This window comes from Caloenas nicobarica, chromosome 3, assembly GCF_036013445.1.
Source record: "Caloenas nicobarica isolate bCalNic1 chromosome 3, bCalNic1.hap1, whole genome shotgun sequence".
Taxonomy (NCBI): domain Eukaryota; kingdom Metazoa; phylum Chordata; class Aves; order Columbiformes; family Columbidae; genus Caloenas; species Caloenas nicobarica.
The window spans coordinates 54,438,900-54,499,847 of NC_088247.1; the positions used below are offsets into that span (position 1 = coordinate 54,438,900).

A 60,948-nucleotide genomic window follows, 5' to 3' on the forward strand; every position below is an offset into this window, starting at 1 on the left:
TTTCCGTATACAATCTGCACATGGCAACCCAGAGAATTCTCATGTGTGGTTCAGGACAGCAGAAAGACAACCGTGCCACAGGTGTGCCTTGTCACCCCCTGCAAATCTGGCAGCAAATAAGCAATCAAGTTGGTTTTGGTGGTGTAGATCAACAGAGCCCGGCTGAATGCCACAGATGGTCAGGATCTCAGAGTCCACAAGATGGTACTCACACCACTGTCCAAAAGGACCAGCTACATGAATCCTAAGCACTGCTTCCCACAGGCATCAAAGCGTGGTACTCAGCTATAAGATCAAAGCACGCCGTTCTGCGACTCAGTGCAGAGAGCAGCCTGTGCCTTCCAGAGAAACACAGTCAAGTAAAAATACTGGATTTTTTTCTGAAAATCAGAAATGTATCTGCAGCCTCTCACACAAGGCTCTGCAAAAAAAAAAATTTCTGTGGACATAAATACATTTATGAAATACAGTATTTCTTGTTAGCAGGGTTTCTTAATGATGATTCTAACTTGTTCTCAGACTTCAGTTATGCTGAAAAAAAGTTAGCATAGCAAAGATCAGGCTGCATGAAAGTCTGCACCAGTCTTTTTATGTGCAGGAACACATCAAAGGGCTTCAAGGGGTTTAATAATGGAACTACGACAGCCTGAAGAATAAACAGAATTTGAGTGGACAGATGCACAGGACTTAGAGCTTAATCTAGGAGTCTGTAACTTGCTGAAAGGAGCCAATATTAAAGTAATTATGCATTTAAAACAATTACTATTTATTCTTCAAAGAGTCATAGTCAAGTGAAGTAACCCATTTTAAATTATTTCTGGTAATTGCATTGCATCCCCAAATTATATGTCTACATACTCTTTGAACTAGGCTTTCCAAAAAAAACCCAAACCACCCCTGTATTTTTACTTAAAGATTCCCCCCCATCTTGAATACTTCCCCTCTAGCTTATCATTTCCTGCAAATGTAATATAGGGTGTTAAGCCTGAGTAAATACCACTAATTTTAGTTTCTGTATCTAGGACAGAAGTCAGTTTAACAATGAACAATTGCAAATGCCCTGATTGTTCATTTACCATTGAATTTTGATAATCTAGTAAATTCTATAAAAGTACCAAGGCATTCCTATTAAAATTGTGGTAGCTCACCAACACATAATTGCACTTAGTGAAATGATTGAACACAAATTCAGAAGGAATAATTGTTCTGCTTCAGTAGTGTAAAATAGCTTTCCATTCAAGAACCTCAACATACAAACTCTGATTTAAAATTATTCCCAGAGCACTCACCATTTCTACTAAGATGTAATCACATTATGTTTGTGTAGCAGAACCTAGGGAACAAAGTCTATCATCTATACCTTCTACTCACTATCTGGGACACAGTGTAAATTTTGCTTCTAAGTATAATTAACACAGTTAATGATCAGTTTGTGGGGAGATTTTGAGTGCTATACATAAGAATATGTTCTGTTCATGTGTACATACAGAGGTTAATTTTAAAACAGCTAGCTGTATTATTTCTGGCTGTGTAACTGTAGCAAAGCAGGTTCAGTACAGACTCTTCTCCATGGACCTAGGGTCATTTTTGGCAACTGATCTATGCCAAGATCCAGCTTACGGCCACCTGTGCTGCCAGCAGAACCCAGTGTGAGCTCCATGGCAGCTGGCTCAGATGAGGCTCCATGAGTTGCAGTCCCACTAGGAGTTTCATATTTGGAGTGAACGCAGTGCTGATTCGAAATGCAGTGGTTTGGTGTCTGCTGCAGACTGGACACCGCTCCTCCCAATCTGCCTTGAGTCCACCGGACCTACCCATTCTACCTAGAGAGTAACTCCTCACTCTCTCCACACCTTGGGACACTCCTCATTCTCTTTTGTTCCATCTTGAGACTGTGTCTGAGGGTAGATTTACCTCACACGGGCATGTGCTAGCTGAGCTAGTTGTCTCTTCTGCCTAAATCCTCTACCATATCAAAAGAGAAAGATCTGCATCTCCAGAGAAGGAATGTTACATCCATCTCAGACCTTATCTCAGGGGAGGGAGACCTGCCAGTTGAAGAGTAGCTTCCACAGCATAGAAAGGCTTTGAAGCAAGATTAAAGAGGCTTACTTTTGTATAATTTTCATTATCATTTTCTAAAATAAGGACAGAATTCCCCTGCCTATAGAGAGACCACAGATGAGTTGCTTAGACTAGTTCTCTGGAATTTAATTCAGTTGCCTAAATACTGGCATCTAGTGAGACTTGAGTTGCCACAGGGTATCTAACATGTCCTGTGGCTTTGGCAGATACGACAGAGGACGTATAAGACACCTACTCCATTCTGGTGTGGTAGCCAGCAGCCACACTGGATACCACCACAAATTGCATAGAAGCCTACACTTATGGCAACTGGAGTGAGTTTCTCCTGTTTAGGTATCTAGAGTTAGTTATGACTACTCCCATGCTTATTTTCTAAAAACATATCTTCACTATTGCAAGAGTGTATGATTTCCATTTTCTAGGTAGCTGAAGCCTGTGAACCACTTATTCTACAGCAAACCCACAGTCACTGGAAACTTCCATTTTAATGTGGATAAGCCTGCTGATGACAATTATGTGTCACGAACCTCACAGTGACATTAGGATTATTGCATTTTGCTTGTTTCAACCTCTGGATAGATAACATGCTTGGGTAAAAAACATGGAAGTGAGCTCGAAGTATTTACTGGACATCTTATGAGCTACTTGTATGTTAGTTTATGGTCTATTACAGAATTTAATTAATATGGGCATAAAGCATAAATATCCGAAGTTCTGATAGCATGTAGACCTCTTTAGGAGCTGTTAAACTCTTATTAGAGGTCATTTCCTTCAGCAGTTTCCTCATTTAAAATACTTCAACCTATTTTTTAAGTTCCTTAAAATTTCCTCATAAATGCTCAGGGTGCCATCTCAAGCCATTTGCAGTTTTTTAAGTAAGTGGAGCTTAAGCAGTCCATTACTATGTTCCATAACACTATCAGCCATGTGATTTCTAGAGGCTTTTTCCATTAATAAGGAAATATATTACTACATTTTCCCACTTTAGTTCACTCTTCCTCTTGAAAGCACTTAGAAATATCTTAGCATCACCCTTGTCTTTATCCTGAGGTAAAAAATATAGGATTCATACTGCCTGAGGAATTACGCATGCAGTAGATGGCTGTTCTAACTCATCTTGTACAGCTGGCTCCTTTTCTTGGTCTTCTGGTTTTCTCTCAGGAAGAAATCTCCCATCTTCCACATCTTCCCTGAGTCAAAAACCTCAGTCTAACCTTAAGCATGGTCAGTCACCAGCACCCTTGTACAGGAGGAAGGGATCTCCCCAGCACCTGGATGTCCTCATGGCCCATTCCAGGTTCAGGTATCCAGCAAGTTCAGTGGATCACACTAGCAAATGTGTCCTCCTGCCTGAGGCCACCTCTGACCCTAGAACAACACGTCTTTTCCAGCACTTCAGTCAAGCGGGCTGTGGCTTTTTTAGTTCTTTATGATTCAAATTCCTTTCTCTCAACAACTCCTTGAGCTGATCTTTTATGTGCTGTTTATGATTCATTTTTTTTCCATGCTGTCTTTTCCTTCTGCCTTCTGGAAAAGGATGCAAGAAAACAAACATTTTTTTCTTGCTTTTTATTTCAATGATACTGGGTTTTATTAGTATGGCTTTTTTTTTTTCCCATTCATCAGCCAGTACCAATTAAAATGGCCTAAACTCACTACTTTCACTTCCTAGTGAGAAAGTGCTGCATATGGACTCCAGAGCTAAGCTGCCCTGTGGAAAAGGTGTGAAGGGTCTGTCCAGGGCCTGAGGGCACCCCCAGCCTTGCCTGTCCCTGCCCGGGCTCCTGGGGCTCCCCCTACCCTGTCCACAGCCTGGTACCCCATTCCAGCCCCCCAGGCCACCCCTCCCTTGCCCCAGAAACACTGCAGCAGGGCCAGTGTCCAGCTCCCCAACACCCTGCCTGGTGGTGAGCCCACCACTGGGCCACCTCATCCTTCTTCCTCGAGGTGAAGGTGAGAGATGAGTGTCTCAGACGAAGGGACCAGCACAGGACACCCTGCAGGCAAGGACACCTGGAAACACCTTCCAGGCGAGCAGTGCAAATAAGATGGCTTCTTCTCCTTTGGTACCATGTCATGCTGGGGTTTTTTCCCACGCTTTCCAACTTTTGACTGACTGATCAGGAAACAAGCGTCCTTTTCTTTAGTTAACTGCTACCATTACCGTGCTTTGGACAATCAGGGTTCATCATGTAGACTGTTACTTAAGACTATGTTCAGGACATGTGCAATCAACTGTATCTCAAATAAATGTGGCTAATTGGTCTACCTAGATACAGCCCAGCTCATTGTAGCTCCATGTCCCACCTCCAACTGATCAGTGGTGATATCTAGGAAAAGGGCTATAAAGAAAAGTATTCAGAGAAACTTAACCTTGCAGCTTGTGAAAACATGTACCTTAGGACATCATAAGCCAGAAGTTGTACCTTAATAGCTCTAGTGGAATTTTTTCCATTAAACCATCCAGTTGGTTTCTGAATCCATTTGTATTTTTGGCCTCCACAATATTCTGAGTTCCAAGATATGACCATATATTGTAAGAAGTACTTTTTATTTATGCATTTCAGCTAGATCTAGTGGGTCACTGTTGTCCTTAGAGTTCACACAAATGTAGTATTTGTTTGACAGCACGTCCGGGAAGTGATAGCTAGGATGAAAACTGCCTCCAGTTCTCCCCAGCTTGGTCTACAAGGACCAATGCCATTTATGCTGTGTTTGTAAGACTCAGCAGCTACTGTAGCATACCACTTCAGAGGAGCTCTATTATTTCTAGAGCAACAAATACTGAATTTTCAGATCGAAGCATCAATTTTATATCGTATTGTCTTCCTGTCAGAGGAATGAGTTCAGATCTGCCACAGATACACATAGAAACTGAGACATGATAAGCAACAAACATGACTTCTGTCCTCAAAAGTTTGTTTCTCCAGTAACACCTCATGTAATCACATGTAAACACGTGTAATCAGGTAAACACATTGTATGTACATTGGAGAGGTGAGTAAAGGAAGTGCTCTAAAATAACATACATGTAGAAAACCTCTTGTTCAAATAGATAACAGATAGAGATCAAAATAAATTCATAAATACAGACTGAAAACCTGCAGACAAGGAAGACTATAAGGGTGGGTAAAATGCAAAAGACTCTTTGTGAAAATATTAATAAAACTGATATCTCTACTGCAAATAAATGAATTGAAGTCCTTATTCTCCCAATAAATAAGTAGCATGCTAATACAATGATCTCCAAAAAAATGAAGCCGTGTAATGTTAGGATTGCACCTTAAAAACAGTTGCTTCTGTTGTATGTTTGATTTTGGACATGAAATAATTGTTTTCTCCTAGTATGAATATGTACAATGATGTGGTACTCCAGAGCACCTGCTTACAATTCATGAATATCATTGCCTCTCTCTGACAGTGCTCAATTAGTAAGGATATTGTGCTCTTATTACCACTATTTCAGCCCTGTTATTTAGTCATTGATTAAGCATCCTTTGGGCTCATTTCCATAACTGTATAACAAGAAGAAATCTGATATCATGGTATCAATACCATGTCAAGTGAAACTGAAAGTTTTTGCAGAGCATACCAATATCCTTTGCATACGACTAAGAAATCTGCACTTCAGTGTCAGCTGAAGCAAATAGTATGGCTTGTGCAGACTTCTTTCCCTGCCTGAAGAAAAGCAAAGTCATATATGTGAACCCATTAGTCTTGAGTTGCTCAGCTCACCATTTCTGCTAATATCTTGAGCTGTCTCAACAAAAAGTGTGCATGAGGGTTCAACCAAGCTTATTTCATATGTAAAGTGAGGTTCAGAACAATCCATGTACAAAAGAACCTTTGCTCCAATACCGGTGATACAGTTCAGTTCCTGTCATTACACCTAAAATATTTTAAAGAAGGCTGACAACTGTTCTTGTTCTGTGAGCCGTATAACAAAATCTTGATCTGTCTGACAGCCACAAGACATAGACCACACCCTTTGAAGTGGTGAGAAGGGGCAGCTCCTGGAACAGTTCACAAATGGGACAGGGTAATGGTTCCATAGGGTACCACTGTGAGATTGGGTTGGGAGGCTGGGAATGCCATTGCATCCTCAGAGTGCTCACTCAGTGTCTGCTGAATAGCACATGATGACTCATTTCCTCCCTGAGTAAAACAGAGATGCCTTGGCCGTGCACTTGAACTATGTATGAAACAAAATGAAAGCGGACAACCTCTGTTTTAAAGTAAGGAAAAGACTGGGCTTTAGAGTCAATTTTTTCAGTGCTTAGAAAATTATTTTAGATGTTTAACTATAAATAACTTGAGAAACAGAGACTCCTTTAAAAAAAAAAAAAACAAACCCAAAACCAAACAAAAAACAAACAAAAAAACCCCAAACAAACAAAAAAGAAAAACAAGTTTTAAAATCCAGTCTCAATTCCCATTTGATAAAGCTACTTTTCTGCAGAATTCTTCTGGGAAAAAAAAGTATTTTAACGAACATATATTAACAGACAAAAACATGCATTCTAGTCACTTTACAGTCCACTGTTAGACAAAGTAATTTTCATGTCTTTACAAGCACAGACTTCTGAAACAAATGCATTGTGATGATTCTATGAGTGGAATATAGATGTATCGGTTATACAAAGTCATACCTTGTGAAAGGCGCTTCAGCCAGACTGACCTTCTTTTGCCTGCATTTATGAGGTAGAGGAATGAGAATTATTTATAAACAGAACTTTTTCTTTTCTATTATTTCCATGTGCTTGTATGCTCCTGCTTGTGTCACATCCAGCTTGACAAGCCAAACATACCCCAGACCAGAGTTAGGTTCCTGGAGTTTCTTAGCAAAAATTGAACCCATCATCTGAAACTGAGTTGCTTGGAATAGTACCTCCAGCCTTGGCAGGTGAGAGGTGAGACAGGTTCGTCAGGGAACTCCAGGAAACTGGGCTTGTGATCCTGCCATTCCTGGTTGGAGAATAATACATTTCTCCAAGCAGCTGCCTTCTCACACAATCTGACACCACTGTCTGACACCAGCGAATTTTATTTTCCCTCTCTCTAAACACAGATAAGCTCAGTGAAGGATCCAGAGCCATTTTATCAAGAGCCTGCTGACATAGGTGATTGACTACTTTGCCTCTATCCAGAGCTGGCCTTGCCTCTTGCTCACATAGGAGGCAGCCAAGGAGCTACCACCCCTGAATGCCAAGCTGTGCCCTTTGTCCCTTATCCATTCTTATGGTAAAAGCAAAATGAAACAAAAGCATTGCCTGTCTCGTTACAAAAAGTTTTTTATAGTAAACAATAGTTTGTAGATCCTGTGTTTGTTATCATATACCCTGCCACAGTTTACTGCCATACTATATAATACTTCGGTGCCACACACCAAGCCTATTTATTGGCTACGCCTTTTTTGGGGATCAAAGCAGTTTCAGAGTGAGAAAAAAGCTCCACGCCATTAATTTGAACATGGGAATATTTATTTGTTCTTAAACACATTTCAGAACCACTCACTCCAAGGTGGCTGTTCTGTCACAATGCAGACATTGGAAATAGCATCTACCATATTGGACACAGCAGAAGTATCTTCATTCAATTTCAGTACAGAAGACAGAGAAATCAACTGTCCTGTTGGTTTAAATCCCAGCAAAAGGAAGATACACTTGAGGAACCTGAAGAAGAGTTAGGCCTTTCTGTGATTTCAGCTTGAGCAAGTTGGTATGAAGTCCACAGGATCTGCCTGGGTGACATTAAAGGAAATACTTGGATAAAATGCGAAAAGCTTGGAGATATCATTTTCTACTTTGCCTTTTTAAATATTCCAAATCCCAAGAGAGAAGCTGTCAACAACATCACATTTCTCTGGGCCACGGCTTATGAAGTTCTTGTCAGCGAAAAGCACAAAGCAGTTTTTATGTGCGGTAGCTACATTTCAAGCATATTCCAGTCTCCTGTCCACAATAGCACCTCCACAGCCACCGTGAGCAGAGGTGACATCGAGAATTTTAGTAGATTACAGCCACGTGGCCAGCTGTATCTGTTCACACACTCAAGCATACTGAAATCACAGCTTCCAGGAATTTTCCAGTCACAAACATGTTACTTTGGAAGGAGAAGATTGTAACTGGGTTCTGCCGTGTATATAATAAACAACCAAATGACAGAAATAAGCAAACTGCTAAGTAAAAAATTAACTAATTAAAGTTCTTCAATATTATCTAGTTGTTCCATAAAACTTTTTAACTATATTATGAACTAAATAATATAATTTAGGAAGCATCTTAAATTTTTCCTAGCAGTTTGCTTTCTGAGAACATAGGCTTTACAAAATTACTCTAGGAATTTCAGAGAGAAGAATGAATACTAACACTGTCAGAAACAGTATTTCTTTTTTCTTTATATTCAGATAGTAAGCACAAGTGAGTGTATTAATTATAGACTGATAGTATGCTGTTATCGCAGCTGAACAGACAGAGTTCAGCCCATGGGCATATATCTACCAACCTAGTAGATATACGGAGTTACTGAAAGCACCTTCTGGAGCAATGACATTGATCAATGATCCAAAAACTGAGTAATTAAATCATTATCTACCTGAAGCTGCAGCCGCACAGCAGTCTGAGAGAGCAACTTCATCACTGTGAGAGGCATCGTCAAGGAAACAGCTACAGGTGATAACTCTGGATCTCTTTCTCCACCTGGATCAAAACACTCTACTCGGAGGCACTGCTTTCACTTAAATTTGTTTCACACACTCAGAGCTGGAGTTATACACACAGCAATTAGAATCAAAGGCCTTCACAGGATGTGTGCATTTCATGATTGTTTTAACACTTATTTTTTAGAACAATTAAACATCTGACTTTCTAAGTGGATTCTCAGTTTTATTTCCATTTCATACAACAAATGCATCAAATCACTGAGAAGTTAACAGCTCTTTTTACTCCTCATTGTGCTTTGTTTGACTCACTGTGTTTTAATTGCTCTGATTTAGCAAAAGGACCTTTTGATTTTGCTTCAACCCAGCAAAACTAAAAATTGACCTCCACTGGTTTCTTCTCCTTACGCCAACTTTAACCCTGTAGTCAATATGTGCTTTAGAAAGTGAAGTAGATGGGTCAGATGCTTTTGGCCAAACACTTTTCAGGAGTGCCACGCACTGCGATTGTAGGAATGCCAGATGAATGCTCTTTGAAAGCTTTTGCTCTGAATCTGTAATAAGGCACAGCAATGGCTCCTTTCCAGCAACTCCCTATCATATTCCATTCTGACAGCCATTTTCCAGCTTTATCTACAGCTAGGATCTATAAATTGAACAAGACAGAAAGAACAAAAAAGATCCTAGAAGATTAATGGTCTTTGGAACTATATTGCCACAACCCCAGCTTCAGTCACCATAAATAGAAACACATGAACAAAATCAATATATCATGTTGGCCCAGTCACTGAATATGCTTTCTATAAGCTTCAGAAGAATAGCATTAGGCTGACTTGGGCGTCTAAGCACCACCCTGAAAATCAACTACAGCATATCCAAGAATCTTCTCAGAATGTCCCTTATGATGCAGAACTCCCTCTCCAATTATCTGTTCCCACAAAGAGAAGTAAATGTTCCTCACTTGAACCGAGAAACATTGCAGACTCAGTTTTGCTAGTATGACTGCGTCAGGGATGCATATTTGCCTCATTGTCCATACAGTCTGCCCTCACAGAGAAGCTGTAGGTGTGCAGTACCTGATAATGCTGGATACCTGGAGCACCTGTGAGTAGCCCACAAATAACTTCCCAGATGTCTACATTGACCTCGACCTCTGCACTTCTGACATGTCTAGTAAGTACCCAAGACAGAGTGCAATCTGGACCAGTAAAGACACCATGTGGGGTAATCAGGGCTGCCCTTTATGCTAAAATTGTAATCTTTTGCATTCTGGGCACTTTATGTTGTAGGTGAGATTTCTGTCCTACCTGGCACTTCATCTCTCCCCTCATCTAGAAACAGGGAGTCCAGCAGGAAGGATTCAGGCAGTGTTGCCAAGATTTTTGTTCTGTCCACACCTGAGCATGACAGCAGCATGTGTCAGCCTGGGTTGAGGATCTGGGAAGGACCTCGCCTATCATTCAGATCAGTTGGGAATGAATATGTTCCCCACAGACCATGGCTTCATAGGTAGAAATGAGCCTATCTAAGGATGCTGCAACCTTGCTCTTTTTCTGGCTTGTCTTCCTCCTCTCCTCCTAGCCATGAAGACCCAGTATCTCCTGCACAGGTTGTGGCATTCACTGGACCCTGCCATTATCTGATCTAACTCATTAAGACAGATGGCCATCTTTATCTGCCCTATTAGTAAGGTAAGTTTTCTCACATGAGACCCAGAGCTAGAACAAGGTTGGCAACGGGAGCCTAAAACAGAAAGCTCCACGGAAGGGAAGTAGGAGGCTAAGGACATCTTTCCTATTTCAGAGGCAACGAGTTGGTAAATGAGTACACTCTGCACAACTGTAGCCACTGAGTCCAAGTCTGGTACATACCTGGCAACTCTGAACTTCTGGCTAAAGCAGAGGCTCTTCTCCAAATTTTTGGTCTGTTAGGCTAAGAGATATGAATGGTGATGGAATTGAAACCCATTGATTAACATCTAACACTAAAAGATTTCCCCAGTAAGCCGCCTCTGTGCTTGATAACTATTCATGTCCATGCATCACAGATAAAAGTAAGATTCATCATGTAACTCCAAAATAAAAAGCCAGTGGAGAGAGTATAATGTTTGTATTTCAGAGGCAGTTTAAAATACAAAAAATGTACTTAGTATGGAATACCCAAAGACTACTCCCACCTTGGGGAAAGAAAGTGGCAAATGAAACTTCAGAGCGGGTGTTCAACAGTCTGAATCAGTCAAATCTGCACCACAAATGCATAAGCATCACAGCTCATATTTAAAATTAGAAGCATACAAGTGTGTAGCAAGCTTTGTCACCCTCCCTGGTATACACTACCTTTGAAATGGTAATGGCCACATAGTAAATATAGTACTGTGCTGTATAGCTTGCTCAAACTCAGGCTAAAGACCCCTTGTTAGCAAAAGCGATAAAATTGCACTGCTGGCATGAACATACTAGGAAATTCCAAAGTATGTTTTAGCAATTGGAGATTTTTTCTTGCATCAAAGATCTCAGTCCATAAAAGGCTTCTGACATAGAAGAGAAAAAGTAAACCTAATTAAATTGTATGGGAAGTCAGAACGATAGATGGCCTAATTATTTCCAATTAACCCTGCCCAGGAACTCACACGCAAGGTAAGCATACACAAACAAATCAGTGTTGTGGATAGCTGCTTCTACTTAAAACAGAGGCAAATAACACAAAAGAATTAGGTGGCATTCTCATCCTGCTATGATAAAAAATATGTATGTTGAATGTCCTCCAAACTTACTCCTTCCTATGATTCACCTCCTCCGTTAACTTAAACAATGAGACTTAATCTTGCTCCCAAAGCTCAGTGGGAGCTGTCCTGCTGTCCTGCTAAGACTTCCTCCACCATGGTGCTCAGTGTTCTTTGCCCTTGGATCCCTTTTGGGTCCAAAACGGGAGTTACACAAACACGGCAATCTGATTTCATTCAGACAGACAAAAATATCGGTCTTCTATGAGTACATTCCAGGCAGCTGTGACCTTATCAGATGCTAACTCTGGATTGTTCCAGATGAACCAAACTGCAAAGTCTTTTTAAATAAAGTTCTTGAGACAGTTCAGTCACGACAAGCAAATTCAATAACTTCACACATTCAGCCTTGCAACAGTTCACCTTCTGAGCTGCCTCCTTTTTTTCCACATCTCACTGAAAATGGACTAGTGCACACCAAGGATGGGAAGCAGGATTAGGTGCTCTGCTCTCCTTAGACAAAAGTGCCTTACCTGTCTAGGAAACAGGCATTTCTACCAAATAAAGCTCATGATGACAGAGAATAAAATACATTTAAATGTATATTGACATCCTATCTTCTACATCTCCCCAAAAGATTATAAATTACCCTTGTAACAGCACCCCAGGCTTCAATAAGAAGTAGGAACCTAAAAGAAAGTTGGTTTTGCTACAATGCAGCAAAGCTTACCCTATGGGAAGTACATCCCTTTTTGCTGTGGGATGATACATCAATTCTGTCTGATGCTGCTCTTAGTGCAGAAAGAACATTGAGCACCTTGTACTTTACAGTAAAACATTTTTCTCTGGTAGCCGTCACATGTTACATGGAAAAATCCTGTGTGATTTTAATTTGTATACAAACCAATATAAAAAAGTGATGTGTATCTATTTTTAGTTTCATGTGCATGAGACTAGGCAAATTGGATTTAAACTAAAGGAAACTTACACAGAGAATTCTACCCTGCAAGTGCTATTACCAAGAATATCTGACAAGTACTCAGCTGGAAACCATACCTACAATTAAAAAGAGATATTAAATAGTCATTTCTCAATTTAAAAAAAAATCTAATTATCAAGTAGTACAGAAATATTTCTAAAGTTGCTGTTAATCATGCTGTGTTCATTTCCACACAACTGCTTGTAATACCATTATAGGAGGCAGGCAGCATAAAGGAAAACGTAATTAGATTTTTTTTTCTTGTTGCATTTAATTCTCAAACATTTTTAATGTTTTTTCTGTGGTTGATATAAAGATTAAGTATTTCCAACAGCAATAACTTTTAATACTTGTAAGAGTGGGTTGGATTTCATGCAGCTTAGAGGTATATGTAGGGTTTATTGACATACCTCCTCGAGGAGTGATACGAGAAGCTTCAAAAATTGTTTTCAGGCTTAGCTGCTCAGTGTGTTGAGCACCTTCTCCCTGCCCCAGTATGTCTCAGATCACTGCCTGTTGAGCCTTTCCTAGAACATCCTTTGAATCGCATTGTGGGAGACACATTGCTGGAGAGGAACTGCTCCAAGGAAGTTTTTTTCCCCTTGTTTATTGACTGGAAAATGAAGAGGGAAACCAGGGACCTAACACCTTCATAGGATCTATTGCCTTCATTCTGTTTTAAAATAAAATCACCATAGACTGTAATTGACACACACAGAAAAAAAAAGGACAACAGTTTACAAAAGAGTTACTGCAGTGATTTTTTACTGTTACTGTTACTTTTTAAAATCACTGCAGTGACTTTTAATAAACGCAAGATCCTAGGGGTAAGACTCAAATTCCATGCAATGGCTTTGGCTCGTCCTTCTCTAGACAACATAAGATTGCCTCAAAACAAAGTAAGGAAAGTATTTGGCCAGCATGCTAAAGGAAGGTGCCATGAGAAAAGTAAGTTAGTGAAAATAATTTTTAAAAAAATCCTGGCAGCATTACCTGTGCTAAAACTTAAGGAAAAGCCATAGATACATACTGTTTGTATGAACTCTACAGTGCTGTTTTTCTGGGACATGATCATAGTAGTTTTCCTTTTTTTTATCATGATTTTATCACAAAGATTCCCCATATATACAAATTCTTCCAGTTGAGCAAGCTTTTATGAGAGTTCTACTTTCAAACCCTGTGCATTACAATAAAATCATGATTGGAAAACTCAAAAACACTGTTTCAATAAGACAGTCCAAACACCAAAATTAAAAACCTTAATGAATAAATGAATGTAATCAAACTGGCACTAGGAATATTTACTGTTTTCTTTCCATTAAAAAATCCGTGCCCCAAAATTAATGTAAGTAAAGGCTAGAAATTAGTAGATTTGTTTCTACAATAATGAGAGTATTTTTTCTGTATACAAAATGGTCATGCCTTAAAATCTGCTAGCTTTTTATTTTCCAGGCATAGCTTATCCCATTTGTAAAGAAACATTAATGGGTTTCTTGCATGTAAACTAATAAGGTTTCTTATATTAGACTTCTAAGCTGCCACATTTCCAAATATTAATGGACCATTCTGAGTTATATGAAGGGAAAGAGGAGAAGGGCATATGGTTCCCTTCAAATTTTCTTTAGTGAGTCATACTAAAAAAAGACATAGGTGAAGTAAAATGAAACAGTGTTATGAAAAGTTTGCAAACCATTTCGAATACTCCTGCAACTGTGTTTTGGTATCTATGTGGTATATACTCAAAAAAGTATTTTATGGCCGAACTTAAAGAATTCATTGGGAATTTTCTAGGTTGCCTGATTTAAATCAAATGTCATTTTTTAATTTCTGAGTAAGATGATCATGTCTCACAGAAAAGTGTGACTAGTACAAATAAAGAGTACCAAGCAGTTACACTGGCTTGGTCTTTTCAACCTGAAAAAGAGGTGATGGGGAGAGAGATGGGACAAGCATCTGAATAACCCTGAAGTGTGGCAGGAAGATTTTTCAGTGTGCCTCATATGACAGGAACTAGTAAACATCAAGCAGCAAGTACAAACAAGTAAAGGGAGGTCCTTTCACACAGTATAAAATTGTGAATTCATTGCCACAGGATTTTGTGGGTGGGAAGCAAAATCCATCAAGGGCTATTAAACACTAAGATATCATCCAAGACTCAGGAAATCTCTGTGCCATAGATCACTAGAACCTGAAAACTGGGAAGGAGGGAGACAGTATAATATGACTGTATAGTCAATTGTTTTTCCATGGGCATCTGCTACAGCCACTATCAAAGAGCAGATGCTCTTCGACAGGATAGACAGGCCCTTAATCTGAACAAGTGCAAACCCCTTTATGTTATCATATATGATGCAAACTCTAAAAATAATGTATATTAACTGTATCATCATATATTTCCCTTCCTACATATATATATATCTATGCACATATATATACATATATATGTATGTATGTACATACACATATTCATTCATGTAAAAGGGATAGCCATGATTTTCTCTGGTTACAGGTATTCTTTTGGCAGCAAGTGGTAATAGAAACTGCTGCCTTGGGAAAGCCTTAGCAGTCTGTTGGTATAGGGACACCATAAGCTCATATGAACTGTGCCTCTGAGGCTCATATTACAGAGATTTGCGTTACAGAGACTCCTGAGCTAGCGGAAACTGCAACTTCAATAATGTTTTTTGACAGTTTATTTTTGTTAATGCCCCAGATTAAAAGAAAAGAAAAACAACACACCACAAACAAAAACTGAAAGGAAACCAGCCTGGATTCCAGCATGCAGCTCCATAATCGGATCCACATGTGCCTTTTGCAGGGCTGGAACCTCTCGCTCTTCCCTACAGACATCCACCACGAACCAGCTCCTGCAGGCATAATCTGGATCATCCTTGCCATTGCTACTTTGCTTTTCTCAGATCTCCTCATCTCTGTCTGTTTGTCCAGGGAGTCTCAGTCTCTCCAACTCTAAGTCTTGCTCAGTCACCTTGTTCCAAGAAGTGTGCCTTTTCCCAATCCCTCTCCTTTGCTAAACGTCTTCTGGTCTGGATCTCATCCTACAGACTTGAGACTTCCATTTATAGACATTTTTCCCCAAGGTCCCAAACCCAGCATCTTTTTCCAAAATGTGGCTCACCTGTGACCTTACTTGCCCCTTCTCCTTGAGTTCTGTCCCAGTCAGCTTTGCTTTCCTCTTCTTGTTAATTGCGGTTTTGCCTAATCCTGGAAGTTTTATTCTCTTCCTCACTTATTCACTACACAAGATTTTTTTTCCCCATTTTGCATTTAAATCAGGTGATGTCCTTCTGCAGAGTTCCTCAGTGAGTCTACACAGCCACCGTTTCCCTCTCCTTGCTGTATGAGCCAGCTGGGAAAACCATTTTCTCCCACAAAGCAAACTTCTGTTTAATGAGGAAATTCCTACCCCAAATAATTAAGAACATTAGCATACCACAGCTTTATGCCCCAACAGTGAATCTCTGGATAGGGTATAGCTTTTTGCTCCTTTTGTTGATGTTTTTTTGGTCTCAGACTGTCTTTGTGCTCATTTTGCATGTGTGGCCAACCATGAGACACCTTGGGCCACTGCTCAAGAGGCTTATGCTTTCTGCCTTTGTAAAATTTCCTTGAGTTCTTCTTCTGGTACTGACTGATAGCAGCCACGGCTCTGGCAATGGATTTGGAAATGTGTATCTTGGAGAATTTGAAATCATTTTGCCCCAGGACCTTCACCACATGGCATTGAGCTTGTTCCAGCTTCTGGTCATTCAGTTGCATCAGCAGCTCCTCTTCATCCTTCCCTCATAGATGTCCGGCCTTGACCTTTGCCACAATGGTAGCACAAGACACTAAATGAGAAGAGGACCCATTGCAAACCTGGGTTCACCCTCTCAAGCCCAGGCTGTTAGCTCGTGAGACCTGCTCAACGCCTCAACAGGGGAAGAGATTTAGTACAGCCAGTGACCACATAAATATAAGGATTTCAGAGTGCTGCATATCTGAACAGAAGGTAAGCAAAGGCTTTTGACTTAATTGAATTCATTTTACCCAACCATATTCTCAATAGCAGCTAAAACATTTTGATGGGATTTTCTACACATGCACACACAATATCAGCCTGTCACTGACATCTAATCTAGCAAAATTTTCCAAGTGACAGAGTTTTATCTGATAGGCAATTAATGACTTTAGCAGTTGTATCTATAGCAAAATTAACTGCCCTTTTTTTTTGTCTGACTTTTGCAAAGGATGTGCAGTCTGTCGCACACAACCTGAAGTTACACTGAAATGGACACTAGCAGACAGCTAACAGCTCTGCACACCTAATTAAATAGTGAAAGATCATTAGCTTAGTCAAAGGTAAAGTGATGACATCAAAGGCAAAGGTTTTCTGCATTGTTCTGCAGGCAGTACATGCATTAGACTTCCCACATCATGAGATATTTAGGTTTAATATTGTAAATATCCCTATTTTCTCCACCAGCTACACACCTGCTTTCTCTGCAGGTCTCCCCCATGCATGAAAAGGGATGAGGGAAGCCAAGAGGAGGAAGCAGTGAGATGCAAGGAGATCTAGGACTGCAGCTGGGACTGGGTGAATGCACGTCATCCCTTTTCCTGTTCTGGGGAGCTTCCCAGAACAGAAAAGATGCTCTATGACTCCAGAATGGACTTCTCAGCTAAGAGAGCATCTAAAGTTGGCTCTGCTGAGAGGACTGACACATATCACAGACTGCCAAAACTCCCACAGACGACTCTCCACCATAGAGACAGTTTGCTGTCCAAACATTTTTCAGCTAAGAAAAAAAAGAGGAGGGTTTTTTTCTTTTTTTTTTTTTCTTTTTTTTTTGTGGGGTTGGGGGGAAAGGTGGGGTGTTTAATGACTTTTCTTAGTGATCAAATTTGCAGTACTAATCTTTCTCACCATGTTTTTATTCCAGTGAAAAGTAAATCAGCTATTAAACTTCACATTATCTAACAGTTCAGATTTGCTAAAGGTCATGAACTGTGCAGAGTCACAAAGCTTCGCTGCAAAGGAAACTATCATCACAGATATTTCACAATGAGCTGGACGATTTTCTTCTTCCTTTTTTTTCCTCTTACTCCAGGTTTATTAGAAAATATTAAACTGTTAAGAGGAACGCAGAAACAGCAGCCAGGACATTCTGTTCACTTGCCCTTTAATCTTTCTGCTGTAATGTTAGCGTGATAATTGATACCAATTATTTTCATAATTCTGTCTGCAATTCTGTATGTATTAAGCAGATTAATCTAGTCTGCAGAAAAAAATAGTGCTGTATTTTATAATCTCCCGGGTAAAAAGTCTTCTTTATCATCAGTGTTTTTGCAGATTTCTCTCCTTGGCTTGGTAGACAAGTTAAAAACTGTGAAAAAGTAAATTCCTATCCAGAGAACAAGAATTCTACATAACAAAATTGTGCAAGTAAAATATATTTATTTAAACAATCATAGAAACATTGAGTTATCATTTCCAACCTGAAACTATGGAGTTCCAGAGTGGTAGCAGATATATAATTGCAGTATTACAAGAATGCTCTCAGATTCAGCCCCACATCACCTATTTCAATGTAAGCTTTTTCTCACAAAGACCTGTAAAAATTGGTTCCAAAGTATTTTATAGGATTAACAACTTGACTAAATGAACTACATTTAATTTAACAGCTTCCAGCATCTGGAGAGTATTAAGAGGACACAAAAAGAATACAAAATGTACAAAATCAATATTGAATGTATGCCTCTACTATTTTTCACTTGTGCGTTGCATTCCTATCTCTAATTACAAGAGCACACAGCGATATATCTGTGCTGCACTCTCTTGCAATTAGCCACACATGGGTAATCTATTTTAGCAAGCATATTGCTTTGTATATGCCCTGCTAGACCACAAAAGCTATTTATATGATATGTAAGTATAAATTGCATTTACAGAATATGCTACAAATTAAGGATAACAATGAGAAAAGCGGTAAATATCTGCTAGCACATTAGGCCAACAAAATACTCAGCCAAGAGTTGTCTAGATGGAAAGTTACATGCTTTTATTTAAGGTTTGCATTTAATTTAGTTAAACCGATACTAAAAGTTATGCAAAAGTTCATTTAGGTTTACACAAGGCTTATCTCTATTTGGTTTATATAATTTAGAAATAAACCTAAACCTAAAGAGGGTTTGATCTTAAGCTAAAGACAGTTTAGATCTTAGCTTATTCTCTCCTTATTTTAGAAAGTAAGCTCAGTGTAATGAGCTTTATAGCCAACTTCCTCATTCTACAGAATAAATGTAAAAAGTCTTTGCTATACAGTGCACTATATACATGAATGAGGACAGAAAAAAAGCATGCATTTTATAACTACTGTCCCGTAAATATAAAGTGAGGAATGCAAAAAAGGTGCACAAGAAGCATAGATCCTAAAGAATTAATTTGATTTTAAAACTGCAGCACACTTTACAATCCAAATTAGTATTTGTAACATGGGTACAAGTCACAAACAATTTATTTCATTTTTCCTTCTAAAACATGTAGACCTCTAAAAGCACCAGATGACTACATAGTATACACTGTATGATAACACCGTACCATTTTCAGCTACCTCAAATTTTAAAGATAAGTGTATTGAAACAATAAATTTTGAAATAAAATCTAAAATGTACTCCACTAACAAGAAAACACATGAAAGGGTTTAAGCTCATCTAAAACATGAACAGTTCATTACAATTTCCAATATTCACAGCTATTTACATTTTTTAATTAATAAATAAACACATATGCATACACACCACAGACATATAAAGCATGACAGAAGAATTGATAAGGATGCTGTAGAAAGTTCCATCTACATAAAAAAGGGGGAGAAATGCTGTGAAAAGTCAAAAAATCTTCAACTAGTTACCATTTTTTAAATTAATGTTTTAACTTAGTTAATCTTCAGCTTGTTAGTTTCTTTTGCCTGTTGAACAAAATACTGGTATCACATCATTTTATTTGTCAACCTCTTGAAAACCCAAGCTTCCAGGTGAGAAGAGACTTCCAGAGTGAAAGCAGAAAAAGTATAATAGGATGAGGCTGATTTAGAAACTCTTGCAAATATTCTGATTTATTCCTCTGTCAGGCATGCAAATACACTGCCTAAAGCCTTCCCCTTCCAGTCCTGGTCCTCTTAGGAAAACGTGTAAAGTCAAATATGCGCAGGCATATCGGAAGATATATTTCCTAAGGGCCATTCTCACCTGCCAAGTACCGTGAAGAACTTTCTTAGAGAGAAACTTTTCTGGAGCAAGTAAAAAGGAAAAAAAAGAAAAAAAAAAAAAAAAAAGAAAAAAAAGTATGTTCCCAGAGGAAGTCTATTTGCCTGTTAACACTCCTTGTTGCTCAAGATATTCTCTCAGGTGTTATTCCAAGCTTTCTGCCCACCCAGCCAGAGAGCTTTGCAGTTCTGGGTTTGTGGCACCTGCCCCGGTAAGAATCGAAGTGAATTTGGTAGCAGACAGCTGAAAATCAAAACCTTACTCAAGGTCCACGATAGAAAGTCCACTGCCAAGGAGCCCTCAGTCTCACCTGCACTCATAAAGCACACTCCTGTGAGAGCAAAGGGAATGGTTTTTATATTTAAAAGGTCTCTCCAGCTCCAGCTCTGTGTTGTCAGACTTGGCTGAGGTGGCTGAGTCCTCATTCAGACTCAGATCTGAATGCAGAAATGCTACAAGTTCAGCATTAATAGCACTGAATGCTCAAGTTTTCCCACTGCTGATTTCTGACATGCAAAGTGGATATCTAAATAAGGATCTAGATATAAATCTCAGGCTTTATCTACAAAACAGCCAAATAAAGGTATTTTAATTGTAATGCAGGTGCAATGAGCTTGATTTTAACATGAAAAAATTATATGCAAAGAAGTTGCATTAGCTCAGATTTCTTTCTTCTCATATCTCAAAACTGAAATGGGATCATCAAATGAAACATCAGTGAAATCTCAGCAACACTCTTTCCTCACATAGAGAGAAATTAGGAACATGTTTTTCAAGCTAGGGCCCAGTGTTGCCTAGTGGATGAGGCACAGGACTGAAACCATTTTTTTTACTGGTCACAAAAACATCGCACTGCAAAGACGTCAACACTAGTTCCCTGACAAGATTCAAGTTTGGATAATTATGGTATTCTTTTTTCCTAAAACTTAGATTCCTTCACAGCAGTACTGTGGATTTGCTGTCCCATAATGCTGTACAGTGTCAGTCCACGTCCTTCACTTTAATAATGTACAGACTACTGCCAAAAATGTTTACAGATCTTAATTTTATACCAGCATGTTTTTGTATGAACTCCTGTATCCAGAGCCACCTTCCCACTGCACCGAAACCTATGACAAAGAATTCCAGACTTGGATGCTTCCTCCCCTGGGAAGGGGTTGTTGCTGCAGTTGTTCATCTCCTGCAAGTCCCTCTCTCAATCCCTGATAAATCTGTTCATGAAAATCCAGCACAAGGTTGGTAGTACACCCTCCCAAGTATCTTGTGGTCCTACTTGACAATAAGCACCATATACAGGATAATTCGCACTATGGGATTTGGCGTCCAGGATAGACCAGAAGTTGTAGGCTCCATTTCCTTCATTTTTATCCTTGATAGCAATGGCAGGAGTGCAGACATTTTCTGCTGCAGTGTGAACAAGCTTTTAACAGTGTTGCTTTAAAGGACACAGTCTTAAAAATATTAGTGGCGTGGGCAAGCAGCCTGTGCTACTGATTTCAGTGTTGCTGTCACCCCCAGAGATGCTCTGGCTGTCACATTACTTGGACAGCAGGAATCACCAAGAAGGTTGCACAGCCAAGCTGCTTCTCACAGCATCATAGAAGGTTGGGGTTGGAAGGGACCTCTGGAGATCATCTAGTCCAACCCACCTCCTAAGGCAGGTTCACCTAGAGCAGGTTGCACAGGAATGTGTCCAGGCAGGTCTTGAATGTCTCCAGATCCAAACCCATCCACAGGCTGTGATAAGCATTCAGTAAGCATTTTAGTGTTTACATCGTATTTTCCTTCTGGTGCACTGTAGAGGGATAATTGTGTTTGTATTTGTCCTAATGATGTGATTATGCATCGCATTTGCCCTTTTCATGTGATGTCAAAGGAGCTAATGACATCCCCTCAGGACTAAACAAAGAAGGAAGCAAATCTTAAACCAAAGTAGCTACTTCTCTGGGAATAAATATATCCAAAAGAGATGGGTAGAAAAATGCAAAAGGCCAGGCATCATATTTCCTTTACTGGAAATAACTGAATTTGATGCGTATAGGGTCTGGTGACGAGGGCTTTTGAGGGTGGAGAGCTTCTGATTTTACATATATATTTAAAAACTAGTTTATATGTTTATTTAGATAATAAAATAGTAACATTTTTTAAATCTGTAAATTTAATAAATCTGTATATTTAATAAAATAAAACCACTATCGCTGGCTATATTTGCAAATTCTAACAGCTTGTTATGGATCTTCACCTGAAAAAGCACTAGTTAAAAATCAACAGTCTTCCTTAGCTTGGGAGGCTTAAAATCAAATCTAACTCTGCACAAAGTTGGCTAAATAACATTGACTGGACTCTTCTTTTTCTTTCCCATATCAAATGAATCAGACTATGTATTTTTATAATAAAGTATAACAGGAGTGCCTGTTAAAAGGCTTTTCACTGCTTTGCCTTCACATCAAGGCAGTACAGCATAACTGAACAGCTTCATGACTGAGGGTCTGGGTTTTTCTTAGATTAATGGCTATTTGATTTTTTTTTTCTCAAGTGAACGGAAATTGACCTTCATTGTCTCTTTAGTCAATCCAGCTCAGAATCAAAGAGCAAGTTAATTATAACCATTTAAAACTTAACAGTTGAAGCCTTTTGATGTAATATCACATTCATTTCTAATTAACTGTACATATGTCTTGCCGAGTTATCCAATAACTCTTGAGATCTGTCAGCATAAAACCTTAATAAAAGCACAAACACTTCAAGATGAAGATTAGACAGTCCTTATATAAGAAGGAACAGGAGGTGACAGGGAACAAGACTGAGTGTAGGAAGAAATCTCTGCTTAACTGTTTTCCCTGATGTTCTTTAAAACGTGGCTGCTCCTGCTGCATAGCGGCTCAGTGTGCTGAGAGTCTGGCTTGTCGATTTTAGTTTTATAAGTAAAACCAAACTATAAGTAGCTGTATATTCCAGCCTTTTCCATGGCGCATTTTGTAAAGTTTTAATTTGGGCAAGCATAAATATTTTCTTTCTGTGGCTATTTATGGTCTCTGTCCTAGAAGCTGGTCATTAAAATCAGTGAAAGCCATCCCAGCAGCTCAGTGGAGTAAGCTGAAGTCAAGAACACATCCCTCTCCCCGTGAAACTCTTCTCTCCAGTGACCAGATCCATGGGGCGTGGAGTTCGAATTGGGCTGTGGGCTTTGCAATAAGGATCCAGCAACGTGCTAGGAGAGTTTGGGATCTTAGTTTTGTTTCTCTGAAAATGAAGCTGTTTCTTAGTTCATCAAGGTTATCATTATCGTCATTACTCTTAACGCTGCCAAACACTCCCAAAAATAACTCGTCTTGGAAAATGACTCCACAACATGGTCCTGTATATGATTTTCATTCCATGTGGCTCTTAAAATGGCAATGATTTAAATAGCAGGGCTCAGATAAAAAGATCCGAAGTCACAGTGTGCCTGCTTTCTTCAGACCTGCTTCTATCACCCAAGTGCTAGATTTGGTATTTTACTTGGTGTGAGTGGCATAGGAGTGGGTCGATTCTCCACTCTGCTTCTTCAGCTTTGAACCTTGTATCTGGTAAGGGGGGCAGAAAAAAAAATGAACTGAGTATTGTCCTCAGACCTCTGTTCACCTCACCGGGCACACCTGCCCACGGCCAAGGAATATAGAATCGAGTGTAATCTCTCTGCTTACAGTAGTGAAACTCAGGGGATAAAAGTCCTCTACATCAACAATGGTAACCTTAAATCAGGGTAAGAGTGATCATCATGTAGAGGAGTACAGAAACCAGAACCAGATGGCTGGAAACCCTTTGGAAAGAGTGAATGAAGATCTGGAGAAGGATGCTGGAAAGACCAAAACATCAAGATCAGGGGGAGATCAAGCTGTGTTGATTTTTCTTAATTATAATTTAAATGTTACTTGGAGGTTACTTTGGGAGAACGGTTTACAACAGCCCTGTGGAAGGTCCAGGACAACTGAAAAACAAGTTGTGAATCATTCTGAGGGATGTAATTTATTATGGGTTACGGTTACCTTGGGAAGCATGAAAATTAATCTGGATAATTACAAGAGTCAGGAGAAAAAGCAAGACTGGGGTGACAGTAGGCACCATTGGAAGAAATCTGTACATTACAGCATTTTAATTTATGAAAGCATGACGCACCATGAGTCACCCTAGTGCACATTCTGCTCTGCTGAACTCCATTAAAATCAGTGAGGAAACAGGAGCAAAGAAATGTCAATCACACTCTAAGTATGCTTTCCATATTTTTCCCCAGAAAGGGGCTTGCTTTATTTTATTTATTGATAATCTGCTGTACTCAGTAGATAGGTGCAGCATTTTGTTTTCACTTCACTGGATGTTTTGCCCCACTGAAAATTTGTAACCAGTAAGCCCATTCCTGCCAAGGTCTGGGAAAAATCAGACAGAAGGACTTCTGTTGCATAATTCTGTACCCAGTTAGACTTAAAATAAAAGCATATAATTGACCACAAAAAATAGTTTTGTCCTTGTAAAATCTTTCCAAAAAATACTGAAAGGAAATTATGTCACTGACAATATTTTGTATTCAAGTGTTTTTGTTTAGCTTCTCATCACAGCCAGCTAGCTGTCATGAAAGCACTTTTATATTTACAATGTTTCTCAGCATGAATGATCGCAAAATGTTTTGGGTTTGTTTCTTTTTTTTTTTTTTCAAATGGGAAAATATTCACCACTGAAATGCAGCCCCCTTGGCTTGGAAGAAGGCAGGCAGCTAAACAAATGGGATATGAAAAGGCCATGCAACTATAAAATGAAGTAAATTACAGCCAGTGCTTACTAGCAAAGCTATGCACAATAAAAGCGTGACCAGAATGACTTTAATATCCATACACTGTTTATATTTTGAGCATCTCCACTGAGTAAGGTCTATACGCTGAAACAAAACTTAATAGAGATTCACCTGGGAAACTAGAAGCTGTCAGTCTAAGGTTCTGGGATATACGAAACCTAATTCATCAGCCTTTAAGCTCTCCTTGCTCTTGCCCTAACCAGATGTAAGTTGAACTTGGGATAAATTCAAATGTAATTCTTGAACTTGTACAACCTGTAGTGCAAGAAATAATTATAATTTAGCAACACACTGTCCATTTCCTCAGTGTAGCTATACTAGGTATCTCGCAAATGGATGGCATGATTTAACTTTAATGGATCTGAGACACTACTGGTTGAATCTGCAGGAGTTTTAGGTTCTTCCCACTCTTTCAGCTCTGACAACAGCAACCAAATGTGAACTCTTCATGTATGACCTGTAGCCCTTCAAAGACATACCTAGGTTCACTTTGTTCTTGCTTCTAATAGATTCAAATTTCCACTGGAAATTGTCCTCTCAACATGAGTAGAAAAGCAGTCTTATTATTTACAATGCCCAAGTTTAGCCTAGTCTACCTTGAAGTATTGGCTATAGATAAACCAATCACTTGTGAAATGTGATGGCCAGTTTACCAAGCAACTAAAAGCCCCTTCTGGTAAGCACTACATGAAATCCCATTCGGGAATTCCCTACCAAAACCAAGTAGAGGTCAGGAGTGTGCATGATCAGGATCTTTCTGCACAGAAACAAGTTCTATGCAAAAATGCAACAGCTGCTCATTATGAAAACCTGAAAGACCATGATGACAGGACTGAAAACCTGAAACAAAAGAAACTTGCATAGGAAAGGAGTTATTTAGACAGCCATTTATATTTAATGAATGTGAAAACTCCATTTTATGCAAAGAGAGACACGGGATGATCCTTTTACTCCCAGTCTTTTTAAGCCAATAAAAAACAAAGCTGGGAAAGGAAGCCTGGGGTCCAAACATCTGCTACCATGCCCTGACATATTCTTTTCAGAAATACAGTCTGAAGTAGTGTGGGTTTTGGTCTGTGTTACTTGTTGTAGGCAGTTATTCCAGAGCATCAGGTTCTGACAGTGGGAGGCTGCCTTCTCCATTACAGGACAAGCCTGTCTGTGCTCCTCCACAGGCCTGGACACTCATCTTACACATTTTTTTGCCTTCTTAACATTTACTGGACTGTAGTATTTATAGGCAACCCAAACATCCTCTCTCATTCTTTTTCTCCCTGAGCAAAGTGGCCATAACTTTTTGTCTATGGAATTACTTCTGCTCTCAGTTAGAGCAGCACAGGTCACGGGAAGGGAAGGGAAGGGAAGGGAAGCAATGGACTCTCCTTACCCAAAAGCTTATAAATAGGTAACAGAAAGAAAGGAAATGTCAGAAAACAGAAGAACCTAAAGGTAATATTACCTATTCAAAATTGTAAGCAGAAAATGTCAAGGTTAGCAATACTGCTCAAGAATGACCCCCAATGAAGCCTCCATCAGATCAAAGGCACCACAGATCAATAAGATCTGGTAGATGAGAAAAGGCAAAGCTTGCAATTGCCAGAATAAGAAAGAGGAAGAAAAAGGTGGGGGGGGGGGGGGGGGGCGGGGGGGAGAGGAAGGGGCAGCGAAGAGGGATGTAGCTTTGAAATGATGTTCATATAAGTTAGATGTTTTCAAATCTGCTTGCCCTTATAGAGTTGCTTCTAAGATGCCAGCAGAGCAGGCTGCTGCAGTATGTCAGCAGTTATTCCTGAGAACTCCTGGAGGAAGGAGGGGGCATCAGAAGCCTAGCAAATAAAAAATAGTGCTTATCTTTAAAAAGGAGATGACTTCAGCAAAGCCTCTGTTTCCTACTTGTTCCTACCAAACATGTTCTAGATGAAATGTCCAAATATTGGAAGAGAATTGGTAGATAACCATACCTACAGAGTATTTTCTAGTGTAGCACTGAAAGACTGTAAAGATGTAGCAACTCAGGTTGTGTAAGGGTCTTGCCTGGATGTAATACATTCAATATTTAAATTAACCACCTGAATGATAAAATACAGAGTACACTTTAATACAAATACCGGAACACAAAGATAGCAGGGATTGCAAATATGTTAGAGAACAAAATAACAATTAGAAATGATCTTGTTCAGGAACAGTAAAATGTTATTCAGGCATGAAAAACACAAAAAATAATTTCTTGGAAACAGGAATAGGAAGCTGCTGACTAGTTGCAATTCTGCTGAAACTGACTGGAAGGTTATAAAGAATTACAAGCTAAACACTAGTTAAGAACATCATGCTATTGCCATAATAAATTTAAAAAAAAAAAAAAAAGGCGAAGAACACACTAGACTTCTAATTAGGGTTACAGATTGCAAGATTTATAAAGGGATCCTTCTGTTCTGTCCAACATCAACAAGAGCTTTGGTATAAAGTACAGCTCTTGACCATAAATCAAGGAAGATGCAGAACAACCAGACAAGTGTGAAGCACAGCAAGAACAATGAGAGCTAGGAAACACCCTCGGCTAGGGAAGATGGACAAAATTAGAAGAGAAACTGAGGGCAGACATAGTAAAACTTTCAAAAGAAGAATAAAATGAAATAAACAGGAAAGGATTAGTTTATTCTCCGCTGTTATTTTAGATGCACCAATGTATTCCACTTGGCCTTAGCTGCCTGTCTAGGACAGCATCCTGTAGGACTTATTCCAAACAGACCAAGCCTCCAGAGATGCCAGAAGGCCTCTAAAATGTCACTAGGCACTTTTGATAACAAAGTCTCCTATGTGAGAGAAGATGACTGGCACATAGATTATGCTGTGGGCAATTGACCTCCAGGCTGAGTTAATACCAGGCAGCGTGCCTTCTCCCTATACTTCATTCACTTTGGAAATGACTTATTTCATCCAAAAGTCTTATGTCCGAAATAAATTTGATGACTTGCACTCTAGAAGTGTTTATTTGCCTCCATTCTCCACAAGGGGAGAGTGACGAAGGCAGGTGTAGATGTGTGTACTGCAAATATCTACAGTTCTATGAGATTAATTTCCTCCCATTCTACAAATATTAACTCCCAGGTCATCCAATATTTTCACTCCATCATAAGTAATGGTCTTGATGCAAGAAATACAGACTGAAGTTCTATGATCTATACTAAAAAGAAGGTCAGATCGTAAATCCCTTGTTTATTCTTATAACCTACCCTCTATGAGCTACCCCTACCCTTATGTACAGTGTTCAACTAACCTGCGTGAACTCTGATAAGAATCACCATTACACACTACAAGGGTCATAAATCATGAAAATAGCATGCCTGCTCTGAAGGTAATATAGTTTCTCAAAACAAAATAAAGGGAAATCTTAGTTGTTATTCATTCAACAGAGAAGTCAACAACTGCACTGTAATATGGTTATGCTTGGTATTTGCCTCTATACTGAGTTTTAAGCCTCATTGTCAAATGCGTTCAAGAAGATCAAATGAAGAGCATCTTTCGGCCTCAGTAAAATGCAAAAAGTTTTTCATCTCTGAAAATGGACAAATTCATGGACAGTAATTGGCCATCTACCTAGCAAGAAATAATCCAAACTATTCCCAATTGTTATCTTCTAGTTTCATCTTTGTCTTGAAGGAGGGAAGACTATAGAAAAGAAAACAAACCATTGTTTCTCTGTAGAAATTTGTTTTCAGCTTTCCCATCTTGCCTGTTTACTCTGTGTCAGACAGTGTATAAATGAAAAGACGGTGAGACCATTGCTGTGACTTTTTTCTCATCTTCTGGCAACTCAAGAAAATAAAACCTGGTACACCTGGCAGATGCAAACTGCTACTATCAACAGCTTCTTCAAATAAGTTCCCAAAGTAGTTTATATAAAAATGAATTTTCTGTGACACTGATTTGCTTAAGCAGGACTTGGGTAATCACCTTTATTTTCTGGAAACTTTCACTGTCCTTTAGCAACACAATGCAAAGCATTGCTAGAACAGACTGCACTACAGACTTGTCCCGGGTATACGCCTGTTAGCTACCACCTGGGTTGGTTCTTTGTTTACTTGAGGAGTCTTTGGTAGACTTACTTACAGAGGAAATAAATTGCTGTTGAGCTTCCATCTTCAGTTTATGACATATTAAATGGTGAAGTTTACAATGTTGTTGATGATTCTTGTAGCATAAATATAAGCAAAGGATACAAGCAAAGAAATGAAGTGAAACTGGATTATGCATGCATGCATGCAAACCCTTACCAAACATGCGTTAAAAAGACTCAGGATCTTCTAGACCTCCAGAGACGAACTTGAATTTTGCACTGACACTCTCTACATGATTCTATAGACAGTGTGATATTCTGAGATAATTTATGTCTAATTCAGAAAGCAGCTGAGGTGTTCACACTAGTATTTACAAAGTCACATCATATGATGGAAAAATTCATGTACAAATAACTGCATACTAGTTTCTGCCCTTCATTTATATCTCTGGGATATCTACAGATCTGAGCACAGCCACAAACTAGGTGGGTTTTTTGCAATACTCTGGTTGTACAAAGCTCAGTGTGAAACTGTATAACAAGCAATGGTAACTGAAACAAAACTGATTTCATTCACATAGATTCTCTCACACCCACATGCTCATGTCCAAGTAGTCTGGGCAGGGTCACTTCAGTGACAAGGAGGACAAGGGACACTGGCTATTCATCACATCACCTGGCTTACGCTGTGTCGTGGTTTAATTCCAGCCAGCAACTAAGCCCCACGTAGCTGCTTACTTACTCCCCTCTGGTGGGATGGGGGAGAGAATCGGAAGAGTAAAACTGGGAAAACTTGTCGGTTGAGATAAAGACAGTTTAATAAGTAAAGCAAAAGCCACACACACAAGCAAAGCAAAACAAGGGATTCAGTCACTACTGCCCATGGGCAGGCAGGTGTTCAGCCATCTTCAGGAAAGCCAGCCTGCATCACATCTAACAGCTACTTGGGAAGACAAACACCATCACTCTGAATGTCCCCTCCTTGCTTCTTCTTACCCCAAAATATATGTTGAGCATGACGTCATATGGTATGGAGTATCCCTTTGGCCAGTTTGGGTCAGCTGTCTCCTCCCATCTTCTTTTGCACCTGGCATGGCCAAGAAGCTGAAAAGTCCCTCGTTACTACTTAGCAACAGCTAAAACATCTCTGTGTTATCAGCATTATTCTAATTCTAAAACCAAAATACAGCACTGTACCAGCTACTATGAAGAAAATTAACTCTATCCCAGCTGAAACCAGGACAGACTGGCAACCATGTGCTGTTGTTCTGATGTGCCTTTTGTGCCCATTAAAGACTTGACAGCAATGGTGATATTTTGCCTTTTCCATCCTGTAAACACCTCTGTAAGTTGTCAGGTAACACTGCTGATTTCCTCATTATTCTTTGGACTCCATTTCCACATGTAGCCTGTCCTTTATCTTAGACTGTCCTTCATTTTCCTTGTCGGATGTCTTGAGAAGGTGGAAGTAAATGTTCTTTACACATGCCATTCTTTCATCCCTTCTTTTCTACCCCTCCATTAATTTTTCTGGTACTTTCATATCTAGACACTCTCACTCATGTCAATCTTAACTTTTCTATTATGAATCTCTGCATTCTTAATGCTGAAAACCAGTAGGGAAAGGTAAAGATGAGTAACCTTCTTAGCCCTTTTCATGTCTATCCATGAAACATCACGCCCAAATCCTTTCCTCATCTGAATGCATAGTTTACAGAGCACACTAAAATGAATCAACAAAATAATTGAATGACAGGATCAAAATGAGAGTTAAAATTCAGTTCCATTTCATATATGGAAATTCTTTTGACACTAAGAAAGAGAGGTGATAACTCTGAAATTTTCATCACAATCACTAATTGAACAGCAATTCAAAACCTAGGATAAAGAAAGGCAATTTAAACAACAAAATGTCAATTTCATTGGTCAGCATGTTTTTAAAAAAGGCATTGCCACTCAATCAGTATGACTGTAAAAAATCACACTTAATATGATCTCCATCACTTGCCTAATATACCAAAACAGCATAATGCAAGCACGCACATCCAACAAATTCAGGATACCTTGGGTAATTTTGGTACTTTTGATGCTGCCACAGAGAACATAATGAGCATAGAGTCTTGAAAGATGCTTTTTCTTCCCATGGCTGGTGATTCACTGTATCTCACAATTTTCCAAGAGCATTATGGTATGACTCCTGCCCATCAGAACAATAGTCATTTCAAAGGCAACAGATGAATGATGGACAAATGGTCGAGTACGAACTAACGAATCATAGAAGGCTTTTGCCTCATCCTCCATTCACCATTTTGGAAAGGAGCTTTTGTGTTATACCAATTACTTAGTTATAGTGCACATACCATTTCAGTGTCTAGAAATCTTCAAAGATACTCACAATCTGGAATTTAAGGGAAAGAATGGTGTTTTTCAAAGTACAGCTATTTTTCAAGCAGCAACGTGTTTGAGATAATTATGCCATCTATTTCATGAGCCTAAAGGTGCGGCTTTCAGAACAGCCCATATCGAGTGTCAGTAGGTTCCAGTTCCCTTAGATTCTTTGGAGAAGCCCAGCCTAAAGTCTCCCAAGTCACCTTTCTTTCTTTCTGTACCTATTTATCGTCTGAAAAAAAAAATTAATAAGCTTATCAGAGATTCATTTTATGGGGCTTGCCTTTACTGCTAAGCATATCCTATTAAAAAAAATCTTAAGAGAAACCATTTCATGAAGTAATGGAGAGGAGAGGAGAGGAGAGGAGAGGAGAGGAGAGGAGAGGAGAGGAGAGGAGAGGAGAGGAGAGGAGAGGAGAGGAGAGGAGAGGAGAGGAGAGGAGAGAAATGTCCACAGTGAGTACAACCATGAGCTTATGGATGTTCCTAGTGTACATAAGAAGCAGCAAACGGTTTACATGACAAAGAAGATGCAGGTAATACACTGAAGGAAAAGGAAAAAAAATTACAACAAAGTGAAACACCAAAATATCTTGCAATGGGAGACTATGCATTTCCCATCACTAAAAGTCCATCAGGTACGGCATAGGCGTATACCATACAACTTGAGGAAGAGGGGTCTTGATGACTGGAAACAGTCTGTATTCTCTCATACCTCTTCGCAGCTGTCAGTGCTCCTCCTCCTTTCTACTAAAATGCTAGAACAGGACTCCAGAAAGTTCTACATATACAGTGCAGGGAGAGAAGGTAGTAATTCTGGGAAAGTAAGGGAAAAGTTTCGCTGGGTTAGGGTGTCCTCTATCATAAAAATGCTACTGTGCAGCCTTTTTGTGAGTGTTTATATCCCAGTAGAGAGGAGAAGGGGGATTGTTCTGATGGAGGGAAACCTACCTCCTCTCAGGGTGAAGGAGAAGAATGGAAGTCCCAGCAAGCCCAGTACCACTGTAAGCTGCTGTCTCCACCATAGCGTGAAGTCCTAAGAAAACAAGACACAGCTGCCCAAACAGCCTTAAGGATCCTAGCACCAGGAACATGGCATAGCTTGCAATACTGGGTGTAGCTCTGTACTTTTCTTGATCATTACTGTAGAAGATTCAGGTATTGTCCATCATTTTTTGTACTCATATGTACCAAGAGTGCACCGTAACAAGGAATAGAGATTACCCTTGGTAAAATATTTTGAAAAAAAAATTACTAGATAAAACACAAGCATGAAGAAATTCTTATTTTTTAAAAAAAAATTGTTGAGGCATTAAACTGTAGAATCAGATTCTAAGTTTCAGATGTTATCTAAAACTTATCTGAATACTAAAACTTGAATCAGGAACAGGTACATGGTCTTCAAAGGCACACTCTTTGTACTCCTTTATTCCTCACATAGATGGGTATCTCTGGTTACTTGAAATGACAGCTGGCATTTACATGGAAGGAAGGAGTTTCTTTTTTCACTATTACCTCATTGTATATACAAAAACGTTGTTCTGAGATATGATGTGATTTGACATGAAGTGAGGCAATGGTAAAAAGAATTTTTAAAGGTTTCTTTCAGCTTGGGTGGTTCCTGTCAACTTACGAAACCGCCAGAGAGCAAAATGCTTTGTAAATAATTAGCAGGTTAATTACCCATAAGCAGTGAGTAATTTGTATTACCTATGTGGTTAGCTCACCACACTAAGACCCATGCTGATTGCACATGCCTGTGTTGCCTTATACATTAAAGGAACAACACTGCAAGGCACTGTCTGTCCTGAAGTCCCATTGTTGTTCCAACCATGCATAACACCTAATCCAAAAGAGATTCCTAAGGGATGACAAATGTGTGGTGGATTTCAGATCAGATGCCATAAGACAATGTACTTTAGAAAACGGCCAAGAAGAGCAAAGAAAGAGAAAAAATTAAGTAACTGAACCCCACCAAAGCGAAATGAAATGTTTGTTGTTCTGGTTATAATAATTTTCCTTTATTGTCTGTTCAGTATTCATAAAATGACAAGAATCATCTGTTGTTGGAAGACCTGGTACAAGCATTACTGCAGCAGTGGCCACTGCTGCTGACCGTACACGTGCCTGCGTGCCTTGTCTGCATGCGCCCCATCCTGGCACTCCCCCAGAAATTTCCCATTTTGCCCAGAGACACATTCCCAGAGTTTCCTTCAACTCTCTTTAGTACGTGCCTGGGGGTTTCAGTCATACAAAGGCATCCACGTGCAATTTGTAGGTCAGCAGAGCTGGCTACCCCTCATTAAACAGATCTTTCTGATTCAGTTTGGAAAAATTTGTGGAGTTTTACTACATTGACCACAGTGAAACCCAAATTTCCCCTGACACCACTGTACTCCCAAGTCCCAGGAGTATCCATGAGGTCATTCGGTGCTCACTGTGACCCAAAACAGATGTAGCACAGCACAACACCCAGGGATGAACGCCAGGGAGTGAGTTCACAGCCCATCTGCACTGCATTCAACCCGTCAGAATGCTGAGGACAAAGTAACTCCTGGGGTGCTAGAACATGGTGAGTTTAAGGCCCATCCTTATCACACAGCCACCGCTTCAAATAGATTTCCTTTTAATTTAGTCAAGCATCAAGGTCAGCTACAGGACAACCTGTCTCTGGACTTTGCCTCAACTGGAAATTGCAATGCTAAAAAGAAAATTGTCAGTCAGCAACAATGACTCAGAAGCCAGATCCCATTTTTTGGTATCCAAAAGCTATCAGTGAGCATCAGAATACCAAGTAGCCTAGGCTGCCAAGTGAAGCATGTGTGAACGAGGCAGGACAAAGTATCCTGACTTATGTAGTAATTTTACACTATGTTCCAAAGGAAACATGGCTGGATGAATAAACATAAAATAATGTCAGCTCCTTCCATTTCGTGCAGACTGTGCACGAATATCTTCCAGTGGAAAGTTTTGCTTTGCTTTCTCACCAAAATTCTCAGTTAAAGGCTTACAAGTGCTTGCTTTCCCAAAGACCCTGACAACTGCTGGTAGACAGAGCTGTGCCTCCAGTGCTACAGATCCTACAACATGAGAATTATGATATGCTACATAAAGGTAAAATAAAAATTGCAAGCTGTAATATGGTATAAACATAAGCTCAGACATTAGATTAGTACTTGTGTAAAACGGTGCTCCAAATAGCGAGTAAACTAATATCCAACATGCCACAATTCTTTGATTCAATATATGCTTAAAGACGGGTTTTAACTCCATTTCTGAAATTATTAGCTTCTGTGGGTTCGAACAAGACCTTTAAATGTTATTTGAACATAGATTAATGGGTGATTCGTTTACCAGAAATTAAGTGTGTGAAGTCTTCTTAGTTGCAAGTCATCAATATGTGGTCTGTTAAGTAGATGTGCCTCCCCGTACTCAAAAGCTGTGTGCAAAATGCTTTCACTCGTATGTGAAATGTTTCTTAAAACTGCGATTTTGACTACTGGAATAACGTTAGCACCACCTAGAGGCACACGTTAAAACCACGCTTATATTTTACCCAGAAAGATTTCAATTTGAAAATGTCTGTTATGCCTCTTCAATATAAGGAGGTTCCCCTTCACCTATGGTTTTGGGAACTATCTGATACAAAATTCTACTCCAACGTCTTCATCCAACATGAGATTTTTTTAATTGAAAAAAAGTATATGTTCTTCGCTTATTTTCCATCTTGAAAGAAACCTAGAAAGAAAATTAATTTAGATTTATTTTTGCATAATTAGAATAAACCAAATCTCCTCTGCAATGAAAGAGCACACAAAAAGCACAAATGGTTCTTTTTTTATTGTCTTTAAATAAGTTATTAAAACTGTAGTCTTAGTACACCTGATTTTGAACACAGCTGATCAGTTCTGTCTTTTAAGTGAGCTCATTCACTTGAGAAAATTCCCACATATAAGCACCTCCAGCATCTCCTCAAGACTCACAGCCACTTGCTTGCCTCTGTGTTTTTCTTGGCCCATATCACATCAGCAAGTCCCAGTCATCCTGTGTTTGTCTCGTATGCCTAGGTCCTTAATTTCTACAAATGAGTTCTAAGTCTATAGGAGCGTTTTGCTGTTGGTGTCTCAACACATGACTTTGCATTTCATCTTTTTTTTTTCCACGTGCCGTGAAATGACAGGAACCATCTGTTGTTGGAAGACCTGGGACAAATATTACTGCAGCAGTGGCCACTGCTGCTGACCATACACGTGCCTGCGTGCCTCATCTGCACCCACCCCATCCTGGGACTCCCTCAGAAATTTCACATTTTGCCCAGAGACACATTCCCAGAGTTCCCCTCAGCTCTCTTTAGTATGTGCCTGTGGGTTTCAGTCATGCAGACTTTCTATCACTCCATTTTTCAGAAGTACCTAATTTTTCTAGTACATTTTTTTTCTAATTTTCTAGTACAATATTCTAGTTCATCCTCTTGAAAAAGTTTTAAAACTTATTTTGTCAGAAATGTCATTAACAGATGACACAGAGGTTTTTTCTTATCTCTGAATAAATTCCTACTCTTCTCAAAATGTACTCTTTTCAAGACAAGACCTTTAATACTTGTCTGTTTCTTATGGTATATTATTTCAACTGAATAAATTCAGTTACTATATCCAGCTTTTCTATGGTATCCCAATTGCTTTTTAAAAGCTTGTTTAGTAGAATATACTATTTTTCTCAGATCAGAGACTTCTTCGATGAAGAAGTTTGTTAACTTTCACTAGGAACCACTGTGTCCACTGTTATTAACATAATTTTCCAGCCTATACTGGAAAATAAAATCCAGTCATCATGACTAATGACTTTATTGAATTTATCTAATAATATTAGGTGCCCAAGATGCACCTAACCAAATGAGAGTCAAAGTTTTTAGCAGATACCCAACATGATACAATAGAACCTCTTTTAATTTTTTCTACAAAGAGAATTTCAACCTACCCAGATGTTTTCCTCTTCCTTTAAAGTCTGTCACCACTTCAATATACAGTAGTATCTCACCATTACACAGTGTCTTTACTTCTTTCTTCCTTGACTAGCAAAATATTTTTCTGTGTCATGTTATTCTGCGTCATGATTTAAGATTTCACTATTGCTATTCCACCACTCCATTTCTTTGAGATCCATGTTTATATTTTACTGTGATTATTTCTAGCCCTTTGCATTACTATGAAAATATACCAGTTTATTTTTTTCTAATCTCATCTAACATCCCAACACTTAATTACACATACATTCTTTCATTACATGTATTATCTGAATGCTATCAAGTGTAATTTTCTTTCTGCCACTACCTTACTCTTTCTAATGGGTGCAAGCAATTTGAGACTATCCTGTACCTTTTTGACACTTGAATGCTTCACACAGTCACACCAGACAGGTGTTCATCGGGAGCTTCTGTCTCTGCCTTTGTGTGCTAGCATCTTCCTCAACTGACTTAAGCTGGAAAACACACATTAGACAGTTAAGTGTTTCTTCCAGACGCCAGGAAATGTGTATTTTATTTAAATAAAAATATGAATGTGACAGCAGGATTCTTGATCTGAAAAAATTACATCATAGAAGCATGGTGGTCATCCAGTCCAATCACTGTCCTCACTTCACCATCACCATTGACAGATCCACCAGCCGTACTCTGCAAAAACAAAAACAAGGTACAACCTTATTTGCAAATAAAGCTTAAGGACTGAAACTCCTTCTTGCTATATACAGGTGCCATTTTCTGCCTATGAAAGTGTTTAAATTCAGGAAAATGGTGGCAGGGACAGCTTTCTTGCTGGCTGGATTGTGCATCTCTTTTCTTAGCACGAAGGTTGTGACACAGTCATTCACAAATGCTTAATTTTTAACACAACCTAGATACATGAGCATTAGCTCCAGTACATGGGAGGGCGCTGACGGGTGACAGCACCAAGTCTGTCTGTCCACTGTTCAGTGCAACGCAAGCTGAAAGAAGACCAGGTGCTTCCCCGAGCCCCCAGACTCTTCCACACCGGGCAGCTTGCTGGCTCTCCACTGGGGTTCATCCTCTGGGGTGATGGGTGCAGGCCCTGTGGCAGATGGGTCTGGCTGATGGCTCCTTCTAACCTCTCACACAGAATCACAAAATGTTAGGGATTGGAAGGGACCTCAAAAGATCATCTAGTCCAATCCCCCTGCCAGAGCAGGAACACCCAGATGAGGCTACACAGGAAGGCATCCAGGCGGGTTTTGAATGTCTCCAGAGAAGGAGACTCCACAACCTCCCTGGGCAGCCTGTTCCAGTGTTCCGTCACCCTCACTGTGAAGAAGTTTCTTCTCAAATTTAAGTGGAACCTCTTGTGTTCCAGCTTGACCCCATTGCCCCTTGTCTTACTGTTGGTTGTCACTGAGAAGAGCCTGGCTCCATCCTCGTGACACTCACCCTTTACATATTTATAAACATTAATGAGGTTACCCCTCAGTCTCCTCTTCTCCAAGCTAAAGAGCCCCAGCTCCCTCAGCCTCTCCTCATAAGGGAGATGCTCCACTCCCTTCATCATCTTCGTAGCCCTACGCTGAACTCTCTCCAGCAGTTCCCTGTCCTTCTTGAACCGAGAAGGCTCTCCAAGGGCCTCAGGCCACTCCTCGGCCATGGGCCCCCTTGATGGCTGAGACCAGAGTGGGGCTGGGCCCGCAGCCTCCCGCAGGCAGCAAACAGAAAACGAAGTGCTGTGGTGCCAGCCATCCTCTGGGACTTCCTCCGCGTTATTTACCACCAAGTGATCACTTATGGCCAGATGCTGAGGTGATATGAGCCACCCAAGCCACACGCAGGGGTGCACAGAAAAGGGGGGAGGCTAGCGGCCACACTGGGAGGCACCTGCCAGAGGGCATGCAAGCTCACAATGACAAAACAAACGGCCTAGCAGGGAGGGGGGACAGTAACGGCTTTTTTAAATGCGAAACTAAGGAAATCGCTGGAATTACATGCACCTACGAGCAAGCGGTGCTAGGGAAACACCCACCCGAGCGCCAATAGGCAAGGGAGGTCCACCTGCCACCCACCATCTTGGTTAATGGCATCACCTTCCCTCTCCCGGAAATGAGGGAGGAGGCCGGTGTCATGGGACTACCGCCCGGGTCCAACATGTCTGCCTACTCGCGCTTCCCTCGCTCGTGTGGCGCGGGAAGAAGCGCTGTCGAGCTGTCGGCGCTCTACCCTGCTGCACCGCCTGGCGTCGATGGTGCGGGAGGCCCCCGGGGCGCGGGCGGGCGGGGAGGAGCCGGCGCGGAGGCAGCGCGGAGGCAGCGCGGAGGCAGCGCGGCCGCGCCTCAGCTCCTCAGCGGGCGCTGCGGGGGCATCTCCGAAGCAGCGGGCTCAGCGAGTGCCGTGGGCGGGGAGCGCGGCGCGGCGGGGCCGCAGGAGGCAGCGGGCGGGGTGCCCCCTCCTTGCCCCGCCGCGGGCGCGCTTCTCCCCCGCCCCGGCCCCGAGAGGTGAGGGCGGCTCGGCCCGGCTGCCGCTCCGCCCCGGCCGGCAGCGGTCGGTGAGGGAGAGCTGGGGCTCCGGGCTCTCTGCCCTGCCCCCAGTGAAACCGCCATTTCTGGCAGCCTGTGGGGCTTTGATAACCCTCAGTGATGGCGAGAGCGTGAAGCGCCGTCATGTAGCGGCCGTGAGCAACGAAGATGATGAAGGGAGTGGAGCATCTCCCTTATGAGGAAAGGCTGAGGGAGCTGGGGCTCTTTAGCTTGGAGGAGACTGAGGGGTGACCTCATTAATGTTTATAAATATATAAAGGGTGGGTGTCACGAGGATGGAGCCATGCTCTTCTCAGTGACAACCAACAGTAAGACAAGGGGTAATGGGTTCAAGCTGGAACACAAGAGGTTCCACTTAAATTTGAGAAGAAACTTCTTCTCAGTGAGGGTGCCAGAACACTGGAACAGGCTGCCCAGGGAGGTTGTGGATTCTCCTTCTCTGGAGACATTCAAAACCCACCTGGATGCCTTCTGTGTAACCTCACCTAGGTGTTCCTGCTCCGGCAGGGGGATTGGACTAGATGATCTTTTGAGGTCCCTTCCAATCCCTAACATTCTGTGACTCTGTGCTTGGCTTGGCTGTGGGGCAGTGTGTTGGGGCCTCCAAGCTGGTTCTCTGGTACCTACCTCAGCGTTGGTAACAAAGCATTCCTCTGCCCTGTGTCTGCAGTGTTAATGGCTGACAGCAGAGTGGTCCCGGGGCTGAGCCGGTACTGTTGGTGGAGTTTCACAGTGGTTCGGGTACCTGAAAGGATGGAGGGTGTTGGTCTCTTCTCCCAAGTAGCAAGTGATAGGATGTGAGGAAATGGCCTCAAGTTGAGCCAGGGGTGGTTCAGATTGGGTATTGGGAAAAATTTCTTCATAGAAATGGTTGTGAAGCACTGGAACAGGCTGCCCAGGGAAGTGGTTCAGTCACCATCTCTGGAGGTGTTTGAAAGACTTATAGATGAGGTTCTTAGGGATGTGGTTTAGTGCCAGAGTTAGGTTATGGTTGGGCTCAATGATCTTTAGGGTCTCTTCCAACCAAAATGATTCTATGATTCTACGTATGTAAGAGGGCCTCGTGTTAATCCTCACCAGCCTGCTGTGAAGATTAGCTGTAGTTTAAATCTAGGATGTGTCTTCCCAAATCAAGAAAGAGCCACTTTTGAAAAGAAGGCTGTGCAAGAATACTACAGGATTTAATAATGCCTGACTTCAAGTAATGCTATGGATTCTGTATGCACCTGTATCTCAGAATGAATGAATGCTTTAAGGCATCACAGAGAGTGGTTAAAATATCCCTAGCAATGACCTAGTGGTTCTGACAGAGGCTCACAAAAACAGCTTGGGAAAGATTATTCTATCTTTTTCCTATTGATTTTATTCCATTATTGAAAGAGCATTAGAAGAAAGAAATCACTTTCATTAATATAGAAACAGGAGTCATTTTGAGGCTGCTGCTTACCTTTAGGTGAAATGTCAGTTTAAGTAATAATACCATATTGATGATTCTTTTTTAAAAAATAAAATATTGTTTTCTAATTCCTTAAGTAGCGAAGGGCTCTTTCTGTTCTTATGTGATTTCTTTAGGTGAGAAGATGGAAGTGAGGCAATTTGGTCATTGTTGATGGGGAGTTTGGTGGTTTCAGCTGTATCTTGACAAGTCAACTGTAATCCAGACACCTGAGTTTAAGTACTTGGCATGAAATGCAGCAGTTGGTTCTGTTTTTAATATAGATCTTTATGTCTTTCTCAGTTGGTTTTGTTTTGTTTTTCAGAACTTCTTAGGGTCAACAGTATTAAAGGCTTCTGTGGCTGATCAGTCCTGCTGGCGGTTGTGGGTAACAGCTGATCTGTAAAGGTCCCATGCCTTTATGAAGTCTATACAACATGTGTGTGTCTTCACTCCTGTGACATCTGAAAAGGGATAAGGTCTTCCAGATCTCACGGAATTTAGTGCCCTTGTGGAAAAGAAAGTCACAGGTTACTTGTACCACACAAGGAAGGAATTTAGCAGCTGAACCATTGCAGGGTGCAGCAGTTGGCTGGGCAGTCAGCCGGGGTGTGCTGGTCAGACTTCAGTGTCCTGGTGCCTGCAACTCAGGTGCAGCGAATCTTGCCTGTAACCCAGGTGGAGAGATAAGGGGAACAAGGGGCTGGGGGAGGAATTATGGCAAAGTAAAGGGATCAGAGGAAGAGTAGGGACCTCCAGAGCTCCTTGTAAGAAGGCTTATCAAGAAAAGCATGGATTCTGTTTGATCTGTTAAATGTGTGGGTTGGCTCACTTGAGATATGATGAAGAGGCTTCATATGCTTGCAAGGCACTTCTCTTTTTGCAGCATGTGTGACCCGAATGGTGCAACAGAATGGGCAGTCTCAGATGAGGATCATTTTGGGAAGGACTGTAGTGTTCATGAGAGAATGCAGGAGTTTTATTTACATGAAGCCTGTAACTTACAGGTTTGTGTTATGTTTAAGTTGTCAAGTGATTGACAGTAGTGACTGAAAACAAATTTTTAATCCATGCCTGGCAGGAATGTGACATCTGCATCAATAAATAATCTCACTGTGGTTTATCACTGTTTTGTTAATTAAATGCATTACACTGAATTTCTGCATTTATTATTCTGTTTTAGGATAGTATTGAATTTATGGCTCACTTACCAAGGCTTCAGATAGAGGACTTGCTGCTCACGTTCCAAGAAACTTGGTAACTGCTCATGAAAGCATTTTATGGTGCTTTAGATGTCACGGTTTGGGACTTAGATTGTTCTCTGTATATTTAAAAATAATACCTGTCAAGTAAGATAGATTGCTATTTGGGTCGTTGAGACAGTGAGTGAGGAGTGTATCTCTGTATATATGGCTGGATTGCGTTGTGTTTATTTGGTTGGTTAACTTCCAGAATTGTCACTTTGAACTCAAAAGTCAGGCTGGTTAACTGTTACAGTTAGGATGATAGTTAAACAAGGGCTAATCACCGTCTTTACAGACTTTTGTGTGTGAGAGGGGCAGAGTCAAAAGTATTTAGGCGTCTCCTCCCCCCGCCTTGATTTTTTTAAGAGGTTGGTTGGTTGTGAACTGCTGGTAAAGGCTTCTCTGACCAACGGGTATTTCATGGAACGCTGCTATCAAGCTACTCTGATTCCAGAAACCACGCTGTTTGATAGCAGAACTATTGTGTAGGTTTGAATAATATTTTTTCCATTAAAATAAGTGAAATCGGGAATTCCAGTTCTGAAAGAGTTGTGAAATATGTTATTAATTACTAAAATACTAGAGTTGTGAAATCCTGAGTCAGTAAAAGCTTTTCAGCTTTAAAATGTTAATTTTGTGGCTTATTCTGTAAATGAAATGTATTTAGGCCTCTCAGTGCATCTTTTAAATAAGATGTCTTTTACAAGTTAGTGATGTTTACAAGCTCTTGCCTGATGTGGTATTGCGGTAGTTTCAGTGCAGTATGTAAATATGCAGCTAATATGACAAGCATAGAACATTGTGATCTGTAACAGATCCATTGGATATTTGTGAATCATCTATTTAAAGAGAGATGGAGAAGGTGCCTAGAATGTCCTTTTTGTATTGACATCTCTCATCTCTTTATTCCATCACTCCTTTCACCTTCATGGGTGTATTTTTTCTTTATTTGTAGTTTTGGGATTGTGATGTGTGTCTGTGGTGGTTTGGTTTTGTGGTATTTTTTTTGTTTTGTATTGTGGGGGTTTTTTGGTGTGTTGTTTTTGTTGGTTTTTTGGTTTGGGGTTGGTTTGGTTTTTGTTGGTTTGGGGTTTTTTTTCTTTTTAAATAACGGTGTCTCCCAAATGAGCTTCAGGGACTAGTGTTAACTTTCCTATTATTTCCCTATTTGTAATGACAGGATCAGCTAAAACTTTGTCTCTTAACCTCTCAAGAACCTGCTTAGCTTCTTTTGGTGACAGAACCAGCCTCTGAGAACCCTGTGACCTGCAGCCAGTTGCTGTTAATGAGCTGACAAGCAGGTGAGTTGCAAGTGAAGTGACTTGATGTGCATTTTCTTGACCCTGTGCTGCCTTCCAGGATCTGCCAGCTGTGCAGGGAAGTGGGTCAGGGAGCTAATGCAGGTTGATTATCCTGTTTTGGTGGGGATACATTTTTGTGGGGTTAAATATTCTGCTGTGAGACTACGCTTAAAAAGGCAAAACAATAAAAAAGGTTAGTGATGGTAGTATTTCTGTGAAGATTTAAAATGATAAAACTTAATTATAAAATCAAGATTTTTTTTTTTTCTGAAGTTCCTACAAAAGCCTTAACTGATATGCTTACTGACTTGATTTGTTCTTGAACTACATTCATGATGACTTGGTTGTGTTACTGATTAAGTTTAAAAAAAAATCTTCAGTTTTATGCACTTCCTCCACTTTCTGTACATGACAGTTCCTGGAACAGTCTAAGACTAACAGGGTGGCCAAGTATTTATTGCCTGACTCCCCTGCATGGGAAGGAATGTAGACAAAGCACTTGGTGCTTCTACACCATCATTCTCAATTGCAGTGCTAAATTGAAGTGGAAGTAATCATCTAGAATTGGAGTATAACGTCAAGAAGACTGAAAGCACAGCCTAGTAATTTAACCTCCACATTGAAAAGCTGAGAATTATTTTGCTTTTGTCTTTTAAGAAATGACCTGCCCCAAGAGAAATTTTTCATAGGAAAGGGATGCCTGTAATATCTATGTAACTGTAAGCCAAGGGACAGGAATGAAAAATTGAATGCAATTGCATGGAAAGACTATTGGATTGAATGGTGATTGATGGGATGTTTTTTAAGAAACTAAAATGTATAAGCCTATATCTGTTCTTGTGACTCAAAAGACTGAAAACAGAGTATGTTTATTAGAACAGTTCTCAAATAAGGGCCCAAGTTGTTGGGTTAGCGCTGTGCCATTCTGCTCAGCAATTCCACTGGCAGGAAGAGCAACATGTTCTTTGGAAAGCTGTGCTAAGCTTTATGACAAGTGCAGAGCAAGAATGAAAATGCATAATTAGCTCAATTTTGTAAATCGCTTAGCATTATTTAAAATTTTATATGACTTTGGCATTTTGAAGAATTTCTATTAATGAAGAGGTACTAAAAATCTTACCTTTGTACCCTGTCTTCCATATATATTACCCTTCACCTGGCTATAATATTTCCTCTGCTTCTCTCTGTTCCTCTGAGTTGTTTTGTTGGGAGTTTTCTTTGTTGTTGTTTTTTGTTCGGTGTTTTGGTTTGTTTTTTTCTGTTTGTGAGGGTTTTGTTTGGTTTGGCTTTTTTCCCTCCCGTGTAAAGATTAAGCTCATGCACACTGAAATCTGGTATTTTGGAATTTGTAAAAGTCTGTCCCCATAGCCCTAAAAATATATTGGGTCATCTTAGTTGCGTTTCCATCAGATTTGCTGTAGTTGTATTGTATCTCCTTGATTGTCTCGTGCAATGTAGTATCTCAGAGCACAGCCACAGGGGATGATTAGAACCAAAGGCAAGATTAATCTTTTTAGCTTCAAACCCCAGTACTTAAAGCGTATCTACCCCTGGTTTGAAAAGTACTTGCTTTGGTCTTAATGCTTGAGTTGTGAACCCGTCAATCAGATGGTTGTTCATCTTATTTTTCTGTATCAAAATGTAGCGTTTCCTAACTTATGGTACACCATGGCTACTGTCTAATTTATTAATGCATTATAGTTTGCTTTGCATCTGATAAGATCTGTCTTACCATTTCTCTGAATTTATTTTTATCTTGGTTTTTATCTTGGTGTTCCACTTCTAAAAGCTTGTATCTTCATCATTTTATGATCATGCATCCATTTCCTTCCACTATAGTTTTCCTAGTTTGTTTCTCTTTGTTGGTTAGAGTGAAAGTTAGGAGCATCTCATAAATTATATGTAAGCTGTAAGCCAACCCAGCAAAACTGTTTTACTAACTTTATTGTAGATACATTCCAAGAACCTGCTGTCATTCTTTCTATTTTCTTTTTGCACAGATTATCTGAGTAATCAGTCTGTCACATCCTAGAGGAAAAAAAAAAAAAAAAAAACCTGTTCCAAATACTGTGAAAAATTTCATAAATATTTCTAGTTATCCTAAGACAGCAACAAAGTTTTAGTCTTTGGCTGTGTGTGTTTTGCATTCGGCTGCTTCTGTCCTTAATTCTTAATTCATCTTGGCTTAATAGGAAAAAATATTTTATTTGTTATACTTGGTAATTCAGTGGAAGCCATTAGAAACAGCTATAGAAAGTTTAAGATAAACTAAAAAAAAATTGGTACTTACTGAAAAATAAGGTTTTGGGGGAGGAAAAAGAATGTATGTGTGCTTACACTACCTAATATAAGCTCTTCTGATTTTGGCAGAGTACAATTGTCATATATTCCTCTTTGCATTCCATTCTTAACTTTCTTCTCTTACAGAATATTACTTGGGGGCAGGAAACTGTAAGTGTTCTTTGCTGTGAAGTGCCGTCCTTTTCTGTTCTTCTGTAAGTTTGGGTTTTTTGGCTGGGGGAAGGGTGTATAGGGGAATTGTTCTTTTCTAAGAATTGAGTTTAGATCTATGCTGAAGAACGTCTATGTTTTAAAGACTTGGTGTTTATATTAGTTTCTCAGTGGGTATCAAGATGCATAGTGCAGTTTACTTGAACTGAGCATCTGGATGTATCTACTTAAAGCCCAAAGGTTTTATGGAGGCATGGGGGTGGGGGTGGGAGGTCTTTGTGTTTTTTCACTCTGGGGCTTTTTCCAAACTTGAGAACCTCAATTATCATTTAAACTTTAAAGTATTTGTAAAGGACCTTTGAATTCTAAAGGGGGAGGGTGGTGTGGTTTTTTTTGGTGGGTTTTTTTTTCCCTTCCCTCTCCTTCCTCCTCTCTCTCCACCTCCCAGTTGCATTTTGGGGAAAACTGTCAGTCTATTTTTTCACAGAAGGTCATAAGAACTGTGGCCACATCCATGTCCAGTTTTGGCAGCTAAACACACTGTTGTCCTTGCTAATGCAAGTCTTAACTGTTTTATTTTGCCTTTTTATTTGGACACAAAGAGATACTACTGAACTCCAGCTTTATGTTTGCTTTTCATTATGACTTTCATAAAGTTATGCAATATGAGTTGAGATTCACTAAGCGAGAACAATAAGGTTCTGTCTGGCAAGCACCAACATCCCTTTTTCAAAAAAGGATAGGAAAAGTTGCTGTCCAAGATAAAAAGCAAAGTAACTTCAGTTTATGTTTCTAGGTAATAATATCCTGAGTTTGTTCATCAGTTTTTAATATTCTGCTTAGTCTTAGGATATCTCACAGGTATGGATGCATTCTAGTCTTGGACTCTTGGTTAGTCATATTCACCTTGTAAGGTATGGGAGGCATTTATCAGATGTTGCTTGGGCGTTATTAATATTGCTGGTATTCAGTTCTTGTTGCAGACAGTGTGACTGCAGCTTCTGTAGTCGTTAGTATTTGCACTCCACTACAAGAAAACTTTTCATGGTGAGCAACCTTATGCATTACCTTTAGTGAAAAATGTCAAATGACTCAAAGGCACAAACTGTACTGTCTCAGAAAGTGTAATTGTGTATGATCCTGAAATGCTGGCAATTCTTGTAAATCTAACGTGTGTCTAAAGACCTGTAAAAAGAGCATTCTCATTTTGGAATTTAAATATCCTATTTCAGTTAATGTCAATGTCAGAAGTGCACAAGCTTGCTTGTTCTGATCCTTCAAGCTAATTTTCCCTCTCCTATTCTGTCATCTGACGCTAAGGGGACAGAGTTTTTTAGGGATCCTGGACAGAATGATGATGGCGCTAAGCTGTAGTTACAATTAAAGCTTAATTTTCTTAATGGGATAGTATGATTAGTATAGCACAGAATTTATTATTAGAATCACACAGGGTTTCTACAAGAAGAATCACCGTAGTACAATTTATAAGTAGCATAATACAGCATTTATAATACAACTTCATTTAAGATTTATAATCAATTGGACCCTTTGCAGATCAGGTCAAGTCTTAATACATACTTTGCTGTATCAGTAGAACAATCATAATTCAGATTCAAAAATCATATAAAAGAATGAGTCACTCCCTCAGTCCTCAGAGGAAGCAGATGACGGTGGATGTCCAAGGTCACCAGGGTTTCCTGGGTCTCACTGTCCGACAGCAGTTTGGGCCCAAGTTTCCCACTTAGGACTTGTCTTAATAACTGCTTGATTTTACAGTCAGTGGGTGCCCTGTGCGCTGTTACACTTCCCTGTTCTGTGATGGGGTCACCAACAGTACCTGCCTGGCTGGGTGCCTGGGACCTTCAAGGCTGCAAGGAAGGGAGTACTCAGCCTGGCGCCTGGGAACCTTGAGACTGGTAGGGAGGGGAAGAAGAAATCTGTTTGTTTGGTCTACTTGGTTCACAGGACCTTCAGGGCCTGATAATGAGGGAAAGGGAACAAATATGTGATCTGCTCAGTCACAGAGAATGGCTGTTTGCCTTATGAGATGGTGTTAGCTATGCTGACCACATTGCCAGAGGTCAGGAGCAGGGGGCACCAGTCACATATGTGCTTCTTGCCTTTTCATCAACCTTTTGAGAATGTGAGTGAGATGCTAAATAAAAGAACTTCTCAAGCAGTCTTTTGTCTCTTTCTCACTGGTTTTATTCAGTGTTCTATTTTGGTAGTCTTAGGGACCTTTATCTTGTATAGAAATTGGTAAGCATGATCCAGAGGAGATCGACAAGATGTTAGCAGTTGTTCATCAGGCTCAAGAAAAACAGGATGTAATGGATTCCACACTTTAATTGTTAAAACAGTATGTCAAATCTCTCTGAAGCTGGTATTTGTCAAGACTCTGAGCATGTGGGTTCTTTTTCTGTTTACGGGTGGGAGGTTTTTTGTTTTTCTTTTCTGTACCACCATTGTCAACAGTCAAAATCCTTCTTTGTTTGGGTGCTGTTGGGAAACAGTCATTCCAGTTTTTCTCTTGAGTGTGGAAAACTATTCTATTATGAAATTGTACATCTGTCGGTTGCTACAGGGGCCTGCTTAATGGGATTGGACTGATCTGATAATGAAGCATGGTAGCAAACATCCTGTGTACTGCATTTCATAGGCTGGGCCACTGCATCCGTGTTACGTAAAGCATTATCATTTCTAGATGGAACCATGTTCCCAAATATGTTTTTAGGATCCCAGTACTCACCAAATTAATAGCTTGCTTTGTGTTCATGTTTCTAGCAGGGTAGACAATTGAAGAAATAAGCTGTCTGCTAAAATGAGGAACTCTAGTTTGAAAATTAGATCTAAGTCACCTTCTTTTAGTATGGGATAAATTACCTTTTGGATGTGTGTGGATTCCTGAATCTGGAACTTAGACATAATCTTTTTAGATGCCTTAAGGTGGCTGAAATATAGTATGGCTGGAGTGGCTTATGCTTGTTGCGTATTTACTCAGTTATATCTGATTTGCAATTGTATTATGAGAACGCATTTCTTAAGCAGAGGTTTAAATCCTGTATTGTAAAAGAAAGTTGGGAAACTTAAATTGCCTAACATGTTCTTGTGCAACTTGAGGCTTTTCTGAGAGAACTCCTGGTGGTGAAAGCCAAGTAGCGAGGTATCCCACTGAGACCTTTTCAGGGCTTTTGGGTACTTTCTTGAAGAGTTGACTTAAAAGTAATGCGGGAGGCTGTCGATATGAGTATCTTGGGCATACATAATCTCTGCTTTTCCAAGTGAAGTACTGTCTCTTTTCATCTGTTCAGGATGGATTGTTGGCTGACTTTCTTTTCCATGTTGCTTCCTTTTTCTAAGAGAGCTCATGTAACAGAGGAACTCCTTTTAATAAGTATCACTGTATAATTAAATTCTTCCCTGTTCCCAGGGATTGAATTTCCTCCTGCCGCATTTTTCCATAGCATTGCATTACAGATTTAAAATACACAAGTAGGGTGTTGCTCCCTCAGTCTAAGGAGTTTCCTAAATGTACTGTCTTCCTGTATATGAGGGCTTTTTGCTTGTTTGGCTTAGGTTTTTCTGCTGCTCATGACATTTTGATGAAGTGCTGTAACAGTCTTGAGAGCTAATGTATTGTGATGATACATGACTCTTGCTAAACCAGTATCCTGATTTTTTTCACTATCATCTCTTTGCAGAGACTGCATGTCGTATAATAATATATATCAAATGAGGCTTGTGGAGGAAGGTAATTATCTTTTATTAGACTGGCTTATAATGGGACAGGGCACCACACAAGCTTTTAGTCACACAGTGACCTCAAAGGCCTTATGTACCCAGATGCACATCAGGGCTTTTTTCCAGCTATATTAGTTAGCCTAATAAGAGGTATTACCTCTCCATAGAAACATTGCCTGACTTTGCAGCCTTCATGATCTAAGGATGCAACAACATGGCAACCACTACCAAGGCTGACTGACATGGTCTTCTGTGTACTATTTCCAGTTCCCCCCGTCTTGTTTGTCATATGCACTTTTCAGGTCTAGAGCTTTTATATTCAAGATGTGATGAAGTCCTCTTTGATCATTGTGGTCTTTTCTTTAAATATATTTTGAAATAAAATTTAATTTGTCTAAATTGAAATGGAAATTTTCACTTTGCAGTGCCTTTGGCATCTTTCAACATCGCTTTAGTGCATGGTTTTTAATAAATGAGACCCAGGTTTATAATTCTGGGAACCTAAAGGTCATCCATTGTTCATGTATAAGCATGTGTAATTTATCACTGTCTTGTTTATTTGCTTTAAAACTTATTTGTCTTCATGAGCAACACAATGCTTCATGGTATGACATTTACTGTTGCCTTTCAGTTACTAAGTGAAGGATACTAGAAACTTGTTTCTGATGCCTATTTTACACAGGATGTATTTCCTGCTTGAGACAATAACTAAACTCAAAAGCAGTTTAACTAATAAGGTGTTAGGATGTGTCAGTAATGTTCTCTTCACTTGCCCTGTTTTGTCTCTGTGGATCTTCTCAGTTTTCATGTAAAAAGTTTTTACTTCAAACTAGGTTATTATAATAATTAGAAGACTTGGGAAGTGTTTGTACATTTTGCTAATAAATGCACACAGTTTATGAAAATGTATACATATTGAGGCACTATGGCTATGTTTTCTGTTCTGAAAAAAAAGGCAGTTTTCCCAATAACTAATTAGATTGAAGTAAAAAAAAAAAAAATCATCATACTGGAAAGCCATTAGCCATTACATTGCCAGCACAAAACTTTTTATTGCTAATGGAACAGATGTACTACAGTGATTGTTACCAATACAAAAACCATCACTGCAAACACCCATGGCAAAGGGGCTTTCCTGGCTCCATCCTCTTGATCATTGTAGTTGCCTAGACGGTTATGTTATATTGGTACTATTCGTATACACACACACACTCCTTTATGAGAAAAGGAAAGATATTAAATATTCCACCTGAAATACTTCAGAGTAACCAGGTATAAGTAAGGAATTCTGAAGAGCAGTAATATAAACTACCACTAGATATTCTTATTTATTTAAACCAAAATGTCTTAGAAGTCCGTACTGATGGCAATTATAGGTAGACGCTAGTATACTTCTCATTGTCAGAGGTACGTAAGTAAGCTGAACAATGACAAAAATATCACACCGTTTCAAACTATCTAAAGTTATGTTTTAGCATCTCTCAGTAGCTATGGTTACTCACTGCCTCAGAGTTGTTGATGCCTCATTTGCTTCTGTTTAAGATCAATAACTTTTTTCCAAAGGAAGGGGTATTTTTTCTATTTTTTCCCCTCTGAAAATTCAAGGGAAACATTTCAGTAGATCTTGAAAAGTCCAACATTGATAGAAAAAAGGCAAGGGGAAACTGGGATTTTGTGAGTAACCCTAAACTCCTCAAAACAATCATTGCATTCTTCCTTCGTCGTGAAGTTTCCTAAATGTGAGAGTAGTGTGTATTTTGCAAATGGAATTAAAAAACCAAGATAAGTGATCATTTAAGGAAAAGGCCTTTTGATTACAAATCATGGATTTGCTCCATAGCTATTTGAGTGATTTAAATTTTATAGTTCTATACAAGTGATTGTAAATGAGGAAAATCTTTTTCAGAACTTTTTTTTAACATAGTAAATTTACTACTGTTTGAAGTCTATGTCCAAATCTGTTTCAAGCCTCTTTATGCTTTGAACTCCTGGATAATTTGTGATAGATAAGAACATACACATGCAGCACTTGCGATATTAGCAGATCTAGGTTTGTTTTTACCAGCTATATTTTGCAAGTCCCTTGAAAGTAATTAATGATCCACACACTTGAGACACTGTTTGAAAACACCTGGTCTCAAACTCCCATAAAACTCTCATGTTTCATGGTGTGTGGGTGGTTGGTTGGTTGGGGGTTTTTTTGTTTGTGTTGTTGTTGTTGGGTTTGTGTTTTGTGTGTGTGTTTGTTCTGCCTGTGTTCTTAGCCAGTAACAGTTCTACTACAAACCCCAAGAACTTACAGCTCTTCTCTAGAGTAACTGGTGGTGTTCAGCACATATTTGCTCTGTCATGGCTGGAGCTACACTTAGTCTACACAGGAATTCTAGCTTATGGATAGATGTTACAAGGAGCATAGTAGTTAATTGGTATAGATTCAGTACTACTCAGTGCTTCCTAAGGGTGTAGAGAAATAATTCCCTTAGAGATGGAGCTTTCTCTCTTGCTAGTTTTTTAGCTTGGTAATAGTCATCATCACTATTCATGGTCTTAAAACAACAGATGCAGATAATTGAGTTCTTACAGTGTGTTTGTTTTTCTTATTACCAGTGTGAGATGTGCTTTTGTCCTGTTCTGCATAGTACCAGTGCAGTTTTGGGGTAGTCTTAATGTTTTGGGACAGGTTAAATTTAAAACAAACAAGCAAACAAAAAAAAGCTTAACTGGATCTGTTCTGATGTGTATTTTTCAGGATCAAATATCTGGAAAAAAACCCATATTCTTCAAGTCATTCTGAACTTATGCTTTATATGCAAGTAATTCTTACTATCTACATATGGTCATTCTAAATTGCTGTTCTTGAAAATGTTTATTTTTAAGCATTCAAGTTAATATCATGCAGCATTGAAGCGGCATTTGTTCAGTCTTTAGACAAAGAACCTCAAAGTGTTAGAAAAATATTTTAGTAGCCACACTATACTGTTACACAGTAATCTCAGTATGTGGAAATTGAGGAGTTAGGTTTTTTTTTTATTAGACTCATTTGGAAAATATTCACTTCCTGAAAGATATACTACATTAAGTATTGCTATGCTACTTAATGCTTTATCTGAAATATTGAGAAAGAATGTTGTGTAATTTGAGTTTAATCTTTTATTTACTGGTTGTATGAGACTGTAATTTAGCAAGCAAGGATAGAATGTGCTTAAAACATCTTTTTTATATATTCTTGGGATTGTTATCTGGGATCAGCCAGTTCCATACAGAACTTTGAAGTGCCAGATCTGTTTTCCAGATCAGTTTGAACAGCTTTATTTTTTGAAAACTCATGGTACAATTAAAGTATTGATTGAAATGGAGTTTGGAGCTTTCAGAGATCGGAGGGGTTTGAGGGACTGTATAAAAAGACAGAGTGTTTCAAAAAGATGGACCCAATGTGTTACAATTACATAAAAATTTACAAATGGTTTAATCAGTTATCAAGTTTTAGTAACCTTTTTGTAAAATGCTCTGTGTTCCCTCCACCTGCTGTACGGATAACATCGAGATGACAGTTGATAGTTCGTGGTTTCAGAGATACAGTGATTTCAAATTCCGTCCATCTTTTTGAAACACCCCATAGTGTGCCTTGCTGAAAGAACAGAAAAATAACCTGGCGGTCTCGTTGCTCTAAAGAACCATGTTCCTTTTCATGACAGACACTAAGCTGTTGCTGCTCAAGCTGTTTGGATAATGAGGTCGATAGCTTGCCTACAAAGATTCCCATGCAAACACTAAACGTCTAAGAGGACAAAAATGATTGAGTTAAATGTAGTGATTATGATCATAATGTTGTGGAAAGTTTACTTTTCTCTTGAAAAGGAACTTTGATAAATTCAATGTATCAAATTTCTGAATTTGAAAATAGTGTTAGGAAGCCTGTTCTTCATCCTTGTTGATCAACAGATCTGTGCTACCAATGACTGATGTTCAAAGCCCTCATAAAATGTGTAATATCTACACTTAGAGTGAACAGACTGCTGGGGAGCCAGCTGCTCGTCCCTTTGGCAATGCTGCAGTACTGTCATTAGGTATCCTCATTTCCCTGTTGGTGCCTGTAGCAGTCTCCTCCTTACATTCTTTGAATAAGCTTGGATAATTCCTTGTGTAATAAACGAAATGGGACCATATAGTTTTGAATGTTATTTTTATTTTGTTTTACACTAAATAAAGATTTATTTATTTCAAGAAAATGGCAGCTTGATATAGGGCAAAGGTATGGGGGGTTTCGCCTACAAACAATCACTGATTTGCCTTTTTTTTTTTTTTCCTTTCAGAGTTTGACAGAAAGCAGAAACAAAGTTGAAGCTGGAGTTGGTGGCTTTTATCAATGAAGAGTTGGAGCAGACATAGCTTTTGGACATAGGAAAGGATGGCTGAAGAGTAAGAGCAGTGCATATAATTTTAAGGGGAAAACAGTACCAGAATTCTTAAATCTATCTAAGAAAGGAAAAAGACTGATCTTGGAGTTGAGCAATGTTGGTCTCTCTGTAACAATAAAGGGACAGCTTTGCTGTAAACAAGTCAAACTAATATCCTTCCTCCTTGTTTCCTGTTCACCTTCAGCTGTGCCTGAAGTTCCATTTCATGGCAGTTGGTTCAGCATATTCTAGCTTGTCATAGCTGGTTTGTGTTAGCTGGTTTTGAACTAAAAAATGGGTAATATAGTACGAGAAAGAAATAGTATGTGGGCAGGTGTGTATGTTGGGAAGGGTTAGTAGACATTCCATGTGTTTGAATGTAGGAAAAGAGGAATGAGGTTGCTCGAAAAAGTGTCCTACTCGCCTTCCCTGTCTGGCCTTTACTACTCATGAGGTAAGGAAAAGGAATGGAGCTTCTAAAAGCTCCACTCAGATGCAAGGCGGGGTGGGAGCAGTCCCTTATGTTGATGGGAACAAGGGTGAGAAAAGGGAACATTTTTCTGTCTCTGTGGGGACTTCTTCCTTCCAGACCTCTGATTCTCAGGGTATTATTCCTTTCTGCTTGGCAGGTTATGAGTTGAAAAGTGAGCCTTGGGGTTTTGTTTGTTTGGGTTTTCTGTTTGTGTTGGAAGTGGACTTAAAGCAGAAGAAAGTGGTGAGGAGAAAGCGTGCAGTGTATGTAAGCTATTGTGGTCCAACAGTTGCTCCGAATGAATTGTGAGAGACGTGTATTTTAGTTTTTGGTGTTGAACGTGAATGGAGTTCTGCCATGTACAAAAGCAAAGGTTTCAGAATGGCAGCTTGGGTTCAGTTTTGGGCTGAGGTGGGAACACTGCTTTTGCTTCAGTTCCTTTTCTGATGAGAGTGCAAATGGCAGTTCTTAGTGCAACTCCTCTGCATTGAGAACAAATGTTCTAGTTATGTCTTCAAAAGGAAGTTTAAGCAGTATTCAGCATATGGATATACCAGAATGAACACACCTTGTGGACTCTGGAACTTAGATCTAAGATGCTAAGGAAATAAATCTTCTGGAATAAAACAAAGATGTGAAGTCATTGGTTGCTGCTTTGAATCAACTGCAGGTCTTTCAGACAGTTCAGTAATACTTGAGACTTGTCAGGTAAAATCTAACAAACTTGAACTATGCATCTTTTGGTTTAAATGTGCCTTTCTAGAATATGGTGTTTTATTCCTTGACATGTTTTTGTTGATGTCAGGTTACTGCACAGGCTCAACTGCAGAGTGATAATTTGCTGAAGCTTTTTAATATGGATTAAGTCTATTGTATTTCCCTCCATGTTTTCTGATGGATTGGAGTTAAAGAGCTGTTAAGCAAAGGTGTCCTGTTTGGATTCCATGCTTAACTACTTTGCTACAAAGTCAATGGGAAGACCTCTGTGTTGTGACACCAAGAAAACAGAATAAAATTTAAGCAAATATAGTGATTTCCATCTGTATACTCCGGTAATTGGAGCTGGTTACCCTAACAGTATGAGTGAGCACTTCAGCAAGGCTGAGATTTGAGAAGCTTGCTGCCAGTCCTGAAGAATTTGGAGCATAACTAACTGATTCCACGTCTCTGCTGCAGGGTATGTGAAACTACCACCATTTTATAAAGTGAAAATTACATTAAGATTTGAACAAGGCTGTGGTGTCATTTACATTATAAGCTTTTTGCCCAGTTCCATGCAACAGTCAGTAGACCTTGTCTATTGTGCAGCATTTTGAAGCGTTCTATTGCTTAAAAGATTTACCTCTCCCAAGTCTCCTTAGGCTTCTCCCCAGTTGTGTTAAATGACCCATTCTAAGAAATAATCCAGTCCTGGTTGCTATCTTCAGTTTAATGTTATGGAGTAAATTGCTTGTTTGAACATGCACTATGCATGCACATAGAGGCACCCGTATTGCCTGTGGCTTAAAAATGCTGAAAATTAACATTATTTGGGTTGAAATTACATGGTTTCATTATAACAAAGGATTTTAATTACAGAAAATACTTAGCTTTACTGAAGACCTTCTCCCTTTTTCACTGCTTTGCTCATACAGCTTGAGAGAGAATGTGCATCTGCACAGTAGTACTAATAAAGAGGTTAAAACAGAACTTACTCCATAGAAAGATACTACAACTGAGGTGCAAGACAAGTTGGTCATTTAAGAAAAAATAGTCATGGTCTGTGTACAAAACGAAATTTGCTTCACCACTTTTCATTTCAATTCCTGTCTGGCATTGTTAGTAACTTTGTTAACAAGGAAAACTATTTAACTAGGTATATGTTATCCTAAGGTTTGTGTAAAATAAAAGAAACTAAACTGTTAGATAAAACTTGTGCTTATTTTATGCAGTAAAGCATGTGGCTGGTTTAAGTCACTTTCATTTTTTAGTAGGTCTGAACTTTCGCCATCCTTAGCTTTTATTGGAACACTTCTAAATAATGCTATTTGCTGTTGCACAGCATATGGTGTGTTAATGCTTTTTTATTTTTAGTATGCCAGAACTATGTGTTCCTCCCTACAGCATGAGCTGGCTTTCCTTCTTCACATTCCTTGCAGTCCATGTGCCTATAAATGTTTTTAGAGTACATCAAATGATGATGCTAAGATGCTAATCTGTTAAGTCATTAACAATAAAAATCACACATAAAATTTTGTGGTTTATTTGGCCTGAGCATGTTCCATTAGCACCCCAAAATCATGTAGCCTCTGTTTTTTAACTAAAATCTTATTTGGAAGCTTTTAATCTAAAATCAGCACTTGTCACATTTGTTGAGAGCATCTTTGGGAGTAAATCTGAAATTTTCTCCTGTAGAATGCATGGTGTTTTGTGGAGGGCAGGCAGTATAAAATAAGATCTTTCTGATTTGGGGAGAATCTGAGTGCTTTTTCCAAGTCACTGTGAAATGAAGGAGCCCAAAAAAGAAGTGAATACATCCCTGTTAGACACAATTCAGCTAGTAAGTGATATTTTCTGAGAGGTGGGTGGTTCTTTGGGTTTTTTTAAATTTTTTTTTAATTGGGTAATCCTCATCCAAAATAAAACTATTATTTTGTGGCATAAAACACTGTATATTTGCAAAGTGGCAGAGGTCGCCACCTGTTCTTGCTTTACCTAAGTTGTTATTGATGTAAAAATACTAACAAACTTACAGTTGCCTGTAGTTCACATGTTGCATTTTTCACAGTGGGTTCCTCAGGGTTATCGAGCGTACTTTAGGAATAATGCTTGCTCTGGCAGAGCCTCAAACTTAAACTGTTGTTAATCAAGAGTCATGGATCTTGTGATCCGACAGTGAAAAAACGGAAAACAGGTGGTAGGGCTAGATATAATGGTTCTTTCCTTTTTTACCAGTGTGCTGACAGCTTTCCCTAGGAAGCTTTCTCTTTAGGAAAGAGATAAAACAGTATATAGAACAGGCTAGGCATACACAGTACCTGTTAACCTCTGACTCCTGCCATCTGCTATATAAATTGTTGCGTTTAAGAGTTGATCCTGTACTCGTTTATGAAGCAACAAACAATTTTATTATTTGTTTTAAAAAAATCTTTTGGCGTCAGTGTATGGCGTGCTTCATTCAGTAACACTGTAGTTAAATTAGTGTTGTCTGTCAGTGCCTATGTATAACTTGAAAAAAAATCTTGAGTAAACAGGTAATTCATAGCCATATCTCTGTATTTTTAACCAGTTTCAGATCAGTATCTAAATAGTAGAGCAGCATACACCCACAGTCTTGTATGTAGTAATACTTTTTTATTTAATATCAGCATTCTCTAACACAGTTCATTTTTCCCCAGGGTAGAAAACGTCTTGAGGTGAGAATTCTGTGCTGTGTTTGAATTGTTATAGACAGTTTTGTATTAGTAAATGGGCATATTGTTCTCATCAACAGCTGCTCAGGGATGAGCAGAAACTATCATATGACTGGTGCAAACGTGGCTTCCATCAAGAAAGAAGAAATAAGCAGAACTGATGCTGCTTCATCTGGATCAGCAAGGCAGATGTTAACGAGCATTGTATCCAGGTTTGCATCTTCTTTGGCAGAATGCTTGGACAATAAGTTGTATATACCTGTGCCTAACATGCCACTTCTAGCATGTCAGTATCCAAAATATGGTGGATTAACCAATTTTTTTTTGTAAAAGCATGTCCATCTACCCCGCTTTGTATTAATTTCATCAATGATGCAGCCTTATCTTCAAACCCTTGTGCCAAGGAATAAGTATAGCAGTGTCTGGCTTACGTGTGTTTTCTCAAATGGGTATTTAAAGGGTTTGGCTCTGATTAAAATCCCCCTGATTCTGTATTTTAGGCAGCAGGGTGACTCAAAATGCCTTTGTCGGATGCTTTTAACCTCTCCAGCTGTCTTGTCAGTGAGGGTGAGTCAGGAGCTGGAGTCTTACAACCAACACTCACTAAATCTGGAAAGCTGAGCTGTTAGGGTAGCTGATTTGGCAGCTTGGTGCAGGATGTGGACTGGTGCATTGCTGAGGTGACAGCAGCCTTTCTGGAGTGCTGCCACATCTCAAAGAGAGGAAAGTCTCCTGGTCCCTTGTTTTACTCTACACTGACAGTGGAAACAGTATTTTCCAGGAGAACTGAGCTGACTGTGGGCTGACAGTAGAAGCAGTGTTCGTGGGAACTTCTTAGGCTGGTGGTGTGGTGAACGCTGTTTTCACTTCTTCTGGAGAAACAGCAAGTCTGGTGTTTGGTGGAAGGTGCTGAACTTGCAGCATGTGCATGATACAGAAGATGACTGGTCTGCAGTCTCCTAAGCCTGAGAGAAAGTAGGTGGCTGGGCCAGTCAGAAAGGTCTCCAGTAAGACTTGGGCATCCCTGCTGTTTAGTAGAGATGTATATGGAGTGTGTGCAAACTGAGTTCATGTGTTCAGTCCTGATGTATCCACACCTGTGTCACCCAACACTAAGGGGACAGAGAGGTTCTTTGGTGATCCTGGGCAGAATGATGATGGCACTAAGCTGTAGGAACAGGTTTTGTTTTCTTAATAGGATAGTATGACTAGTATAGCACAGAATTTACTATTAGAATCACACCAGATTTCTACAAGAATCAATGTAGTACAATTTATGAGTAACACAACTTAACCTATGGTTTATAATCACCTGGACCCTCTGTAGGTCAGGTCAAGTCCTAATATATGTTTTGCTGTATCAACAGATCATAAGCTAAACTCAAAAATCATATAAAAGAATACGAGTCACTCCCTTAATCCTCAGAGGAAGCAGATGACAGTGGATGTCCCTGGTCACCAGGGGGTCATGGGTCTCACTGTCCAGCAGCAGTTTGGGCCCAAGTTTCCCCACTTAGGACTTGTCTTAATAACTGCTTGATTTTTACAGCCAGTGAGTGCCCTGTGCGCTGTTATGCTTCCCTGTTCTGTGATGGGGGAGTTGCCTGGCCAGATGCCTGGGACCTTTGAGGCTGCAAGGAAGGGAGTAATTGGGCTGGTGCCTGGGAACCTTGAGGCTGGTAGGGAGTGGAAGAAGAAATCTGTTTGGTTTGTCTACTTGGTTCACAGGAACTTCAGGGCCTGATAATGAGGGAAAGGGAACAAATATGTGATCTGCTCAGTCACAGAGGATAGCTGTTTGCCTTATGAAGTGATGTTAGTTATGCTGACCACATTGCCAGGGGGCACTGGTCACACATCTGATGTAGGTTTTGGTAGTGCTGTCCTATGGATGTTAGGTAGAGACTTCACAGAAAGTCTTCCTGTGCAAACCATGGTTAGAGCCTGTATAGATTTGTTTCCTTCCCTGTGTTTGAATGTTGGAAAGGAGAGCTGTGTGCTTTGTGGTCACCTGGCAACTGCATACACTATACAAGAGTGTCTTTTCTCTTTTCAAGTTACATTATCTTGATTTAGCCATAGTTGCAAACTGCTATTGTCAGGTCATAGATGCTGGTTTTTGGTGGTGGTTTTTTTTTCTTTTTCCAGTGAAATTCCACTGGTCCAACAGCAAGTTTTTGTAAATTTTAAATATTGATAGACTTGTAATTTTAGGTCTACAAGCAAGGAGAAACATTGTTTCTCTGTATTTTGTTGATGGTTACCATGGTTGCATGTTTGAGTACCTTTGTTTTGGTTTTGCTTTTAGTATAGTGTTAAAACTATTACACCAATAATGCCTTCATTTTACTTCCACAATATCTCCTACAGGCTTCAACAAAAACACATACAGCTAACAAGAATTAGTCCTAGCTTTCTAATGCCATTTTAATTGTCCTCTTAAAAATGCAGCTTTTACAGTGATAATCATAAAACTTTCAGCTGTTTTTGAATGTTGTTATTTTTTTAAGCCAGCTGGATTTGGAGTACTCTGCTTAATAGTTGTGAAAAGAAACTAGTCTGTATAAAAAAGTTCCTAAGCCTGAGATTTGTTTAATCATGGTCAGAGTAAAACGAACTGCAATAAAAATGATCAAGTATACTAACTACAAAGGAATATCTTGACAAACCAAGATTTTGAAAAGTTAGGGAAACTGACAAGCTAAAAGGGCAGTAAAACTTAAAGTACAAAGGCTTGCTGAGGACACAGTTTATGGAATTGGATAAATCTCCTAAAAATTAATGTTTCTTCTGGTCTCAGAACAGGTGCAACTTCCCTGGAAATTGTAGGGGAGGCATTTAAGAAAGTGAGAGTAAGGCAGCATACCAGTGGTATTTTAAGGCTGGACAAGAGTACACTATAGAAAGTATCCCTGACATTTTCTGTATCTTTAGGTGTTTTCTAAAACTAGTGCAAGAGTTCCTGTGTGTTTGGATTTAATTCCTACGTTTGTTTTTACTGTTGGAAAAACTTGAAAATTTGCCTAAAAGCACATTTTTTCCATGGCTGAAATTATGCATTGTGTTATCACACACAGTTTACACTCAAGCTTACCTTCTTTTTCCAGAATACATGCATCCAATACAGATTGGGTACTCAAACCTTGGAATAGAAGCTGTGAAAATCAAGAACATCTAGTAAGAAAACATACTGTATTCTTATGCCTGCTGTTTATTTACATAAAGAGATTTCTTATAACCCAAGGCTTTACTGTTTCTAGTACTTTCTTTTTCTTGTTGATACAAACTTTGTTTTGGCACTTGTCTGTCTTGATCAGGAAAATACCAAGCACTTGGAATATTGTTTAGCATATACTTCATCCTGTGACTTAAAGTATTTGAAAACAGGATTGTCTTGCTTTTATTGTACTTTACCACTCTTCATAAATCCTTCACTGGGAGGAGAGAATCTCAAGGTATAATATACCCAAACTCAAGCTTCCTAGCTCTTCCCTTCCACTCCTAGACCATTCTTTCAGTTGGGATAATGCATCTGCTTTTGCATCTGAATTACCTGTACTGGATTATAGAACTAATACAGGTTAAAAACTTACTCTTCCCTGGGTGTTTAGGGAATTATTTTTTGGTGTTTTTTAAAATCCAGTTTGCCTTGATCTAATATTTATTGCACCATAGTACAGGAAGTAGCACAGCAGGGAGGGAGTGGAAGAGATTGAATAACATGGCATTGTAGCAAGAGATCAGGAGGGGAAATTTTATCGAACTACAGCCTTTTATGTCCTGAGGTTGCTTGCTGTGTTCTTTCTGTTTTTGAAGGAGCAGCACCTAGCTGAAGAGAACTAGACAACAACAGTTTCAGAAGAGTCATGTGGGGGAAAAGCTTTGTTTCTTGGAGGGGGAGATTATTACATTTATGGGGCTGCTTTAGTAATATAGCTGGTAAATGTGCAAGTGGAATGTCCTAGTGGTCCTCTGTGTGTGTCACTGGCTTGGTAAAAG

The 60,948-nt window shown here is 39.6% G+C and overlaps 1 long non-coding RNA gene across 3 annotated transcripts; it reads left to right on the forward strand.

Moving 5' to 3' along the window:
- Positions 1–38,108: 38,108 nt before the first annotated feature.
- LOC135987400 (uncharacterized) lies at positions 38,109–60,124 on the forward strand. 3 transcript variants are annotated; one of them, XR_010606004.1, is made up of 7 exons: positions 38,109–38,224; positions 41,135–41,208; positions 42,376–42,496; positions 44,924–44,991; positions 53,002–53,107; positions 57,030–57,161; positions 60,057–60,124. It is a non-coding gene; the product is annotated as an uncharacterized LOC135987400 (long non-coding RNA). The 3 variants fall into 3 exon arrangements; XR_010606002.1 differs by lacking the exons at positions 57,030–57,161; positions 60,057–60,124 and having other exon boundaries at positions 53,002–53,749; XR_010606003.1 differs by lacking the exons at positions 38,109–38,224; positions 57,030–57,161; positions 60,057–60,124 and adding an exon at positions 38,266–38,474 and having other exon boundaries at positions 53,002–53,749.
- The last annotated feature ends 824 nt before the right edge of the window (positions 60,125–60,948 follow it).